The 68,149-nt window shown below is 33.0% G+C and overlaps 7 protein-coding genes across 15 annotated transcripts; 2 read left to right on the top strand and 5 right to left on the bottom strand.

Annotated features, from left to right (window-relative positions):
* Window positions 1-1,432: 1,432 nt before the first annotated feature.
* On the bottom strand, window positions 1,433-4,148 carry LOC101260974 (plasma membrane-associated cation-binding protein 1). Of its 3 annotated transcripts, none has more exons than XM_004248365.5 (5): window positions 3,898-4,148; window positions 3,021-3,166; window positions 2,529-2,618; window positions 2,116-2,200; window positions 1,433-1,926 (listed from the first exon to the last, which is right to left on the bottom strand). In XM_004248365.5, the coding sequence occupies exons 2-5, from the start codon at window positions 3,129-3,131 to the stop codon at window positions 1,607-1,609; spliced, it is 606 nt and encodes a 201-aa protein (XP_004248413.2). In that variant the 5' UTR covers window positions 3,132-3,166; window positions 3,898-4,148; the 3' UTR covers window positions 1,433-1,606. The 3 variants fall into 3 exon arrangements, with proteins under 3 accessions (XP_004248413.2, XP_025883674.2, XP_019071667.2); XM_026027889.2 differs by having other exon boundaries at window positions 3,846-3,957; XM_019216122.3 differs by lacking the exon at window positions 3,898-4,148 and adding an exon at window positions 3,576-3,856.
* Window positions 4,149-11,682: 7,534 nt separating this feature from the next.
* On the top strand, window positions 11,683-14,914 carry LOC101247759 (putative pentatricopeptide repeat-containing protein At5g08490). Its single transcript, XM_004248469.4, has one exon. The coding sequence runs from the start codon at window positions 11,930-11,932 to the stop codon at window positions 14,471-14,473; it is 2,544 nt and encodes an 847-aa protein (XP_004248517.1). The 5' UTR covers window positions 11,683-11,929; the 3' UTR covers window positions 14,474-14,914.
* Window positions 14,915-15,553: 639 nt separating this feature from the next.
* Window positions 15,554-35,952, bottom strand: LOC101261662 (protein LATE ELONGATED HYPOCOTYL). 6 transcript variants are annotated; one of them, XM_004248368.5, is made up of 8 exons: window positions 35,473-35,952; window positions 35,283-35,308; window positions 34,799-34,997; window positions 34,602-34,713; window positions 34,215-34,276; window positions 17,825-18,052; window positions 16,313-17,746; window positions 15,554-16,229 (listed from the first exon to the last, which is right to left on the bottom strand). In XM_004248368.5, exons 3-8 carry the CDS (start codon window positions 34,835-34,837, stop codon window positions 15,816-15,818), a joined length of 2,289 nt encoding a protein of 762 aa, XP_004248416.1. In that variant the 5' UTR covers window positions 34,838-34,997; window positions 35,283-35,308; window positions 35,473-35,952; the 3' UTR covers window positions 15,554-15,815. The 6 variants fall into 6 exon arrangements, with proteins under 6 accessions (XP_004248416.1, XP_010327245.1, XP_069146691.1 ...); XM_010328943.4 differs by having other exon boundaries at window positions 35,283-35,302; window positions 35,473-35,722; XM_069290590.1 differs by having other exon boundaries at window positions 34,799-35,308; window positions 35,473-35,948.
* Window positions 35,953-38,752: 2,800 nt separating this feature from the next.
* On the top strand, window positions 38,753-41,561 carry CTOMT1 (catechol-O-methyltransferase 1). Its single transcript, NM_001319172.1, is given in 4 exon segments — window positions 38,753-39,436; window positions 40,182-40,492; window positions 40,736-40,800; window positions 41,163-41,561. Coding segments are annotated over 4 exon segments (1,095 nt in total). The 5' UTR covers window positions 38,753-39,014; the 3' UTR covers window positions 41,460-41,561.
* Window positions 41,562-42,670: 1,109 nt separating this feature from the next.
* Window positions 42,671-44,840, bottom strand: LOC101262260 (protein CURVATURE THYLAKOID 1B, chloroplastic). The gene is made up of 6 exons (XM_004248370.3): window positions 44,366-44,840; window positions 43,649-43,776; window positions 43,466-43,552; window positions 43,299-43,361; window positions 43,007-43,044; window positions 42,671-42,896 (listed from the first exon to the last, which is right to left on the bottom strand). The coding sequence occupies exons 1-6, from the start codon at window positions 44,532-44,534 to the stop codon at window positions 42,839-42,841; spliced, it is 543 nt and encodes a 180-aa protein (XP_004248418.1). The 5' UTR covers window positions 44,535-44,840; the 3' UTR covers window positions 42,671-42,838.
* An 892-nt stretch (window positions 44,841-45,732) lies between these two features.
* On the bottom strand, window positions 45,733-47,295 carry LOC101262567 (NDR1/HIN1-like protein 1). Its single transcript, XM_004248371.5, has 4 exons — window positions 46,921-47,295; window positions 46,766-46,839; window positions 46,229-46,661; window positions 45,733-46,151 (listed from the first exon to the last, which is right to left on the bottom strand). The coding sequence occupies exons 3-4, from the start codon at window positions 46,622-46,624 to the stop codon at window positions 45,882-45,884; spliced, it is 666 nt and encodes a 221-aa protein (XP_004248419.1). The 5' UTR covers window positions 46,625-46,661; window positions 46,766-46,839; window positions 46,921-47,295; the 3' UTR covers window positions 45,733-45,881.
* A 284-nt stretch (window positions 47,296-47,579) lies between these two features.
* On the bottom strand, window positions 47,580-54,142 carry LOC101262866 (two-component response regulator-like APRR5). 2 transcript variants are annotated; one of them, XM_010328944.4, is made up of 9 exons: window positions 53,721-54,092; window positions 52,875-52,930; window positions 52,278-52,439; window positions 52,064-52,194; window positions 51,830-51,973; window positions 51,267-51,378; window positions 50,786-51,188; window positions 48,536-49,253; window positions 47,580-48,045 (listed from the first exon to the last, which is right to left on the bottom strand). In XM_010328944.4, coding segments are annotated over exons 3-9 (1,641 nt in total). In that variant the 5' UTR covers window positions 52,279-52,439; window positions 52,875-52,930; window positions 53,721-54,092; the 3' UTR covers window positions 47,580-47,913. The 2 variants fall into 2 exon arrangements, with proteins under 2 accessions (XP_010327246.1, XP_004248421.1); XM_004248373.5 differs by lacking the exon at window positions 52,875-52,930 and having other exon boundaries at window positions 53,721-54,142.
* Between the last annotated feature and the right edge of the window lie 14,007 nt (window positions 54,143-68,149).

The following is a 68,149-nucleotide window of genomic DNA, read 5'->3' as shown; positions in this document are numbered from 1 at the left end:
TGAAATTTAATGTGGACAAATAGACTTGAGTAGAGGGAGTGCATAATACACTACACAAACTTTTTTTTATCTCACCGTAATTCGTTACTTAATCATGGTAAATCACGTGGTTTATTTATTAATTTTCTTATTTTGTTTTATTTTTAATTTGGTCACAAGTATGCTGGTAATTGCTATACTCACAGACCTTATCAGAAGCTAGAGGGATAGTTTCTTATTATTAATAATAAGTGATTAAGAGTTATGAAATATTAAGCATTAGCTATGAATAAATTCATATATTATTTTATCTAGGTATTAATTATACATAGATTTCTCATAGCTTATATATATACGAATTATGTAAATTTTTTAATTATTAACAATACGCGATATTAATTTTATGTAAAACTAACTCATTTTCTATTTGCCAAAATTAATATATGAGTAATTTTATTATTATTATTATTATACATATTGGTCCAACTTATAGTTCTTGCGTGTGGGCAATCGAATTTGGTTGCTATCAGAATTGATGAGTTGTATTATCTGTTAATATTTAATTCTCTGATGTATCCCTTCTTTTCCTCTCAATAATTTACATTATATTATTTTTATTTTATTATTATTAGAATTGTGTTTGTATTTTATTTTATTAGTCAATATAAGCCACCATATCCTTGATGTATAAGACCTAAAATTAATATGGTTAGAGATTAGGCCGATGATACAATATCTCATATTAGATTAATAAATATCCCCCTCAAACAGTTGCTACGTTGTCACTAACCTTTTATTTAAAAATATTTACCATCTCTCTTATATTTATTCAATTATGAGATAAACACAGAAGAATTAAAAACATTATATCAAATTGGATTAATTCAATTTTTCATTTCGCTTTCGGTACTATCACATCGACCATACTATCTACACGCAATTAGTTGTTGAGATTGTTTTCTCTAAACTTTATCTTATCAAAGAAAAGTTTTATTTCTATCGTAGAAAAATTGGCCACGTCATAAATTACTTAAACTACAATCTGGTTCCAGTTTCAACACAAAAATTGTTAATTTATTTGTAGTTAATAAAAAAAGTAAATTTATTAATAAAGTTTGTTGTTTAACTACAAAATTTATCCAGAATTAGTTTAATACGAAATTACTCCAACAATACTTGGATAAGCTAAGTCCTTTTTATCTTTGCTAGACTGCTACAAATCATATGACAGTTTCAATGGGACGAAAGCCAAAGGTTAAGACTAGGGAGGAGACTTTTTCAATTACTACTCCAGCTTTAAAAGTTTGACACGTTTTAAATTAATCTGTGAAAATAAAAATACTCGTAACCATACCATTTATACTAGGGAATAATAAAAAAAAAAATCAAATCAAATCGACTTATATAAACATCTTAATTACTAGAGTATTGAAGAATGAAATGAGATAAAGAATCAATAAAAATACACAAAGACTTTGTTGATGAGATAATATGGTACAAAGAAAATAAACAAGGAGAGAAACACTAACAAAAGAATAATAAATCAAGTTTTTCTCACAGTAAATAACCATGACACATTAAAAAAAAGAAGAAGATAAAGATGCAAATTTTTAGACGTATACGATGATTAAACCACCTTTGGTGCTTCTTCCACCTTAGTTGCAGGTGCCACGTCAGCAACAACAGTAGCAGGTGCTTCTTCCTTGTTTGGTTCTCCAGACTCAATAACTATCTCCTTCTCCTTCTCCTTCACCTTCACCGCCACCTCTTCAGTTGACGTGGCGGCTGGTGCATGCACGTCATCAGCAGCCGCGGGTTCCTCTTCCTTCTTATCTTCTGTGACTATGAAAGTGGAAACTTTTTCGAACACAAAAATAATTGGGCCCGATACATAGGAAGGCCCAAAGTTTGAACTTGCTTCGCTAACAGCTTTTGATCCCGGAAATTCTTCAATTATTACAAGTACATATACACCAAAGTTTAGTTAGTGAAAACAAGAGATGTAGGCTAAATTATATCATTAATAAAAAATATATTTTAGTAAATTTGAACATATATTGGTATGGATTATCGGAGCAAACAATTTAAAAATATATTTTAGTAAATCATATAAAAAACAATAAGTAAAATACTTACCAATCTTGACAAGGTCATCAAGGAATTTCTGAACCCCATCTGAGTTTTTCTTCAGCCCTGCACCCTTTGGTTCCTTCACTAAGCTCTGTATATATTTTTTTCATCGTAACAAAAAAACGTAGTTCAGTGCACTAAATTTTTAAAAATGAATTGACTTTTATTATTGTAGATAATTTTTATCTTATATTTCTGCAGAAATGGTTATTACAGCTTGAATGTCCATACAATCATACTATTTATATACTTTATTCCTCCAAAAATTAAATAAATGTCACTTCACGTTCAATATTGAAAATTGAGCATATTAGAATTAGACACTTATCTGAAACCCAAAAAGAATAGTATTTAATAATTCTGCTAAAATTTGCATAATATTATAGTACAAATAAATAATAAGTGTATTAGAAAAAAACCTTGATCTCAACTGCAGCAGCTTCATAAATTTCAACAACTTTGGGTTGAAGCTCAGTCTTCTTCTCTTCAAACTCCTTGCTATATTCCTCCTGAAATATAGCAGACAATAATTCATATTAAAAATTTAAAATTATATATATTGATAATATAATAATTTTTTCTCTATTACTTATATTAAATAAAGTTATTCAAAGTGACATGATTATATAAAGATTTTTTATCCATCAATTTGTATAAATAAATTCTTTTTCTATTTTCTATTTCTTTTTTTAACAAAAAAAGTGACTCTATGAGATAATTCTGTCCATTACATATTAATTGCCTCTTACATTCTTCTTAAAGTATCATAAATAAAATGAATTATTTACAATTTACCCTTTATTCGATCCCTTAATATTTTTTTAAAAAACTTATAAATTGTTTAGACTTCAAACAAATTAAAATATTTGATAAATATATATATATATATATATATTTATTTATTTTTTTACCTTAGCTTGATCAAAAGTCTTGCATGCCTCAGCAGCAGCAGTTTTCTTGGGTCCATTTTTATCAAAGATCTGCTTGATCTTTGGAAGAACCTTTGCTTTCCAGTATCCCATCTTTATTTCTTTCGTATTAAATACTCACAAAATATCTACATTTGTAGGAAGAAAAAATAAATACACAACATGATGAAAATTCTTGCTATAAAAAATTAATAAGTAAGATGAATAAATTATGTAGCTAAACAACAAAACAAAATATGTTGCTAGTCTTATTTAACGATGGATTAACAATAAGCTACTAAGAAAATAAAAATTAGTGATAAATAAATTTTTGTAGCTAAACAACAAAACAAAATATGTTGCTAGTCTTATTTAGCGATGGATTAATAATAAGCTACTAAGAAAATAAGAATTAGCGATAAATAAATTTTGTAGCTAAACCAATAAACTTTATTGCTAATCATATTTAACCATGGATTAATAAATATATTATATAAAAAAAACTACTGAAAAAATAGGAATTAACAATAGATGGAACACCTAAAAGAAAGAATTGACCTTAAGTTTGTCCTACACGTTCTCCTTTTCTCAAATTTTGTTGCTAATCTTATTTAACAACATATTATGAGAAACAAATCTATAGCTAATTAACAATAAAATCCATTGTTAATCCTATTAAGTATATATCATCAAAAAGCTAAAAGGTAATTAGAGTTAACGAAAGACAAATTTTATAACTAAACAACAAAAATTGTTGTTAATTCTATTCAATAGTGAATTTGTAACAACTTATCAAAGTAATTTTATAGCCAAAAAATTGATGATAACCTTTTTGTAGTAAGAAAGCAAGAAAGAATTGAGTATTGTGTGTTTCACTTACATGAATATGAAGAAAGCAAACTGAAATATCTCTCTTCTTTGTTTGCAATTATATATTTGCTCTCTAATAATAATAACAGATAACTGTTGTTATATATGAGTGGACAATTCAAAAAAAAAACTTTTCTATTTGTTAGCCAACTGTGCTTCCAAATATAAGGACCTGACAAGGCCTTATACCAACAAAGACTTATTTTCAACTCCAAATACTCCCTCCCTTTCTCATTATTTACACATATATCCATATGCATCGATCGGTTAGTTTGATTTATCAATTTATTCACTGGAAAAATAGATTTTTTTTTTATCTTCAACGGTTTGATTTCAATTTAATGGATCAAAAAATATTTTTTTATATCTATAAAAATAGAAGTGCAACAAGTGAAAAAATAATACTCACTAATTTGTGTCGAGAATAGAGAAAGTGTAACGATAAAAAGGCTAGTTTGTGTGTCCTACAATCGTCAGTAATACTAAAATTTAGAAAATAAGGTTAGTAAATTGTATAAGTCATAGTATAATATCTGGGAGTAAATGAGTAATTTTAATATAATCTCATTAGGTTATCGATATAATTATTTGTCAAATCATAAAATTGAAAACCAAACTAATAACCCAATAAAAATTATACAAAATCATTAACCTAATACCAATAAACTATTTATGTTTTTCAATTGGTATATCAGTTAAATTATTTTTTGAACGCTTCTATACGAGTGTAGCAGGTTAATTCAATTTTTTTGATAAAATATTATATAATATCATTATGGATTAAAATTAACTTTTTATAAAAAATACTAAATATTAAATTTCGTTATGAAAATTTTGAATCCGCTGCTTCATATAACCGTATGCTGACCTAACCCACCATGCTTTCACACCTCTGGCTTTTTATGTGAACAGAGTTGATCGTAGAATTTGAGCATTGGATACTTGCACAGCACACATGTTTTTTTTAACGAAAAAGAAAAATCAATAAGTAACTAATTTAAATACCAAATTCACCCTTACATAATTAATTTAAATACTTCACCCGTTTTAATTTAGGTAAAGTTATAAACTTCGAGAAACGATTTTTCTAATTTTGAACGTAAAATTATACGTAAAATTTTTCGTTTTAATTAAAAATAAAAAAATATATTTAAAAACACTTAATATTCCTAATAGTTATCAATTCAAAATATTTCGAAGGAATACATAAAGTTGTAGTCAAAGAATTTATTGGTCAATAAAAGTATTTAGATATAAAAATTCAACTCTTAACGGAGATAAACAATCTTACGTACTTCAGTTTTTATTTACTTAAATGTTGATTGCCATAGTTATTCTGTTGGAAGATAACATGATTTAATGAAGAATTGAGATACACATAATAAATGGCCGTCGGATAGATACTATAACAAAATGATTTTTAACGATATTGAATATTGATATTAATAAAAAGTGCTTAGTTAAGTGTCATTAGAATCAATATTTCTAAAGGTTTTAGTGTCATACACAAAGAGCTCTAATTGTCACTAAAAATGCATATTTAGTGATAAATAAAAATTAATTAATTACCACTAATGATTATTTTTCATATAGTGCTAGTTTGAAGGTGATCAATTATGTAAGTATTAACTGTCGCACAAGTAATATCATGTTCAATAGTTAGTTACATAAAATTAATACGATATTTAATTTGTAATTTAAAAATCACATAACTAATATACGCGAGAAAATCTATGTATTATCTTATACAGTTGTTGCTACTATGAATAATTTTTTATATCATTAATAACTAGGTCATCAAGGATATTATGGTCATTTGAAGTAATGAATTGGTTGGTTTTGACTAATTTGAGGAAATAATGATTGGAGTGGGTGATTTTGATGAATGAATATTGAGGGCAAAATGGGTAAAAGAAATTAACAGCTAGCAAGTGGGTCAATCAGAGTTGGCGTGGGACCTTAAAATCCAACTTGCTAACGTGGCTTCGCTGGTTTCTACAAAAATCACGCCGTCAAAATAAATCTCCCCGTGACAAATCTGCCCTCCTTGTTCTATCTAAATTACATAACTGCCATACTATTTTCTTGACCATATACTTTATTTTTTACCTAAATACAAAGTGTTATAGAATTATATTTGGACAAATTATCTTTCGACAACATTTATATAGTCACCTTTAATAATTCAATACAACCTTTTTTTTTTTTTGGGGAAAAATCATGTTCAAAGTCCTATTTATTTTCCGTGTATCTATTTGACAAAAAAGGGGGAAAATAGGTTTTATTCCTTGAATTGAAAATTAAAATTAAAAATTGAAACAAGTGCAACAAATTAAACAGGTGGGATTATCCATCAATAATTGATAGGAATAGTATTTTTACCTACTTATACATAAATATAATGACTAAAAATAGTGTTTTATATATGAGGAATGGGGGTTGATTGGAAGGTTAATTCAAATAAAATAATTGAATGATGAATATATGTTTTGATTAATGATTTGATAAGTAGGGCCATAGAGGTGATGATAATACGTTGGCAAAGCACATGGGGGTGATTATAAATAAATGAGGTGATTAAGGAATATTGATTTGTTAATCAAGGACTAATGACAAGCAACGACACCTAACTTCTCTCTTTTTTTTATTTTATTTTTCAATTAATGTTTGATATCTATATTCATAGTGAGCCTCATGCTTTCTAATATAATTTCATTTTTTGTATTTGAAGTTCAAACATGAAACTTTAGTTAAAAGTGAAAGACTCGTATTCATTAATTTACGACTCTTATTAGTTTACACCTTGTTTGTTTGGATAGTTGTTACCCATTGTATTGTATTGTTAGTTTTATCAATACAATGATTGTTTTGATTATTATTTAAATTATATTGTTTCATATCATCTAGATTCATTGTTAGGTAACAACGAAAAGACTCATTTCTTGTAACAATTGATTTGGTGTGATCGCGTTATTACCTTAATATATATTTTCTTCTCATTTTGTCTTTACTTATTAAGAATTTAATAACTTGATTTTATCATTTGTCGTATCTTTTCGTAGTACGTACGTAATTCTATCTGATATCATCTTTTATTTTAGGTTTATCATTCAAATTATGAATATGCATGTACATTATGTGAAGATGGAGAATAAACAATCTATCAAAGCACTACATTCATTTGAACAATACAATATAATATAACATAATACGTTATAAAACGGAATAGCCATCCAAACAAAATGGTAATAATTAACAAAACGATTCAAGTATCATATGTCATCCAATATTTGTAAAAATAACTGATATTCATTCTAAATTAAATACAAGATTTTATGTAGCAAATAAATTTATTTTGAGAGTAGATTAATTTCTTGAGAATATAATTTGAGCAAAGTCTTTGTAAGTTCTGCCAACAAACACAAAGTGTGATAAGCTTGCTGTAAACATCAAATTTAGTACACCTTGCACACAGGAATATTATTATTATTTCTAATAACCAAAACCAGCTTTTCAATTTTTTTGGATTCTTGTATCTTTTTATATATATGCTTTTAATAATTAACCACCAATTTATGTAGGCATATATACATGAGCTGTTGGGTTATTCCCCCCCTTTTTTTGTTTTTGGTTGTGATTAAATCACATGGAAATACAAGTCACCATAATTATTAAAGCAATCACTCTACCCTATTTTCATTTCTTATGAAAATCCAGTATGTCGATTATATAAACTTTCAACAATTATATCATAATTCTGTTCTGGTAACGATTGTAAAACATATGGTAAATAACAAAGATTTGAGAAGTCAAAATAAAGATGTGATAATGAAAAACAAGAGATGCATTTTTGAAAGAAATTTCCTCTTACTTCTTATTATTTATAATTAATATTCACAATATCATCTTCTTTTATAATATAGGCTGATTTTCTGTCTGAATAGTACCACTATAATTATCCCCTATCTCACTAAAACTATACTAATTTTTCTAACAAAAAATGTTATTTGTGTAACGAAAGATCCTTTATATTTATATTTATTAAAAAACTCACTAGTTCCTAATATTATTACGTAAAACTAATATTTGAGTGGAGAAATTATGTAGTATCAACATTAATTGCTCTTCTGTCATCTTGAAAGCGATCTTGATTTTAGCCATTCACAAAATATTTTAGATTTTTTCATTTGTTTTCTGTTACCATATGTCAAGTGACAACCCAAATCTACTCATATATATCTACAATTAATTATTAAGAAATTGAATATCTATCTATTTTTATCATTTTTTGTCCACTTGTGTAATATTTACTACACAATTCAATTAAATTTGAATTTATATAAATAAATTCATCAAATAAAATTTAAATTTAATATCTCTAATTAAAATATAAAATTACATATATTATAAAACATTGTCTGAGGTTCAAGACAGTAAGCCATTTCAATTTGTGGTACGCAAACGAAATTTATCATCATGGGTGAAGAGAATTCTTCTCAATATGTTGTCTCAATTTCATTTACAAACTCTTATTTTTGGATCTAATCTTAAATTAATTTTTTTGATAGAGATTCTATTAATCAGATAAAAATAAATTTTCACTCATTATTAAAATGTGATTACACTTTTATCATTTTAAGTTACGAGGATATTTTCCAAGCAAAATTCAATCTCAAGGTTCTATTAAATTCCAAAGTCTAAATCAATCTACAACATAATTAATTGGGAGCTAGTAGCAACTACCAAAATCCTTTCATTTCTTGATGGTGATACATAAATTGTGTCTCTCATTTGTCTACCTAGGCAGGTTCAGTGTGTTAGTTATGATTCACAAAAAAATTTAATAACTTTCGTTCATGTATATGTATTCAAATATTTATTATTTATTTGAGATTGCTAATAAAATTTTTAAATTTTAAATTTTAATTGGTGTGCCTTAATCCTTTTATCAAACTCTGTGACATGGACATCCAACATTTTATATAGTTCAATTAGTGTCAGTTTGAGTTTATCTGAACGAAAAAAAATTAATTTTCTATATGACGAATATTATTAATAATATCAATGACTAGTAGCAGGATATTACTTTAGTCCTACTATGAAGCAACTTAGAGGTATTTTACGCTTGGCGTAGTCACATACGATGAACTATTGGAATACGTTAGTTAAAATATACTTTTTTATTAAAAATAATTATATTACGTGAATAAATTCTTACGTATGTATACATATACTAGTCTTTGCTCACGTGCAACGCACGTGTACCCTATTAATTAATATTCCATTTTTTTTTAAATGACACAAGTATAAAATATATAAATGAGGCATAAAGTAGATTTTTTCGAAAAATAATCATAAACTTGAAACAATGAAGGGTGACATGTATACTCCAAATTTTGTGAATTAATTGAAACGTCAAGTAATATTACCCTATTATCAAATATAGATATGAGAACCATATATTTATTCACTGGTCATTTGTATTACATACACTTGTATTATATATATGCATGACTTTTCAATTTAATTGGTACCATAAAAGTGAAGTTCAACCATATTATTTTAATTGTTACCATAAAAGTGACATTACTACGATGACTTTCTGAAAGTTAATGTCTCTATGATCCTATACTATGTGTTGACAGTAATAACTACATTTCTTAAAGGATGAAAAAGTTCGTCAAAGAACCAACAAAAATTGAAATCCCAAGATAAAAAATAGAAAACTATCACATAACGTATAAAATTGAGCAATACCTCGAGAATACATTTCAAAACTACTAAAAATAGTCAAAAAATAAATATAAAGAAACATTCAATGATACAACATATGAACAAGACCACACAAAAATAAAATAATAATTGTGTAAACCTCTTCTAGTCTAGATTGAAACCATAATGAGGCTAAGCATATCAAATACCATAAAACCAATAAAAAAGTTGATATTCAAAGAATACATCAAAATCTAATATTAAGAAAGAAGAATCAAAAACAAATAACACTAAAAAAGATCACACAAAATTAACAAATTATATTACAGATTCTTAGCACAATTTGATGAAAACAAGATCAAAAACTTAAAGAAAACATATTAAAATACGATAAACAAAATCAAGATTAAATAAATAAAATAATAAAAAAGAAAAAACATAAAGATTTAATATGAATGAAATTCCTTTAGTGTCTATACTACTTCTTGTATATCTTTTCTCTATTAACAACAAACGGTGATAAAGAAATAATCACTGACATAGTCACAAGCCAAAATTAAATTGATTTTGATAAAGAAGAATTGATATACACATTTATTAAGAAAAATACAACTTTTGGTCTTTCCATTCTTGTAACTATTTCCGAAAGAATTTGAACCATTGTGTCTAAAGGCATGAATTTAAATAAAAAAAATATTATCTAATATTAAATTAATTATATATTAATATTTATTTAGTTTAGAGATAAAATAAGAGCAAAATAGTAATTCAACTTTTAAGTTGAAAGCTTCATGCTTATAATAATATATGATTAAATCTTGAACAGTTAAAACAAAAAAATTGAGTTTGCCAAATAACACAAAAAAATTGAGTTTGCCATGATAACACAAAATTGTATAATTCGAATTCGTTGAGGAAGATTATACAAAATTTGAGGAAGATTGAAAGTCATTCAGAGTGGTTATTAAAGAAGAAGAAATTCAGATATAATCATATAAAGTTGATGTGGATAACATCACTGCAATAATGTGTACCTCATGTATATAAAGTGTATATCATACACAAAATTCATGGCATCACATATATATGCTAGAGGTACACAGATATACAGGTAAATGGGCATACACATAAATATACACTGATATATATACCACACTTTTGCTTGTATTCTTGGATGAACCAATTTAACATTTTTGAAGTTATTATGAAATGGGTAAGCTCATAAAAATTATAAACTTAATGATTGTCTATATATATATCCAAAGGTTTCTTATAGAAATTCTGATCATTTGCGTGAGAAAAAGAGAAAAATGTGATATGTCTTCTCTATATATGATTGTGTATAAAGGTACTAGTTATGATTAATAGTGTTGTAAAATTAATTAGATTGGTAATGGCTCATTTGCTCCCATTTGGGTCTTGGTTTAATCCCCCTTAAATTGATGTTAAATAATTGTTCTACAATAAGTCAAGTGTACAGGAAAAGGTTACTTATCAATATGTACATATACTTAATGTATTGATATTATTGTGTGTTTATATATATAAAATAACAATTCATCTTCCTGATTTTTTTTCTCAATTTTAACCTGCCAACAAACATAATTCATCTCCAAACGACACTATATTAATCTAAAGAAATTAATTATGCATATAAAAAGAAATTCATCGACATTACTTTAAGTTTTGCTGTGTCACACCAATCTTCCTTGTGATTGTTTTTTTTTTTTTTTTAACAATTTTGATAACTTATTTACTTTAACTCCTTTAAAGGTAAAAGTATAAAAATAAAATGAGAATAAAATATTAAGGTAATAACGCGATCATATCAAATCAATTGTTATAAAAAAATGAATTTATTCGTTGTTACTTAACAATGAATCTAAACGATATAAAACAATATAATTTAAGATAAAATAATTTTAAAGAATCTATTCTACCATTTAAATTAATCACAAAAATTCCTTTTTTCTTCTCTCTCTTTAACATATATAAGTGTACAAAAATATCTAGTACAAATGTTGTTGTTAATATATAATTTCAAACCTAAATAAATCAATAATTTATGTGTATAGAAGAATTAATATATATAGTTAAAAGAAACATGAGAATATTATAATTTGAGCGAGAGACCCAAATTGTTAATTCTACTCCAACTTAAGGTAATCTGAGCGGAGTGTTTTTGAATTCCCTCTCGTATGTCTGTAAGTTTCTCTTCATTGATTTGAGTATTGAGTGACGAACCATTCCATTAGTTAGGAATTCAAAGTCGATTGTTAATGTTGATAATCCAAAAATTGGGGTTCCCCCTTTTATTAAGCTAAGCAACCATGAAGAATGAACTAGTTTGTAGCTTTATGAGCAAAATAACTGTTTTTGCTGCTGATTACCAAGTATTGGCAAATGTACTCAAATGTTGTGCTGCCATAGCAGATGGGATGTTGGGGAAAGCTTTACATACTTGTGTTATTAAGTTAGGTCATCATTCTTGTCAATTTATGATAAAAGCCTTGCTTAATATGTATGCCAAATCTAAACATCTGGAGGATTGTCAAAAGCTTCTCCATACTACTAAATATACTGACATAGTCATGTGGAATATTCTCTTGTCTGGATTTGCTTCTTCGCCATTACATCAATCGGAGATGGGGAGGGTGTTTAATTTAATGCAAAGAGAATGTGATCCTAAGCCAACTTCTGTTACTCTGGCTATTATGGTTCCTCGCTCTCCACATTTGGGTGCTGGAAAAACTCTTCATTGTTACGCGATAAAGCATGGGTTGGATTGTCAAACGTTGGTAGCAAATGCTTTTATATCCATGTATGCGAAATCTGGGAATATTTTAGATGCCGATGCTACTTTTCGTGGAATTTCTGATAAAGATGTTGTTTCATGGAATGCAATGATTGCAGGTTTGATAGAGAATAAGCTTACAGATAGGGCGTTTGAATTGTTCAGGTTGATGTTGAGAGGTTCTGTCCTACCTAATTATGCAACTATAGCTAATATTATTCCTACCTGTCCTAGTTTAGGAGGGATAGATGGTTACCACTTGGGAAGGCAGATGCATTGTTATGTTTTGCGACGGGTTGAGTTGTTGTCAGAAGCTACTGTCATCAATGCTCTTTTGAGCTGCTATTTGAGGGTTGGAAATTTTGAAGGAGCAGAGACTTTGTTCCGGAATATGGAAAATAAAGATCTGGTGTCGTGGAACTCAATAATTGCTGGATATGCAGCAAATGGTCAATGCTGGAAGACAATAGATTTTTTCCGTGAATTCACTAAAGAGGAGATGACTGGACCAGACTCTGTTACTCTTATGAGCATTCTTCCAGTATGTCCACAGCTCAATAATGTGTTGATCGGGAAGCAGATCCATGGGTATGTAATTCGTCATAGTTTCCTCCATCAGGATATATCTGTGGTTAATGCCCTTATAAGCTTTTATGCAAAATGTGGAAACATTAAAGAGGCATATCACATATTTTTGTTGACTTCTAATAAGGACTTGATATCATGGAACACTATGCTTGATGCCTTAGCAGAAAACCAACTTCACAAAGAATTTATTATCTTGTTAAAGGAAATGTTTAGAGAGGGGATGAAAGCTGACTCCATCACATTATTGGCTGTGGTGCGCTATTTTGCTAACATTTCCAGACTGGATAAGATTAAAGAAGCACATGGTTTTTCAGTAAGATATGGTATCTTGTTAAGTTATACTGAACCTACTCTCGCTAATGCCTTACTTGATGCATATGCAAAGTGTTGCAATTTAATATATGCTAACAGAATATTTGAGAATTTATCAGGAAGCAAGAATGTAATCACATGCAACTCAATGATCTCAGGGTTTGTGAATTATGGTCTACATGAAGATGCTCATGGTATATTCAAGAGGATGACCGAGAGAGATCTTACCACTTGGAATTTGATGGTTAGAGCTTATGCTGAAAATGATTGTCCTGATCAAGCAGTGAGTCTGTTTACCGAGTTACTGCATCACAAAATGAGGCCTGATACCATGTCCATTTTGAGCCTCCTTCCTGTTTGTGCTCAAATGGCCTCAAGCAACTTGCTAAAGCAGTGCCATGCATATGTGATAAGGGCTTTTCTAGATAATGATGTTTATCTGGTTGGGGCTCTCATAGATGTTTATTCTAAATGTGCTACTCTAAAATATGCATACAAGCTTTTCCAATCATCTCCAGTCAAAGATCTTGTTATGTTTACAGCAATGGTTGGAGGGTATGCTATGCATGGAATGGGAGAAGAAGCACTTGGGATATTCTATCATATGCTTGAGATGGACTTTAAACCAGATCATGTTATAATAACTACAGTGCTATCTGCTTGTAGTCATGCTGGCCTTGTGGATGAAGGGTTAAAGATCTTTGATTCAATGGAAAAGGCGCATCAAATCAAGCCTAGCATGGAGCATTATGCCTGTGTGGTGGATCTACTTGCACGTGGAGGTAGAATTAAAGATGCGTTTTCCTTTGTGACCCAGATGCCCTTTCAAGCTGATGCTGATATATGGGGAACGCTTCTGGGTGCCTGTAAAATCCATCAGGAGGTTGATGTGGGCTGTGCTGCGGCTGATCACCTTTTTCAAGTTAATGCTAATGATATCGGGAATTATATAGTCATGTCAAATCTGTATGCTGCAAATGCTAGATGGGATGGCGTCTTAGAGATAAGGAGGTCTATGAAAATGAGAGATCTTAAGAAGCCAGTTGGTTGCAGTTGGATTGAAGTGGAAAGGAAGAAAAGTGTATTTGCCGCTAGTGACTATTCTCACCAATTGAGAGGACTCATATATGAAACATTAAGAGTCTTAGATGAACAAATCAAAGAATTGTATGAGTATTGACTTACAGCCTCGTAATATTTTGCACATGTGAAGTAACACTGTGTTACTGTGTCACTGCATTATGCAAGAAAGTGGTCCATCTCTGTAACAACTTAAGCTTTTAAATGGGAAGGTCATCACTTGAAACAGTTGCATAATCATAATGGAGAATGCAAATGGCAGAATGTAGAATGTATAATGCAGATAAGCTGATATGGGCAAGATATAAACTTCTAGGTTCTTTTTCTCTAGAGTCTAGGTCACTAGTATACATTTTGAATGTTGGTCAATGAGCAGTGTAGTGAGAAGATGATCCGTATGTGAGGAATTGTTTATTAACTTCATCTTGGCGGCTCTTAGTAGGACTACATCACATATATACCCAATTGGGACAGTTTTGAAATTTGTGTAAAGTGTATTTTAAGCTTGTCTTTACTTGAATCAAGTTCATTAAGCATGGTACTTTCTTGTTTATCTGAGGAGGAATTCTTAATTAAGAGGAGAGTCATCTACATTTGAAGCTGGTAACCAGAAAATCTGAAAATAGAAACAGACTTAGATAAGTTTATTATGATGGTTATAGTATTGTAGATATGATAATGTTGTCAAGCAGGGAACTTGTGATTGCTTCATCATGAAACTGGACTGATACATATGGATATGTGTCTGACACAAGGATGTCTAATTCCTAAGTATTCTCTCCATATTTGCTAGCCCATGAATATTTTAGTAATATTATCTTCGAGATTTATTTTTTTTACAAAAAAACACTCTACGAGACTCTTAAATTTTTAGAACTTGAATGTACAAACCTTGCAGGACATCCAATACAGATTCCACACACACATGTATATATCCTACCTCCCAAGCTAGGTGTATTTCTAATTGTGAATAAACTTGTTTCTTTAAGATATAACCACATGCTCCACTTTTTCTGGTCTTCTACAGTATAAAAATATTTACTTTTATTTGTCCTTGAAAGAGATAAAGCTCTTTATATATATATAGAGAGAGAGAGAAAACCAATGGAATATGTTAACTTGATTCTTACGACCCGCCAAATTCACATAAAAAACCGTCAACATAAACACAAACAAAAGCTTCCGAGGAACTGGTCCAATCAAGGTCCATTAAATTTGCTATGATTGTTGAAGACATCCACATTTAGGTTCATACTTCAAAGTCCCTTGCATACAAGTCCAATTAAAAGAGAACATAAAAATAATATGGTACACACCTACACGACAAGTTTCGTGTACATTAGAACTAGACAACGTAACTGGGAAAAGATAATAACAGGATAGAATAGAGCTCTCCGTGCAACAACACAGGTTCCCTCGTAGAATTGCACATTGATACAACACTAAGTAGAAGCTTCTCCTTCCAACCGAAGTCTTTTCGAGCTTTTTTCTTCATCCTGACAGTTAGAACTTGTCACCCTGCTATCATTTGCCTCCAATGAGCACCTCTTGTAAGGCTTAAATCCAGTACGGCGAGCTTTCAACCTTACTTGTCCAAGTTCTATCATTGGTAGGCATGTTTCTACATCTTCTTTGTTGCCAATTAATAACACATTGTCTTCCATTGTTTGGTGACTGGAACAGATATTGGATGCCATATCATTAAGATCTAACTGCGGTCCACATTGAACTTTCTCGTCTGGCTTTTGCTTCAACTTTTCAAGAATGATCTTTCCCTTATTTTTCAGATCAAGTGAAGGAGAAAAACTTTGAGGCAACACTTCTCTGGTGAAAAGAGCCTGGAAAGCTATCCGTCCCTGTAGCAAAAGGTGGGAAGCAAAATATTCATTAAAGCAAGAAATGGTCACTGGAGGACTTACAAGAACTAAAGCTTCATTACCTCTTCGGAGACTTCTTTCCAAGATTCGGTTGGACTGATGAAATTTCTATAACGCCGATTCGCAGCCTCTCCAGCTAGAAGGTTAATATTAGATTCTTGGGGCTCTTCTTTACCTTTCTCATCCTTCTCCAAAGCATCTGTCTCAATTTCACTACTTGAAGGTGTGTTGGATCCACAGGAAGAGCGATCTACCTGCTTCCCGCCCTTTTCTGCGTTTGGCTCATTAATTTTAGTAACTGCAGCTCCTTGCTCAGTATCAGTGGCCGTTAACCCAGTTTTTAGCTTCCTACCTTCACTCTCCTCCGATTCTGATGATAGAGAAGGTGGCAACTTAGAACCTGATTGTTGTTCTTGCAAAGCTTCAGAGCATTCTGGGACAGGTTCCTGAACATGGGGAGAATCATGAGTTCCCTCTCTTCCTTCGTTCTTGTCTACTCTAGGTTGACAGGCATCCACTTGCATTGATGTTGCTGATGTAGGAACACAGGTAAAACTGCTTTGAAATTGAGAGCACAATGGTAAGAGCCCATGGGCTGCCCACCATGCAGTTGCAGCTGCTACTGTGGCAGCAGCAATTGCTGCCATACTAGGAGCTGAGTTAATCTGGCTAGCGGTGTTATCAGTTGGAGAATCCGTTGGACGTTCCATATTTGCATAAGGCCAAAAGCTAGCGGCAAAACTTGCTGCGACATGTGCTGCTGGGTTTTGCAATAAAGCAGAAACAATAAGGCTGGAGAAGGTGGAGGATAATTGAAAAAACGATCGGTAATCATCTGGATCACGAATAGGGGTGAAAATGGGGTGGAAACAAGAAAATGACTGATGAATGGATGACTGTGGAGCGTTACTGTGGTGCTCAGATGTGGTGGATGAAGCAGGGTTAGAATACAAATTTGGGAGCCCCGGGACCCCATTTATCTGCTGACTCGTAGATTCATGATTAAACATATCTGGGGCTATTTGAGAACCATTTGTTCCATCAAGAATATGCACTGGCACATGTCTTGGATAGTTGTGTAGCACTTGCATATCATTTCTTGAGAATTCCCCCAAATGGTTTGGCTGAAACGATGGATGTTTTTTCTCACCTTGTGCCAACTTTTCACTCGACTGGCAAGATTTCCCCCCGTCAAAGGTGTTACAGGAGCTGTTACCTTGAAAGGACTGTCTGATATCGAGTATTTCTGACTGTTGATGTTCTTTGGATTCAACAATGAGAAAAGATTTATTTGCGTTATCATTGTTAACCACTCCTTTGGTGACAGACACAGACTCACTAAAGGCACACACATCTGTAGGTGCCACATGTGCTTGCAAGGACTTTCCTGAAGACATAGAGGCTGCAGAAGCACCTTCCTTAGTTAACCCTTGGGAGCAGTTTTTCTTGTTCTGGGTTTCTTTTACATTGCCCAGCTTCTCGTTTCCGCCAGGTTTCTGATAAAGAACAAGAATACAACTAGGCCTTTAAAGAAAACAAAGTAAAAGATGTGCAAGATCAAGAGAAACCCATACCTCAGTAATCGGTTCTTTCTCCAGGTCAAATAAGTTCCTTTCCTCACAGATGGAAGAAAAAGTTGTCGAATATTTCCCATCTTTTGCTCCCACCTGTGATGAGTGACCTGCTGCGCTTGTCTTACGAGGATAAGGATTACTTGGTTTCCTTTTAGGTCGTGGAGGAGGAATTTCAATGTCAAGTGCTTGACTTGTTGGGACCCCCTTTGTAAGAGCCTCCTTTTCTAACTGGACCAGATTAGGAAACTAAAATGTCAGTCCACAGACTAGTTACTTAGCACAATGGTTATAAGACAATTTCAACATGAAAAGAGGAGCAATCAGGGTTAATTGATCATTGGAATTGCATATAGCTGAATCATCTGGACATTCTATCGAATAGATCTATCTTAACTACATGCCAATAGCTAAATTCTCACAGGCCTGGTATAGCTGCCAAAGTAAAACAGAGACTAGTACTAGGAGCTGGATGTCTCTACAGAAAGTCACTACGAGTGGTACAAAAGGTGCTGAAACTGCTCATGTAATGACCTCTCACCACGGGATCTTATAGTCTGCATATTGTGAAGTCATAAAACTTAAATGCCTAAAATAGCCAATTCTCTGTCATTGTCTTCATTTGAAGCTTCCAATCATGTCCATGAGTTGCAGACTCTAAATCACCCTTTTACGAGTGTGCATCTAAAAAGCATTTTCATCTTATCGTCTTTGATAGTCTATTTACTTTGTAGATTCTCTTTTTCAGATTTAAATGCTTCAGATGAATCAAATAGCAACCAGAAAACAGTGGAAAACAGCCAAGTATTTTTACTTCTTGTAATTAGTGCAACTAAATAGACCTCACCTCTAAATTGGAAATACATACCTCCCCTCTAACAGTCATTTTAGGAATCTCAGCAGTCATTAACTTTCAATATTAGAAGTCATATAGAAGTGATGTTAAATGCCAACTGTATCCTATTTAACCCTCGTCACTGGTATTCCCCCAAAAGACCAAATGGTAAAAAGAGAACAAGGAAAGAAGAACTAGACTTCACGATTAAGACAAAATGCAAATCCATTATAAACCCCATACGAGCTGTTCCTTTTCCGCCTTTTTGACATGATTTAAATGTTTTTATGATGAATGTGATTTCAAATTTTAATGTGGATGTGTGTGTGGGGACCAATATATGTAAGTTTCACCATATGAAATTGTGTTTGTAGTTGTGTTATGCTATGAAGAGACATATTACTATGCTTTGAGCTCTTTTCAGCTTATGCACTCAATATTATGAATAAAAATGTATATGAATGCTTAAAAATGAGAACAAAATAAATGTAAGGTTGGTGAATGCATTAATATTAATTGTGCTACCCAAAATGAGGCACAAAATGTTCTAAAGAAATGAATCTTGAGCCTAACTCAACCCCAAGAGCTAAATTGTGGGGGTTGAGTTAGGCCCAAGATTCATTTATTTACATGTTGAACAGAGTAGGGCTCATCGCAATTCTTGTTTGACGATGTTGGGCCCCTATATTAATTTGCTCATGCGACAGATATCCAGCCCTGATAAACACCAGTGAAGTGGCAAGAGAGGTTTGTTGAGATGATAAACACCCTCCACCTCCAACCCTAAGGTTGTGGGTTCGAGTTCAAGGGAGTAAAAAATATGGGAGCTCATAGGGAGGGAGGCAACAAATATAAAAGGAGGTAAAAATGTTTAAATGAAGTGTTTATGAACAATAGAATGAAGTGATACATGTTAAGCCACATTGTGATATTGAATTGAATATGTATTGCCCTCGTGAGTGAAACATGAATATGAGCAAGTATGGTCGTCATGGATGAAGTATCAAGAACCTAACCCCTCAGAGGTAAATTACAAAAAGGTATGATGACCCATTGATCATATGAAAGTATGGCCTTCGTGGGTGGAATGATTGTAAGAAATGATGGCTCTCGTGAACAAAGAAGGACTTGTTATAACAACTATGACATCTGTTATGTTTCAAATGAGCCCTATGAAGGTGTTCTATAACATGCACATGATCTGAAAACTCATGGTTAAGTCTGGGATGCTAAATGTTCTTTACAACACAAATGACTGCTCTAAGTGATAGATTTATGAAGTAAATGATTTATAAATGTTATGTATGTTTTCTTAAAGGCGTGTACCATCCTTTAGAGGGAGGAGTATCAAACTTATTGAATACTTTATGTACTCACTCTCTAACTAAGTTAAATGGACTCCTTACTTTCGGTGTCACACCCGTGTCGATATGACGTGGGTTTGGAATCTATACCAAATAGTCAATCAATTTTGGTTACTTTGATTGACCCAACAAATTTGCAACTAGCCCCCAATGGTAACCCCAAAGAACCAATTTAGCAATACACGAGGCCTGCCAAATTCTACAAGTAAGGGACCTCATAAAAGGTAGATAATACTTTTAGACATGTTAATGTTGAGTCCTGACATGGCTTCAAAAGGCATAAGAGTCAGGTTAAGGTACTGCACTTGGGATTTCTGAGCTTCGTAGAAGATAAGTGTGTCGTCACCAAACAAGAAATATGATTAGAAACTTCAAACAAAACCATTGCCCACCATAAATCCTACTAGCCAATGTGATTGTTTGGTCTTTTCTAATATCTTACTTGACCCCTCCAGAGTCGGGAGGTAATAAGAAGGGTGAAAGGGAATCACTTGCTTAATGCCTCTCATAAGAAAAAGCCCACAAGACTTCTATATACCAATATAGATACTTTACTATGGAGACACTATATTTGTACCATATAATCCACCTTTCTCCAAACCCCATCTGCCTTAGGATTGAGATAAGGAATGACCAGTTCAGCTTATCAAAAGCTTTCTCTATATCAAGCTTAAAAAGAAGACCATAGGTACCACTTTTCTGTTTCCAGCCCAAAACATCATTGGCAATAAGAGTTGCATAAGAGATTTTCCTTCCTTGAACAAAGGCATTCTAAAAACCACAGACGAGACCTCCAATCACATTCTTAAGCCTTTCAACAAGCACTTCCGCCAGGATCTTGTAAGCACTACCAATAAGGCTAATAGGTGTTAGATTTTTAAGTTCTATTGCACCTTACTTTATAGGGACAAGTGCAATAAAAGAAACACGGAAGCTCTGCAATAACCCTGTGGGAGTAGAATATGTATGTTTGGTCTAAGTGCCATGATGTAAAGATTACTTTAGCATGTAGTCTTGATCATAAATGTTGACATTGGGCAACTTAAAAGCTCTTATTATGATGATGTATGATAGGTGTAAAGACATGACATTTGGACCTAACTCAATCCAAAAAACTAGCTCGCGAAGGAAGGACTATCCACATTCATACAAACAAACCAGACCACCAGTCATTCCCAATTGATATGGGACTCTAACCTACTCTGCAACTCCCCTTCACGGTTAGGCTCAACTAAAGCATGGACCGAACGCCCAAACAGGGATGGAGCCCTCACTCTGATACACTTACAGATATGGAACTTCAGTCTAACTCAACCTCAAAAGCTAGCTCACAAGGAGAGGATTGCCCAAGTCCATATAAGCAAAACACATGTCCATTCCCCAATTAATCACGCCCAAGTACAACTAGAGTGTGGATTGGGAGTTCAAACAGGAATGGACTTGGCGCTGATACAATACAAAGATTCTCCCTTAGAAATCCTCTTCAAATCTCCGTGATCCCGTTCAAGTTGTGGCTTGGACTCTCCAAAAATATTGTTGTATCCATTTTGGATCCTCCAAAAACGCACTACTTCTGGAGGATCCGATAACACCAAATGATATTTTTAAAGAGTCCAAGCAACATTGCATTTGAGTAGTTACTTGTCTTGAATGGAATAAGCTTAACTCCTAAACGCAGATCTCTCTCTCCTACGACATTTCTGAGTTATAACAAGTAATATATCCTTGATATATCCATTATATTGAGATAGGTACACTCAACATATTCTCCACATTGAAAATACACCATAAATGACATGCTCTGAAAGACTAGACATCAGGTAATGAAAATTATCACGATTTACCTTTGATGTGAAAGGAAAAAAAAACAACAGCAACACGTTTAAATTTTCAACTTCAAACTATGTTTTTACTTTAGTCCTAACGGTGCCATCAGCTACTACTTCCATTGGACTAATTAGGGAAACAGATCTTTCAACCAATAAGTGAAAAGTCATTTTGCATGTTCTCTATTTCTCCTCTCAATACAAAAAAAACCTCTTAAACATTTTAGGCCTTGCTTCTTTTGCAGGAAGTTAATCAAAAATTTCAACACAATTCTCTCTTACTACTGCATGTTTAAAAGGTGGAATCTTTTGGGTGGTTAGGACACAGAAGATTGAGCTCATCAAGAAAAAATGACCGATGAACCTATTCTTTCTCTACCAAATTCAAATTTGTTTTTGAAGTTAAATGTGATGCTTCTAATATGGGATTGTTGTAGTCTTCAGTCAAGAAGAGAACCAATTGCCGTTAAAGTGAAAAACTCAATGAGCCAATAAATACATAGGATAGTTCTATGCAAAAAAGACAGCTTTGAAAAATCAGAATCGACATTTCCTTTTGTTGATTATGTAAATTAACTAGGCACAGTTTGAGGAGACTTTGTTTTTGCTTTTTCTAGCATAAATATAGCAATAGACTTGTCTATTTCTTCAGTGTCTATTTCCCATAATTACTGGAAGCTTTTACAGGTCTTAAATGGAAGCAAGATCTGATTGAAAAATGAAGACCTTATTGGAAAACGAGATTTGGGAACTTGTTACTTCACCACCGGACAAAAAGTAGTTTGGCTGCTAATGGATTCTCACTGTGAAACATAAAGCTAATGGTTCGAATGAAAGATCCAAAGCAAGATTAGTGGCTAAGGGAATCACTCAAACTTATGGAGTTGACTATCAGGAGACAATTAGCAAGTTGTAAGGATGAACACTATCAGAATTCTTTTGTCATGTGCAGCTAATCCTGATTGGAACTTGTACCAGTTGATGTGAAGAATACATTCCTTCATACAGATATAGAGGAAGAGGTATATATATAGAGAAACTCCTCTGGATATGATATTGAATAGAGTCAGGGAAAGGTGCATAGATCGAAGAAATCCATGTATGGATTTAAGCAAATTCATAGAGCTTGGTTTCTCAAAAGCGATGATCTCTTTTGATTACCAGCAAAAAAATGCCAATCACAACTTCTTTAGAAGAGCTCTCAATGACTGGGAAGTAGAGAGTTTCATCACAATGCTTCAGATATTGCGAACTTTTGGTGGATGCACAGATTCTACTGACAGGCTCAAGTGGAAACTAAACAGTAAAGGGGCGTTCTTAGTAAAATTAGTGTACCGGCTGTTAAATCAAAGAGATCTTTAAATGAAAATTGGCCTTGCAAACAAGTCTGGAAAGTGAATATCCCTATGAAGGTGTCATTCTTTGTCTGGTTGGTGATTAGGACAGCTTGCCTAACTCAAGATAAGCTACAAAGAAGAGGTCTTCAGATTTTTTCAAGATGTCTTCTGTGTGAAGAGGAAGGTGAAAATCTATGAACACTTATTCCTACACGGACAACTATAAATCTGTGGCACAAGTTCTTTTGTATTTTGGGAATAACTTGAGTAACACCTTGTTCTACTTTGGCATTGCTGAACAATTGGTGGAGTATCGGAATAGAGGTGGGGAGGAGGACTGGTGGAAGATCATTCCTGCTTTCATTTGGAGGACAGTGTGGAAGGAAAGGAATGGTAGACATTTGAAGGCACTAGCAGTTCTATCGAGAAAATTAGGATGAATTGTCTTAGCTTGTTCTTTTCTGGTGTAGACAGAATATGTGGGGGAAGTAGGAGACCAAGTATATTAAATTGGAAATATATAATTTTATAGGGTTTGGGCAGGGTTTAAGTACCTCTTCGATGCTTGTAAAGTTTCCAACTTAGCACCTTTCTCTGGGGTGGCTAAGTTTTTATTGAATAGAACTGTTACTTGTCTCAAAAAGAATAAGACATTAAAAGGGTAAACTCACTCTTCTCATTTCACTCTCTGAGGTTGGTTGGGAGACTCATTTATCTATCTCAAACTAGATCCACCGACCTATTTTGTTAGCTTGGTGAGCCAGTTCACGCATGATCCCTGAGAACCTCATAAGAAAGTAGTCTTTCACATTTTATGGTAACTAAAGTTCACTCAGGGGAAAGGTTTGCTTTTCTCTAAACAAGGTCACCTCCACAGAGAAGCTGTTAAAGATGTGAATTGGGTTGGATCTTGAGATGGCAAAAGAACATCCGGTTAACGTACACTCATCGGAGAGAATCTAGTTACTTGGAGAAGTAAGAAGCAAAGTGAAGCTGCAAGATCAAGTGTTTGTAAGCTTCTTTCGCTACAAAAGTTACTGGAAGAATTGAGATTATCTAAAAAGGGGAAACTTTCCTTGCACTGCAACAACAAAGGTGCAATTAGTATAGCTCAGAATCATGTTCAAAACAACCAAACAAAACATATTGAAATTGATTGGCAGATCATCAAAGAGAAAGTTACTAGTGGCACTTTGAGTTTTCTTCATGTGCCATCAAGAATTAAATCACGGATGTGCATATAAAAGGCTCAGCAAAAAGATTTTTCATACTTCGGTTTGCAAGTTGGGAAAGTACAATATCCTTGCTCCAACTTGAGGGGGAGTATTGATTGTGTTGATTAATTAGCATAATTTTAGGAGACTTTATTTCCTTTTTCCTAGCGTAACTACATGAATATAATATTTTCTTTTATTATAACTGATTGTCTTTCCATAACCAGTTAGGATTCACATGTATAAATACCGCTTCTCATGGGATGTAAAGACATACTGATATGCAAAGAAGTTTTTTCTTGTTTCTTAAATTGTACAGCTTTCCAAGCCATTTTCTATATGAAGCTCTCATATATATTCAATTTGAAGGCATGCTCCTGGGGTATATTTATTAAATGTTATGTGATATGCTAATCATAATTGTGAATATTCTTAATTATGTAACTACAGATCTAGACAGTGACCTGTTCACTAAGGTCGCCAAGGCCTTTTGTTGCACTCTAGCTCAAAATCACCAGTTTCGGCACACATGACACAACTTCTCTTTTGTCTCGCCTCGACTCACATGCCACTTCTTCTCATTGATGACTCACATTCCAATGCCTGAAACTTGTCTAGCAACCATTACTAAGCGGTAACCTGTTCACCAAGGTCGCCTAGGCCGCTTATTGCATTCTAGCTCAACTTCCTTTGTTAAATCTTCTTTCCTAGTCAAAGTCATCCTACATGGTTCAACCGAAGCTTTTCTACACAGTAGCTAGTTCACCCAGGTCAGCTAGGCCTTGTTGCATTCTAGCTCAACACCTCTGTTGAATCTCATCTTTCCTAATCAAAATCATCCTTACTCATCAATTTCTGTAAAATAGCAGGGAATTGAAGAATATGTTCTACCTCTACTCACTCTATTACTTGATCCAAGCTAGTAAGATGAATATATATAGCATCAAATAGTTACACGACAATGATCATCATCATCATCATCTACTACTATTATAGGTCAACCAGGAAATCCACTCATGTTAGGCTACATACCTTCACTTTTTGGCTCACAGATCTTGGCTCAAGTGCCTCCCGTCATATCTCGGAGTAAAAATAGAACATTTCTCTACACTAATCCACCTCTAGTCTTTTCCCCAATTTGTAATAACCCCAATATTTAAATTGAGTAATAGTCTTTTGATTATGAGAGATGGAAAATATAATTAAACAAGGAAAAAACAAACAAGCTGATCAAGACCAAGAAAAGAAGAGAATCAAAATCTGACAGAAATAGCAGCTCTAATGAGGGTAATAAAATAACAGAAGCAAAAACAAAGAAGTTATGCGCAGAGAGAAAAAAAAAAGGAGAAAAAGAGAGGTAAAGAGGAGGTGAACAATAGAGATTTCATTCCAAAGCATCAAGGTAATGACTCTAATCTTTTATACAAGCTTTGTATGTGATCATGAGTAGCTTTTGATGGTGAAAATATGGAGAATTTATGAGGAATTGAGAAAGTTTAGCCCTCAGGACCTTCAAGGCTTCAAAACAAATCTTCAACTTTTAAGGGGAAAACATAGTTAAAATTTAATTGAAATTAGTGTCAGCTCTTTGCTCTAGCTTAGCACTTTTTGTACCGAGTTGACTTCTCCTTCCCTCTTTTGTACCTTACTGCATCTTCTTGATGCCTTTTATATGAAATTTCTTACTTCATCAAAAAAACAAAGTCTAAGTTGACTATAACTTTTGCTTCGGTGCAGCACTACTTTAGGAAAATTTACTTTTACAATTGTTTTCTTAAAAAAGAAAAGAAAAGAAAAATTACTTTCAGAATAGATGGATTTATAGAAAGGTGCATTCCTTCTGTCTTATTGTCTTATTCTATGTAAGGGTGTTTGACTGGTACGAAGTTTAAGAAACAAAGACTGCCTTTTAAAACTTGTAGCCTCAAACATGTCAAGGCATGCATATGGCTATAAAATCATGTGATTAAGGCTAGAATGGGAAGTTTAAAGTTAAACTACCTTCAAATACAAATATGTGTCAATTCTTTTCCGGAAAACAGAAAGGAAAGTTTTCCACATGAAATGGGACATAAGAACTAAGAAGTACAAGATTTATAGTTTAATTTGATATTAGAATTCATGTCATTGAATTCTACAAGATACTAGTTTATATATAGTGCTCAAACTCAAACAACCTCAATTAAACACAAAACTTAACTTCCAAGCAAAAAATAAATTAGTAATAAATTCAAAAAGTTTTGTAATAAGTTGACTCATTAATTTAGAATTCTCACTTCAAGATTTTAACAATTTCACCTTCATCAGTATTTTATAAGTAATTATATTTCACCTCAATCATAAAGTAGGCTCAAGTTATAATGTGATTAAAATTTTGATTGAGCTCAACTTGGCTATATAAATTCGAGCCTAGTTTACTTGGTTGAGCCCCAGCATGACCAAGAACAGTCACTGCGCCTAGCTGCATTCTGACCTAGACGGAGATAAATTAAGCTAATCTTTGACTGAAACTGAGCCAAGCAAAATCTCAAGCTGGAACGACTCGGTACCCTACCTAGAGGTACCTATATTGAATTAGAAAGGCTTAACAATTCCTGCAGTAGATTGCAAACACAACAGTCTACATCCTGAATCATTGTCCTACCAAAGTTATGACAAAAGAGATTCCAAAAGCCAGAGTGGAGTGAAAGCATATGTAATTCATCTTAGAATTTTCTACACATTTGTTTTTATTTTATTTTATAAAGTTTTTCACAGCATATGTTATGCTCATAATCATATTGACAAAAAGTAGCAAATTTGATGGGAAACTGAAGATTCTTTCTGTTAAGTTGTAACTATAGTTTTGTGAAACTAAAATATTTCTTGCTAAATATTGATGCTAGAAACCTGTTGTTAACAATAAAGTCATTTTTCCATGAGCATGATAATTAGAATTTGATGTAACGCGCAGGTCAGGTCAAGCAAGGAAGCAAAAGTTGAAGAAACATCATTATTTCTCTCGAACTTCAAATTCCAATCCAATCGCAGAATACCCAACAAGTTTCAACTTCTCCTCCAAAAAGGAAAGAGTCCGAGCGAAATATAAAGTTTTCAAACTTTTATAACAATTGAACCACCAGAAATGTGCCAGAAGTAGTGAAAGAAGAAGCCCTACTACTAAAGGAGGCAATGCAAAGGGACACATAATTTACCAGAACAAAAATTAAGGTGGTTTATCTACCTTAAGGAAGAATATGAGTGTGCTTTGATGGATATTCAAAATATAGTTAGATTAAATGACTCTTTGCAGAAAATAAAGCAAGGCTGGTGGCAGGAGAATTCCTGGAAATATAGAGCACTTTGCTATTGACATTCTCACCTATTGCAGATAGAAGCCATTCTATTGTTGATTTATTGCTACTCAAAATAAATGGTAGACTTCTCAACTTGATCTTAGTTCCATTTAAAAAGAACCATGTTTCTAGGAATTTGTGAGGAAATTAATTATCTAAAAAAAAATCCAATAAGAAAATTTATGTTGACCAATCTCATGGTTTGTAAGTGAGAGGAGAGTATAGAGTTCGTTTCTTACAAAAGAAATAGTTTTTGTAGGTTGATTAGGGCAATGGGTTAAAAGAAGCTCCTAAATGTTGATACAATGAAAATAATTGTTTTCTCATTCTCCCCAAGGCTTCCCATAAAGTAAATCTGAACACAAGTTTAATGTTTTGATCAACAGGATTTAGGTGCTTATACTCTGCATCTATGTAGATGATTGACTTTCAGTAAAAAATCCAGCCCCATGAATGAATGCAAATGCGACAGGGGGAGAACTAATGAGAGGACAGATACGTGAATCCTGCATTATTTTTTCAAGAGATTGAAGTGTGTCAAATAAAGGAAGATATTCATTCTGATAGGAATATGAATCAATATCCTTAATCAATTCAAAACGGAGAACTGCAAGCAGCGGATATCCCACAGGAACTGAATGACAATAGAAAGAAAATAATGTGAAAAGATCAGTTACTTCAATATAGAAGCCTGATAGACAAGTTGTTATACCTTATTACTACAAAAACTTACGTAGCATTTGCAACAACTTTGCTGTCAACATTCATGTCAGAACCAAGTGAAATTCATTAGATACTTGAAAGTTCTCGACCATGGAATACATATTGTGTGCAGATGATGTTAGCTTGATTAGTTACGCAGACAGAGATTGGGATGGAAGTTAGGATGATGTGAAAAGCACTTCCAAGATTTTACTTGCACTTTGATGAGGAATATTTTCTTGGTTATCAAAAAATAAATGTAAAGATTGTTGCTAATTATTCTCTGAAACAGAAGATATTTCTATTTTAAAAAATCCATGAGTTATTTGTCTAAGTAAATATATTGCGTATAAAGACGCAGAACGAAGTGTGATCCATGGTAAGAACAAATCTTCCACAGTCATAATTGGAGACCAAAGTAATCACGATAGAAGAAAGCACATAATCATAAAATACAACTTCAGCTTAGAAGTTTATGAAAATGGTCTATTTTAACTTGAGCATTGCACAACATATAAATAGTTAACAGACATACTAACCAAGTCACTCTCTAAAGAGAAGTCTGTCTACTGAAAAGATGATAGGAATCATGAAGCAGGCACGTTAAGTTGTAGCACTGGAACTGATGAACTTTATTTGTATAGATGAAATCTTTTTCAGTTTTTCATGAATTAAATTCATTCCCACAGTTCCCACATTGTTAAAGTTAATTTACTATCACACTTTACAAAAATTTAATCGCAGATATGGTTTCAAGCTATGCAGTGGATTATAAATCAAATAACTGCAAAATGCAAAAGACTGGATAATTCAGCCTCGACATACCTTGAGACTATGACCACTCTTATAATCATGAAAATGTTTGCATACACATACATACTATTACATGACAAGGCACATTACAAACCCAAGAAAAATGGATGAGAATATCATACCTGAGTTTTAGCTTCTAATGTCATACAACCAAATCACTCACAGAAATACTTAAGGCTAGGTGATGTACATATGCAGAACAGGAACATCCAAACCAAGAGCACTGCCTAAAGCATCTCAAATAGTATAATTCACCGCTACTTAAAAGCTGCAGGCTCTTAGGAGATGGTGTAATGCCCCGTAAGTTTTGGAGGTTTATTCACGCCAACTAAAAATGTTAACAAAGTACTTAAGATAGCTCTGAAGTGTCTGAGACCCACATAAGGCTAGTAAATCCTTGGAACGTGTCAACAAAATATGATGTGTGTTGGGGATTTGGAGGGGTAGAAAGGTCAACAGAAACAAAATATGGAAGAAGTTGCCCAAGGTCTAACTTTAAACAAAGACTTCTCCCAATATCTAAGAAACTAGGCTGTGAGTAACACATTAAAATTGTAGCCCTCGAAGACTAGACTCCGATGGTTGACACCATATCATTTTTGACATACCTACAAAAAATTATGCCTTCACCGAAGGGTAGTAATGTAGTCAATGGGCAGCGCTAAAGCGTAAATAAGCGGGAAAAGTTGACCTAAAAGTTGCGAGAACTAGATACTTGCGCTTTAGCGTAAAAGGCATGCACCCTGACTGATACAGGCCTATAAATACTACTGTTAAACACTTGTAATAACATCATTCAAGCTCGAATCTATAGATTTCTTCTGAAATCTTCAAGTTGGTCAAAAACACCCAAAAGTTTGGTTTTCAAGATTTGGTCTACTAAGGTGATTACACCACTCCAAGTTCATTTATTATGGCTATTATAAAGGTAAATGATATCATGGTGTTTATTGATGGTTGGAAAGTTGTAATAAATGAAGCCTAGGTTCTATCATTAATTGAGGTTGTTGTGTGTTGGTTGAAGAAGACGAATAGTACTTTATAGTTGAATATTTCTAATGATTCTAATAGCTTAATAATTTTTGGGTGTTGAATTATCAAGTGTGATTATGAAAAACTTGAATTGGATTGGAAGAAGGCTTGCAACCACTTTGTAAACTCTAAATGAGTTGAAAAGAATCCCAGTAAACTCAACTTGGTAGAAATCAATTATAATTGTGTAGATTGAATTGAATGGGTTGTGGGGAGTGTTGTTGAGCTTGTTCGGAAGGCTATTGCAATGTAAGTTAACATGTAATTTCCTTTTAAGACGATTTTGCTAAACTTGCACGAATGGAAGCTTATATAACTGTTTGTGTAATTTCATAACAACAAACAATCAATTCTTTTTATCAAGTAAACGTACTTCCATATATAAACATTATCAGAGGCCTGGCTATTTGCAAGTAATATGCCAAAAGGTAATAGTCTACAAAAAGAGATGATTGTCTGCAAACTCCACCAGATCTTCTATACGATTGAGAACTCCATGGGTGCACCCAAAAAAGAAGGGACCAAAGGCTACTTCTCAGTGGAGAAAATCTCGACTCTATCCCCTTCAAAGAGATCTCATATTTCTCTCTCTACCCACATTAACTTTAAAAGAACCAAGCTCCATGATCTACGTCTTTTCCTCCTTCACTCACTCTTCCAACTGTATAACATAGTTCTTAGCATTGCCCCAGAATTACCAAACTACCCAATCATATCCCACCATGACTACAATGAAGAAGAAGTAGAAGATCCATGTTCTCTCCCACCTCCTTGAAATTTCATACCAACTAAGGAAAACAGTGTTCGGCTTTCTTACATTTTCTGCCGCTTAATTTTTTACACATCTGACTGTAAATATGGGGGACTATACACCCTTTCTGTAGTTTGCTATTAATACACAAAAATGTTACCGTTCAGAAAAAACAAGATCTCCCCTCTAGTAGCTAGACAAGTGAAAAACACACCGTCCTTGACACCTTAGTTATCCAAATTGATTGACAAGGAAAAACTTCCTCTTCTCTGACGAAAAGTTTCTCATTATAAGATATAATGGAGAACTTATTCTTCCCTATCCTCAACCATTAGTATTGGAATTATCAACCGCTATTACTTGTGTATACAATCATTGCAACTTGGCCATCTCCTAGTCGTGGAACTTCCTCCTAAATCTCAAGTCCCAAAAAGTCTCTCCAACTTATGACCCCCCAATTTGTAGTATCGTCAAGTTACTTTGGCAAGATATTATGAGTAAGCTTAGAAAGACATCTTTGAATAGAGTATCCCTGCACCACTTTTATCCCCAAAAGTTGACCCTCCTTCCATCTCCTACCTTCATTGAGATATTTACTTCGAAATCATCCCATCCATTCATGATATTTCTCCACAAACCACCCAAAGGGCATAGCCACATCTCTAGTTCTCCAATCGTCTTAAATTGCCTCGTTTCTCCAATCACCTCCCACCGTCTCGAATTTATCAACTATCACCCCTTCTCCAAACACCATTTACCTCCACCTCGAATCTTCTTAGCCATTTACCAAGAAAGGCCTCATTAATCACCCTTAAGTCTTCAATACCAAGCCCTCCCCATTTTCTTTTTTGGAGATGTGAACGTCACCCATCTAACCAAGTGATACTTCTTTGCCTCATCCGCCCCGACAAAGAAAATTTCTTTGGATATCTTCCAACTTCCCTTTGATCGAAGCTAGAGCATGAAACAAAGACAAGAAGTAACTGGGAATGATCGATAATGTGCTCATAATAAGCATTTATTTCCCCTCTTTAGGACTTCTTCTTCCCCATAATCTCTTCTCGACCCTCTCAAGAACCAAATACACTCTCTTTGATCCTTGTTCAAAGCATCTGGCGACAATCCAAGATAGTTCATCGGGAAAGTCTTAACCCTGTAATTCAAAACCCAAGAGAAAGATCCAATGTTGTCTACCACCCCAAATGTAATGAACGAACAAGGTGTGCATTCCATGTTTGAAATAATTATGATAGCATATGCTCTAATTTCTTATATTCTATATGCTGGCTGATTGATTGCCTTGAAATTAGAGATAGCACAATAATGAGTTTATAATGACTTGAGAAATCTCAATGAGATTAAATAAGGACATTTCATGTTCAAATGTTTGACTTAATTTTGAAGGTACTAAATTGCTTTCAAGATAACATTGTAGCAATGATTCAGTTTGATTCAAAATTTATGGTCCATTGGAAACAACCTTTACCTCCAAAGTAGTGGTAAGGTCTGCATATACTTTAGCCTCCATTGACCTCACTTTGTGGGGTTATAATCGATATGTTGTTATTGTTGTTATATTTATGTACTAAAATTATGCCAAACTCCTGATGACTTCTGGGCCAAAAGAATGGTCAAACGACAATGTTTAGAGTTTTTGGTAGAACATTAAAATGATTGAGAGGGCACTCATTTCCAAAAGGTGAAATATTTCTCTTGAACTTTACATACCGGTGTAGGCTAGTAGTTAAACCAAATGGTTACATAAAATAAAGGGTCATTTAGATTGTTAGCCTCTCAAAGAGTTGACCCATTAAGCACATACAATGAGGCTGGCTTGACAATCAGGTGTCAATTGTCTGCCATGATACTTCGCATGGTGATATGATAATGTTAGTGTCTAGAGAAACTCGGGAACTTAAAAGAAGAAATTGTTAAATTACTCTTCGACCTAAATTATGCCAATTCTCACCTTTATTTTAATCAAATCAAGTTTTCATTTATAAAAAGAAGGCCAAACTTGGTCATACACAAGAGGCATACCAAAAAGGAAAAACCAACAAAATATGGTCCGCCCCGAAAGACACCCAATCTTCTATACAAACTAGATATACATGGGTGCACCAAAAAACTATAAGGGAACGGAGGCTAGTCCTTATTTGAGCAAAGTTCATCTTCACCCCCTTCAAAAGTTCTCTTATTTATTATTCTCCAAATGATCCACATCAACGCAAGAGGAGTGATATTCCACATCAGGTACTTTCTTGTCTTGTATCCACTCTTCCAGCTGAACAACATTTCGGCATTTCATGCCTTGTGTCATTTCTCACATGAATTGCCTAAAGCTTCATTCAGTGCATATGAAAATTCCTAATACATTATTTTACACTACATCCTAAAGTTTTAAAGACATTGCTCAAAACCTCTTTGTGAGGTACCAATGATACTTACAAGGTGTAATTTCATAGAAATTGTACTCAACCTCCTTAAGGGAAACTTACTTGGTTATTTTAGATCAAATTGTGTTCAAAGTGGATGGTACATGCTTGGCGTCTTCTACATCCTCTAGTTTACTTTTGGTAGTCTATTTCTGTACATGGGAACTATCATTTTATTTCTCATCAATGTACATGGGAACTATCATTTTATTTCTCATCAATGTTAATGATGATGTTGTTACCTTTTCCCTACTTATGTAACATTGCCATGGGCCTAACGTACATTGTGAATAAGAAATTATGCTCTCATGTCGAATTTATATTTATGTCAGACCCTTACGTTGACCTATCATTGAGGGATTTAGGGTAGCTATCTTAATGTGGTTCCCTTGGTGGGATTTGAAGCCACCAAGTGACAGCCTTCCTTTTTGGGGCATGACAGACAATTATTCATATTCCTATTTATATTCCATTAAGTTTTCAACATGTACCCTTGTGCCTGACACAAACAATTGTGGGTGAAGCATGTGGAAGTTTTTCTATCATAGGTGATACTCAGACTGAAGATCATTGCCACTATTGATATTAGTTATTCGTATCAATTACACAAAAAGATATCAATTGATTTAAAATAAACAATGATAATTAAGTGTATAAAGTAAGCGTGATACACGTAAAATTAAACCATGGAACAATGAACAATCGAGTAAATGCTATAATTAAGCATGAGGTTAAAGGTAGCTAACGACCTTTGTAAAAAACTTTTGCGCATGACTTCTGATCTGCACAGCAGTTTTAGTTCCTATGTGTTCTGCACAATAGAAAAATAACAAAATAAATAAACAACCACAAAAAAGCCTCAAGGTAAGAGAATGCATAGACGCAAAAAGAATAGAATGTTGACCCCAATTTCTGAAATAGGGGATATCCAGTGGATTGAGCTGTAAATGATAAAAGAAACATCACAAAAGTTATCAGATTAAGTTGACGGGGGCAAAAACAAAGGTGTATTTCACAAACATGTGCACTAATCGATTATCTGCATACTGGTTGCCACAAACGATATTTATCAGAAAGATACTTAGGCTACATAGTGTGGTTTCAACAAATAAAATGAAAGATGAACGTAATCTGACCTTCTATGCGCTGCCAAGCACGCCCATAAAGTTTCAAAGCTTCTAGGAACCTATTGTGCTCCTCCTCCGTCCATCGCTCTCGTTGCTTAGTGATTGTATAAGGTTTCCTTGTCTGCCATAACACAACAACAATCATTAGACTTGTATAAACAGCTTATCAACCAAAAGTTAATAGTCATACAAAAAAAACAAGGGACCTTAACAACAAGTTCCTCCCCTGAGGAATAAGGGTCCATCAAAATAAAGGAACCAAAGCTAGCTATCTCTGCTTCAAATCCTCAGGGACAAACAGGGGATACAGAACAAATCTTCTTCCGATTCTCCCCACAACATCAGTTACTATCAAATATAGTCTATCCGTGGTGTTGTACAAAAGAACCTGATAATGTAACACTACTGCAAAAGAGAGGAACATGTAACAAACAGACATTGGAAACAAATGATCCACCTGCCTTTCTCCATATCAAAATTATAAATATAAGCTTAATTTCAAAATTTTGAAAAAATAAAAATAAATAATCTCAGACCTTCCTCCAGATTTCTAAATATACAGCAAGTAAGTACTACTTTCTGCTAAATTAATTATTTTTTTTTCATTTTGTAAAATATAATTGTTCTTATTAAATCAGAGTCCACCAGCATAGATGTAGACAGAAAATTCCTTTATCCAGAATTGCTCACCAAAACGAACCGCATGATGCCTAAACCTTTACAGAAATCAAATCAAAAACAAATCAGTGATAAACAAACCAACAAACTCAACTCACTAGTTTGCAAAATTCATCATCAACAACTTCAAATCTAAATCTAACCAAAAAAAAAACGAAGCATAAACCCTAGATATTTGATATATAAACAAAAATAAAATTACCTTCGAAGAAAGCCATGTTGTAAACAAACACTAGTTGTTGTTTCGGTCATGCATGAAGTGAAAAGTCATCCAACAGCAATGGTAGATCGGAGAAAACCATTTCACAAGTAGAAATTAATCAATAATTGAAGAAGAAGAAAAAGTATGAAGAGGAAGGAAGCAGGTTTGAGGCAGAGGTAGCAAGCACTAAACTAGTACAGGTAAGAGGTTTTTCATTTCCCATAAAATCTCAAAGAAAAATCTCAGCCACTAGTATTTTTCGGAGTTGATTCAATTTCAATAAATAGGAAATAAATTAGAGGCTAGAAAATGAATAAGAGAGAAGAGCAAGTAGAAGAAATTCCACGTGGCTTGAAATGAGTGGTTTCAGTCTATTCGGTGGGACCCAGGTTGCACTTTTTCGAAACGATAGAAAGCGGAAGGGTTACAAATCGTAATCTCAACCACAAACTGGGTTGGACTCTCAATTGGAAACCGAGTAAGTGAGTTAACTCGCTCAGTTTATTTATATAACAAAAGGGTATTAAAAGTGCTGCCACGTAATCAAATACAGATGACGTGGAATGTTGGCAAGAGCGCGTGCTGACTACTCTGCGAAGGAAGTTCGTGAAGTCAAAATTTTTCTACTGAAAAAATTGTGGTTGCACAAAACGCCACTTGGCGACTGCTTTTTTTAAAAAAATATAGTTCACGAATCTTCTTTTGAGTGTCTATATTTATATTTTTATAAAATAAAAAATGAAATCCAAACCCAAATAGTCAACAAATTTATTATCCACCCCCTTTTTTTTTAGCCCCGAGGGATTTTTTTTTTTCCTCCAAGAAAACGCAAGTGAACACATGCATGGTGCATCTTGATGACAGATGTAGTATTTCCTAAATGTTACAGTAGTGACAATCAATATTCTACCACATTATAAGGCTTGCTCGTAATCATTTTATACACATTGTATAACATGGTATCAAAATATGTATATATAAATCAAGTAGATTCATCAATATACATAACACATCTATGATAATCTACTCCCCCAACCCTCCAAATTTTTTTTCTATATATCAATTTTCAACATGATATAAAGATAGGCATTTGGAGAGAAATTTTGATAAAACCCGATGTTGTACAAATTTTAAGGGGTTTAGTTGTAGAATATGAAATACTAGTAATCTGTAGCATGAAATAAGAAGGCATATAGGTATCGGGTGGCATTATTTTATGAGCCCACTTAGCCATTAACTTTCAAAATAAAATGGAACATACTTGGGCCAGAACTCAGCGAATATGGGCTTAGCAATTGCATATGGACCTCACTGTTAGGTTCCCTATATAACTAGTTCACATAATACTTATTGTTACAAGGAGCTGAATTTGTAACAAGGTCATATATATATATATATACTGTACTAACATTATAAAGATAAGCGTGCAAAAACCAATAAACGAATAATGGTTACTTCGGATTAAGTCAAGGAAATACTGAAATCAAGGAGTTTGATTTTAAGAAAGAACTTTACTTGATGTAGAATTTTAAATCAAGAGAGTTTTGAGTAACACTCTGAAGAGTTGTGCTTGAGAGTCACTCAGAACAAGGTGTGCACTCACAGAGCAAAAACCAATTGGCTTCGCCAATGTTGTTTGACTATTGAAGGAACACATTGAAGAATCAGGTCCTAATGCAACTACAAGTTTTAGCCTTCATGTGTTCATTTGAGTTGTAATATTAATGCAAATCTTAATTTTAGTGTGTTATTGGATTATAATCTTCAAGTTGGGATAACTTAAAGATTTGAGGACATATATCTTGAGAGGTTTGTGAGTTGTTAAGAATTAGAGTTCATAATTTTGTGGTTTAGAATTGTTAAGAATTAGAGTTCATAATGTCTTGTTGAAAGGCTCATTGTGCTTTAGAAAAGTTGTGGTTAAATGTTGTAGATGTACATGTGATTTTTGTGAACTGGATATTTTTACATAAAAATAATGTAGTGTTGATACCATTTTGTTAAAGCACATTAGCCAAGATACTAGTTAATGGGACTATAAGTAGCGTCACGAAATTCTTTTGGTGGAATTCGGTTTAGAATTAATAGAAGTTTAGCATTAATAGGATTATTTCAAGTGACAAGAGAATCATTCAAAATGGTAAACATCACTTACTTAGGAAGCTAAAAGAAAACCTTAAAGTAGGTTATCTTTCCATCTAGAAAGTGATTGAAAAAATAAATCTAGTAATGTTAGGTGCAACAACTTTAAATCATCACAGAGAAAAAGTGGACTGAAAAAGAATAATCATAAAGGAGATTTCATGATTTGATATATACATACATATTTATTTTTTGTTATACCAAACAAAGATTTTATTTATTTATTGTTTTTAAAAAAAAGAAAAATCTCTAGTTGAAGACTCTTTCTTGCAAATTTCAACAAGCAACGTATCAAGGTAAAAAAAAAAAAATAACACATGTAATGTATCTTCATATGTCATCATTAAATAGAAGGGGTTAGTTAGAATTTAGTAATACATTCAAAAAAAACTAACAGCAATTCAATGTATCTTCATATATTAATGTGGTCATATCAACCTTGAACATATTAAACAATATAATAGAGAAATAAAATTTGTAAATATCGATATTCTACTTCAACTAGACAATTACATTGTTTGTATTCACAATTTTGATAAAGTAATGAGAAGTAAATTAATAGAATACAATAGGAATTTGTATATCCATCGTTAAAAGTCAAGAGATAAAACAAACTTTATGTATTTAATTATCTAAGAGTCAATTAACTAATTGTATGTTAATATGATGGTTAGGTGAAGAAAACATGTTATAGTAATATTGTATGAGGAAAATATGAAGAAAATGACTGAATTCTCTTGTTCAGTAAAGCAGACAGCCAATCACATGTTAAGTGGCCTACTCTCCACTTTTTTAGTGGACCTTATGCTTCACTAACTTTTTTTTTTTTACCAAAAGCAATAATTTTTAATCCAAACAGTAAACAAAAAAAAAAAACATACCACCAACTCACATATACAGGAAGTAACTGTGCACAATGGAAGAAGGAAATGGAGCGATCCACTGCTGCTTCGAGATGTTATTATTACAATTTTCAGATTGAACTGAATATACTGCTTTCAAGTCATGAACGTGAGATAAAATAATAATATTAGGCAGATAGAGGGAGTGATATATACTTCATTAGTCTCCATTTATATAATTATTTTTCTTTTTCATCAGTAAACAAAAAAAAAGAAAATATTTTTATATTTAATAACAAATTAATTTTTAAATAAATCAGAACAGATAGAATGCCACTATGCAATTGAAAAAGAACAAAAAACGAATGAAAAGCAGACGCATTACTAATATTCCCACCAAGAAATCAATTATGACCAATCTTTGACAAAACAACAATTCTTGGTTTGATATTTATAAAAGGGTAGTCTAACCCCATTATACATCATCTTGAGGCCTAACAAAACACTCCAAGCAGCAAAAATAACATTTTCTTGTTCATCTCTAAGTTCTTTTTAGCTATGGGATCGACAGCAAATATCCAGTTAGCAACACAATCGGAAGACGAAGAGCGTAATTGCACGTACGCCATGCAACTACTCTCATCGTCAGTGCTTCCCTTCGTTTTGCACTCAACTATCCAATTGGATGTTTTTGACATACTCGCAAAAGATAAAGCCGCCACTAAACTATCTGCTTTAGAAATTGTGTCTCACATGCCTAACTGTAAGAACCCTGATGCCGCTACCATGCTAGACCGGATGCTTTATGTCCTAGCTAGTTATTCTTTACTCGATTGCTCGGTTGTTGAAGAGGGAAATGGGGTGACCGAAAGGCGCTATGGTCTGTCACGAGTGGGGAAATTTTTTGTACGTGATGAAGATGGTGCATCCATGGGACCATTGTTGGCTTTGCTTCAAGATAAAGTATTCATTAACAGCTGGTCAGTTTTCTCTTTTTACTGCAGCAATCTTTCTTTTTAACCAAACTTTTATCATGTCAATTGTATGTGGTCATCCTAGTATAACCTAACAAATTGAGTATATATTAGAGATTTTCTCACAATATAAGTGAGTCAGAGTCAGGTGGATATATCATGCAAAGTTGAAGACCCTTTTTTGATCCCTTCATTATATTCTTAATATACAAAACATGTATCTTTGCTGGCTATTATATTAGGGCGGCCCAAATAGATAATTATTCCTATATATTACTTCATGAAGGAATCTCAGAATATTAATGCTTTCCTGTCGAACCATCTGGTATCCAAAACTCACTAGGCCGACCAATTAAAATCCATGATGCATAGGACCTATGACAGAGTGAATGAGTCTATTTCCTAGCTCGAATCAAAGATTTCTGATCAAGTGTAAAGTGATGTGATCATGAGACTAATGGAATTTGTAAGTTAATTACAGTTATCATGTTAACAAATACATCAACTGGTTCAAGTTAGCATATAAATTGCTAACAGAATGTGTCCACTCAATTGCCAAAGATCAAGGGTACACTATAATTTCAAGAAATTGTTGGATAGTTAGAGTACGTATGTTATCAGACTCATACTCGTGAAATTACACTGAATATATTGTCTGCTGGATACTTGGGAATTAATTGCTTCCAGATGAGACTGAGGCGTAATTATAGTAGTTGTATTTCTGACTCTCTCTATCTAATTTAAATTACAGGTTTGAACTAAAAGATGCCGTACTTGAAGGTGGAGTTCCATTTGACAGGGTGCATGGTGTACATGCATTTGAATATCCAAAATTGGACCCAAAGTTCAATGATGTTTTCAACCAGGCAATGATAAACCACACAACTGTTGTCATGAAAAGAATACTTGAAAATTACAAAGGTTTTGAGAATCTCAAAACTTTGGTTGATGTTGGAGGTGGTCTTGGTGTTAATCTCAAGATGATTACATCTAAATACCCCACAATTAAGGGCACTAATTTTGATTTGCCTCATGTTGTTCAACATGCACCTTCCTATCCTGGTACCTTAATTCTTGTTTTATTGTTCACTTTGATACTTTGTTTCAATGTTAGAGATTTATACTTTGTTTCAATGTTAGAGATTTAAATTACAATTCATTGGATTGTTTTGTTTGCAAACAAGTTATACAGAGATTATAATACGAGGTTTAAAATAATAACGAGATTCTTTAATCGATAGATTTCTAAAATGGTAGCTCTCAATTTCCTAACATGAACTGAATTTGTCTTAATAAATATTGCAGGGGTGGATCATGTTGGGGGAGATATGTTTGAAAGTGTTCCACAAGGAGATGCTATTTTTATGAAGGTAATGTCCAAATCTTTAGCAGAGGCTGTATGTATGTACTGTGCATATATTTGGCTTACATGTCGAAAGTCTTCTTTAATTTCTTAGATTTTGTGTTCAGTCAAACAAACTTTATTTTGTTCCTCACATAACCGATGCGAGTTATGTAACGCTTCTTTTTGTTTCACAAATTAGCGGACCTAAATTCAATACTTTTGGGTTCACAAACTTTGGGTTGACCGATTTATGAAATAAAAAAGAAGTCGCTCACAACTTGTGTCAGCTGGAACTTAACTACTTGCATAGTCTTGCATTCCTGTTCTTCACCAATAGTATCTATAACCTATGATTAATAAGGGCATTCTGTGTTTATTGATGAAAAGTGGATCCTTCATGACTGGAGTGATGGTCACTGCCTCAAATTGCTGAAGAACTGTCATAAGGCTCTACCGGACAACGGAAAGGTGATTGTTGTGGAGGCCAATCTACCAGTGAAACCTGATACTGATACCACAGTGGTTGGAGTTTCACAATGTGATTTGATCATGATGGCTCAGAATCCCGGAGGTAAAGAGCGTTCTGAACAGGAGTTTCGGGCATTGGCAAGTGAAGCTGGATTCAAAGGTGTTAACCTAATATGTTGTGTCTGTAATTTTTGGGTCATGGAATTTTACAAGTAGATTTCCACAACCTACTTCGCTCTTATGATTATGTATTTTCGTGGCACTCTGGGACTGGAATTTATAAACTAGCCCAGCTTGAATGTTTGACGTTGATTCCTAATAATATTTATATTACTACTTGTTTGTTTCTCTAGTTTGAGAGGATGTCATTAACTCATTGTAACTTCTGTCTTAATAATATTTATATATTCCTCTGTTCCATTTGATATGATGCCTTCCTTTTTAGTTTTCAGAAAAAAGAATGAACCCAAACATACGTAACCCGTCCAATCCGCCCAGAATTTTAAGGGTTGGGCTCAAGATAATTTGAAATGGGTTCAATCTCAACCCATTCAAGCAAAGAGAATTCTCAATTGAGCCCAATTCAATCTCCAATTTCAACCCGTTTTAAAAAAATTTATTAAGATATGTTCCTATATTGAAAGTATGAATTATTATCTATTTAACATCTTTTAGAATTTATCTATCAATTTGTTACTTTTTTAACAAAAAATTCTTGAGCCGAAATTCAAATTGTGATTATAAAAGTTATATATCAATATGTTAAATTATTGAGATTAATCGGATCAAATTGGGTAGGTCAAGACCAACCCCGTTTTTTAGCCCATTTGAACCCAAAGTAAACTTGGGCGGGTCGAGACCCAACCCAATTTCTATTCAACCCATTGTAATATTTTAAATTTCAACCACCCGCCCATTTGACACCCCTAATTATTATTTTTATTTTCATATTTCCTTTTTCAAACTGCTTTGGGGTGCTTTAGGAAACCACACTTTGTCTCTACGAGGTAGGAATAAGGTCTATGTACACTCTACCCTACCCAGACTATACTTGTGAGATTACACTGGATATGCATCCAGTTGTTGTTGTTGGGTTCTAGACTCTAATCTTTTCAAGTTACTAGGAGTAACTTGTACAAATTCAAATCAACTTTTGTAACAAACATGGAGTTTGAGCCAAAGATACTGGCTTTAGCCGAGCCCATACCTCCCTAGTCCCTCCACCCCTACTAGGATGAGGCATTGCCTCTTCACGATTTGGATGTATAGCTATTGGACTATATAACCATAGTAACATGTTTTATTGCACAAGTTCTTTTAAGCCATTGAATTAGCAAAGATATGGATTTACTTGAAAGCATTTGATATACATTAACTTCCAACTGCTAATGAGAACATATTGAAGGTGAGGAAATGAAAAGACAATATACAGATAAGCACATATATAGACATAGTTCAGTTGGGTTTTATTCTGTTAGAATAAAAAGACAAAAGATCGAAGCAGAGTTTACATTTTGAAGAGCAAAGCTGCAAGATTGCTCAACTGAAATCTATTTTGACCATGTCTCTGCAGCAGCATCGGACTATGTTTCCATTTAGCTGCTCCCAAGAATATCCTTGTACAATTCCTTGATTTTTGCTATCAAAGCTTCTCTGTTAGCAGCAAAAGGTAATAAGAAGAGAGGTAAGCTAGGATGAACACACAAAGGTATGAATAATAAACTTAACTTCCACTAGTTCATATACAAAGGAACGGAAATAACCTGTCAGGTTTGAAGATCAAGTTCTTGTAGGCAAACCACTGCAGAGGAAGGGAAGATCCCCCAAAAACGTGTAAATGAAGTCAAGATAACATGGTAATCGATTATATAGTTCAAAGTTTAACCAAACAAGCATTGATGAAGCCTGATGCTAATGCCTATGCAATATGGTTCAAAGAAAGGATTTAACTTAAGTATAACGTTTATTTTTTACCCTATCAGTGTAATTATTGGTTATAGCATTCAGGTTACAACATACAGAGTAGTGGCTAAGAGTGAAAATATTTCAACTTACACCGGTGTAACCAATTCCTACAAGCTCAAGAACACCAGGAATCAAAGGAAGCCTGTCAATTGCCTGCCACAATTAAGCAAGTCCCTTTGTCAAAGTTTGTTATAGTTTGCAACACCTGAACTAAAATGGAACTAAAAAAGTCTTAAGGTAGCAATTAGTAGCAGTACCGAGATCACTCCAGTGGAGCTCCAAAGAAGAATAAATGCAGCAACGCCCAATGAACTGACTGCGTACTTATCATCAACTTTGTCCCACTAAAAGAAGAAATCAGATAGGTATCAATATTCAGGAGGAGAAAATCAAGAAACAAGTAAAGTTGAAAAGGCAAGTAGTATGTATTATGTCCTTACAACTTCTTGAATCTTTTGGACAAGCTCTGATGGTAGCTCAGTGGTTGCCGTTTCAGCTGTGGCATCTGCAGTGGCAACTTCTCCAGTTGATGTAGCCATTGCGGCCACATTCCTTGCAATCTTTCTACCTGCATCACAGCACATCCGCATCAAGGGAATTACAAAGGTAACCTTAAGGCAATGAGTGAGTGGAGTAGCCAACATTCACTAACAAAAGACACTACTAACTTTTTAGTATACACTACAAGTTACTTCCTCCAATCCAATTTATACATTCTTTCTGAATGCTTGATCCAGTATGTTTCTTTACAACTCTTACAATTTCAAACTATATTTCTAACTTTTGTTATTAATTGTCCTATAAACAAAATATTTTAAACTATGTTTTCAATAACAGAGAAGCTACTTCCTTTAGGTCTCACAGAGGCAGTTCAACAAGCACTATAAGGTCTCACATTCAAATGCTAGTGCAGGTAAAAATAATAGGTGATTTCTATCCATGTTTTTCCAAAGCAGAGCAACCAATAAGTGCTAGTCCTGAAGTTAGTCGAGGCTAGTCCGAATGGGCTATAAAAGGTGAAGGGAATAAAGGATTATTTGGGTGACCTGATAAAATTTATAGAGTCAATCAAGCACAGGTTACAGGACCCAAAACATGAAATTTGAGATTATTTAGTTCAAGTACTATAATTCCGGGATAATTTAAATGTTACTTACAGTAAGCAGTGGTTCTGGCAGCACGGCTTTGAACGGCCGGCCGCGGCGGAAGGGTTGGTAGTGTCACACATTGCGACGATGCCACGGCTGCAGACTGACGAGTTGTCTTGCCGTCGACGAGGGTCGATGAAGAAGAGAGAGAAAGTGAAGGGGTAGTTGTTGAGGCCATTTGCTTCTCACTTAATTGAAAATCAAAAACTCACCAAAAATAAAATAAACAAGATTTCTTTTCCTGATGAGTAATGAGTACCAAATAAATGGCTAATTTTTGAATTTTAAGAAGAATATATTATATTTTTTCTGAAAAATTAAAATTTGGGATATTTTGAAAAATATTTAGTGAAATGTAAGATATCTTGGAGGTCTCAAAAGTAATAAGAACCACCCATTTATGCCTTTCTGGAATGAACCCTATCATTATCTGCTTTGGATAGGGAATTTATGGTGCTATTTCATTGGACATTTGGGTTTTCTTAAATGTAGTACTTGTTTGATATTATTTATTTCTATTTAGATTATTATTTAAAAAAAAAAAAAAGATAGTGAAATTTTGCTTTGCTTAATTACGAGACGTAGTTTGTACAGATTATAATAGTGAAGGTGCTTTAGTGTGTATACAAGATCTATGTAATAGAATATGATATATTTGTGTGAACTACACTACACTATATTCATGTATATTCGTATATATAAGATATTTATGTAGCAAAATATATTATATTCACAAGTATAATAATAGTAAAATATATTGTATTTTTATGTATAATAAGTATATCTGCACTTATACAATATTGAAAAAACTATTTCACTATCATGTGTACTTTTAAAATATTATATACCTTACCATTAATTAAGAGTTTTTTACGTTTCTCACATTCAAATACAAATATTTATGCTACCAAATACATAATATAGAGAGAGAAGCTAGCAAATTAGAAAAAGATGACGATTGAAATTCGTATGTATCTCAAATTTAAATATATAATATATGTATTTGTATTTATCTAGAGTAATACACATTATATTTAATATCCTAGATAAGTGACAAGCGAAATAAAAGAGAGGCGGAAGAAGAGAGTGAAATTTGTGTTTCAATGTTTTAAATACAGGAGCCACAAGGAAACAACGTCTATCTTTTAAAGAAAGAGTTCGAATTTTGAATTCTATCTTTAAAATTTTAATAATGAAATTTATAATATGTTTAAAACTATATATTTACACCAACTATTTTTGTTACACTTCTAAAAATACAATTCATTACCGGAGTGTTGAAAAAGAAACAAACTAGCCCTAACAATATTCCAACATTTTTCAAGCATAATAATATTATTTAAAAAAAAAAAAGAAAAAGTAAAACTCACTTTAAATTTGTAAAAGGAGAAGAAGATGCATTAATTGAAATTTTGTTTACAAAATAAAGGTGAGGTGGAATGAGAACATACAAGTATATGATTACATGTTTGATATAAGAAGAAACAAATCTCCAAGTTCATAGTAGACTTTTAAGAAAAGTTCATCAATGAAGTTGACAATCTGAAGAACCAAGCAAAGGAACTTGACCCATAAATCCCTTTTTGTAGCCAACCAACATGTCACATTTGACATAAACTTGATAGTGTTTAGTCTTTATAATTCCAGCTTTATATCTCATTTTCCCCATTAGAACTAGTCTCAATCCCACAACTCCATAAACTTCATCTATCAGTAATCCATTTGCTACTTCCACCGACACAGGTACCGATGCACCTCTTATCAACGGCGATAATATCACCGTGCTTTTTGTTTTCTGAAATAAATTACGAGCCAAAATTAATCTGAGTAAATTATGTATCAAAGAAAGTCAAATTTTCTTTTATTTTTTACCTGAAATAAAGGTGGAAGCAGAGCTGGAGGTGTAATTGCTTGACCCTTGTAGTAAACAATAGCTGAAAATTGGTCATAATCCAATCGAACTCTCCTATTAGGATTTCTTGCCAACACTGTGAATTGCATGCTGGTTGACATATAAGGAGGGGATGTTACATTTAAATCATATATGGCAGCATCAACTAGACTGAAATTTGGTTTGTGGGGTCTATAAACTAGCCATAATATGAGCACAACAAGGCCAGCCAAGATGACTAAAATGAACAACAAAGCGCACAAAGTTTTGGCTGGACTTCTTCTACTTGGATCATTAGAGGATATTGCTATAGGAGAAGGTTTTTGAGGATAACCAACACTTTCATTTGGAATCTTTTGTTGGTCATAATCACTCATTTTGTCTACAAATTTGCCTCTTACGTCGATGTTTGACCTGTATATAAGTTTTACATATCGAAAAAGAAAGTGAATTCCAATTAAAATAAGCACTAACTAGTAGGTGAAGATTTTATCATTTAAAAAAAAAAAAAAACTCACTCCAAAACTTCTTCTAGCTAATCTTGTATACTTGTCTTAATTTTCTTTGCATCAAGTCATAAGTGGATGTTGACCTGTATATAAAGTTAGATACATGAAAAGAAAAAGACCTCATTAATGTAACCACAAGAAAATTATAAGAGATGGAGGCTTACCTGATCAACCAACCTTACATGAACAATAAAATGATCAAATGTAATTAAAACAAACAAGTAGATTTGTGTTTGAATTTTAAAGTGAGTGATAGTGGTGAGAAAAGGTGGAATAAAAAAGATAGAATCTATGAAAGAAAAATAAAAAGAGAAGGGAATTAGGTTCTCTCTTTGCTCGTTGTTTTCAATGCAAATTCTATTGTTTTTTGTTACTTTAGCTTAGGAAGAAGATTCTTGACGAGTAGCTGCCGACTAATATGTAATTTTGTGTTATGTGTAACGGTGGAGTCTTATGATGTGATGACACCTAGCAAATGGAATTCCTCACCATTTTTGCTACTTAATTAGTTTCGTGACATTTGGTTTTGGAGTTGCCGTGGACCAATTTGATAGTTTTGCTACTAAATCATCAATTTTGTAAGTTCAACTGTTTAATGATACAACGAAGATAGATTCAATCGTATACACAAATTTAATATATTTACGTACTAGCTACAATCAAATTTGAATTTTTGTTGTCTAATAACATACTTAAAAAATTTTAAGAAAATGAATTATGCTCACATCTTTCTTCTATCTTCGTGAAATAGAAAGGTGTTTATAGACAAAATTTATATTTATATATATTTGAAATGGTAAAGATTGTATTAAAAAAAAAAACATGAAGAATTCTCCTTTTAATATTCTTGTGCAACTATATATACACAAATCAAATGAATTTCTCAAGTTCCTTGCCCAAACTACAAATACTTGCAAAGTTCACCATTAAACATTTCAAACTTCCTCTCAAATGCAAGACAAATTTCACCTACTTAGCTAAGTTCATCATGAACCAATAACTAAATAAAAATTGAAACATCTTGAGTTGCAACTATCATCAATCCCCTAATTCTCAGGCTTAAAAGACATTACACACATAACACAACACACAAAAACTACAAACCTGTATATCTATCTTAATGGCTATGCTACATTTGACTAATAACTATTTTTTTCTCATTGGAGGACTATTCGCATTTCGTCCTTGTGCTTCGACAAAGGCTGAGTTCCGTTTTGTAGCTGACGAACAAACTGTCCTTTCACTCGCGGTCGCTGCTCTGCAAGTCTTTTCCTGCTTTCGTATCGAACCTGTACAAAAATGATATCAGTATATTAAAGGACATAAAGAAATGTTGTCTACTTATGAATAGTTTTGTGGTTTATGTCTACTATTTGATCATTCAAATATATGCAAGGTCAAAAACCAATAGAAATGGCACTCGTTTCCGCTAAACTATCTATCTAGAAAATATAGACTAGTTAACGCTGCACTCGTTTAAAATTGATGCAATATATCTAAGTTGAATAAAAGCACTACAAACGACAACAACAACATATATACCCAATCTGGTCTCCTAAGTGGGGTCTAGGGAGGGTGGGGGTGTCCTAGACCTTACCTCTACTTTTGTGGGGTAGAGACTGTTTGAGATAGACTTCAGGTCAAGAAAACTGTTTTCAGAACAGGTCTGAAGAAGAAAATAAAGGCAAAAAAGTATTGGCAGGAAAAAGGTAAAGATAACCAAAGTAGTAATAGAATTGATGAATAAGATAATGGAAGTAGCACTAAGGTTATGTATACCTTTTTCTCATAGCACCTATCTTTCCGTTTTAACCGAAACTTCATGAGTGCTGCTTCCCTTTGGCTGGTGCTGTGATTCTCTGATCCTGTCCTATCATTGTAATTCACACTCTCAGAAACGGGAGCTCTCTCTGGACTAACAACTGGGAAGGAACTTTCAACAGCTTCATCAGAAATACTTCCACAATGAGAGCTACTGAGCTTGTTTTTCATGCCACCTCCCAAATCACTAGATTCACAAATTGCAGTATCATATCTTGCCTTTTCAACTGTTACTAAATTTCTGTCATCTTCTTCTTCCACATTTTCCTCAGAGTGAACTGTAGTATCATCAAATGGTTGTTTGTAATGCTCCATATTTTGACCTTCGGAAGTTGAATAAGTCAAAGAACTTGTTGGAAGTGGAGACTGTGATCGAGGGCTCTGTACATGATGAGAACTTGATTGTGTATTGTATACTGAAGCATTTATCTGAATGTCACTGGCAGCCATACTTCCAGACCTTACCCTGTCAACCGGAATGAAGCTTACTTGGGTGCCCGATAGTGCAACTTTACAATTTCCCGGTTGGCGCATAACCAAAGCTGTTTCATTTTCCTGACTCTCAGTCAATGAAGCATCATGCTGCCAAGTAGAGGCACTAGAGCCTTCCTTCAATGGAGCTGAATTGCTACTCAATCCAGAGAAAAGAGGTTGCACCGTCATCTTATTTTCATATCTGACATAATAGAAGGTTTAGTCAATTTTCAGATAGCATCTGGAAACTAATTTAAGCAGTTAAGGAATTTCGTAAGATATTTTAGGCAGATAAATTACTAAATAATCTCAACTGGTCACACTGCAAGTTACTGCTGTACTAATGTTCATATATAGGCATAATATACTTGCGTCTTTTCTCAGAGAAGACGCGCAGAGAAACAACATTCAATTGGACTTGTAACTAGAGGGAGGGAGGCCATCAAGGATAAAATATGAGAAGCCTTGGTTTATCAGCCTGAAAGCAATAAATAACTAAACTAGCAAATAAGGGCATTCTGAGTCTTCTTTTTACGTGATAAGGTAAGATAATTTCATTAGAACTGTGACTTTGTAAGTAGAAGGCATCATTACACACTCTAAGTCACCTTTCCATACACTCAAAACAGTAAAGGTGAATTTTCCAACCTTGATCTATTGGGGTTTCAACTTAAAAATGCCAATAAAGAAAGATGAGTGGCTAGGCTTAACATTAATACAAACAGTTATACTATGACTTGGTTTAGTATATCTTGGATATAAGAATTTAATGGAGGTTCTTACCATATATCACGACAAGATAATAATATTCAGCCTCAAAATATTTCCTGGACAAAGAATTACTACACTTTTACAGCATATATCTGGTTGTCCCATGTGTTATTTTTGTACAATAATTTCTTCCTTCATGCTATCGACAAAATTAGTAACCTGTAGTTAGTTAACTCCTTAAGAGATACCCATCTAAATCTTCAAAATTTTCCTGGGCAGTGGTTTGGTCATTAATTAGAGCTAGAAACAAAAACATGCACATAGAGGCCTTCAAATTTAAATATATTACACATTCTTCATAACTCAGATACTTTCTAGATGTTGATTTCTGAAATAGCCACGAATAGAGTCAGTGATGAGCAACAGAAAGGAACAACCCCTACCGTATAGCTTCCTAAATGATGTCTTATACTAGTTTTCTCCCTACTGTATAATATGCATGAACGGCCCTGCCACCAGTATTGCATCACAACTGTCAGAGAGAAATTGCTACTACCATAAGCTATGTAGTGTGACTAATACCTGAAGGGAATAAAGAATTTAAACTTGATTGGTTCAACCTTTAAATTTGGACAATTGAATTCATTGCACTACTGAAATTATGGTTTCATAAATTAATAACTGTTGAAGTTTTAGTAATTTTTCAAATGTTTATTTACACTCTTATGTCAAAATACTGGGCTAAAAGTGAACCCAGTAAAATAGGCTGCATCCCCTGATAAAGAATTGTCACAAATCTCAACTTGCCCCAACAGCAGTATGCAGTAGTTGAAATGTGGCTACTCACACTATTTACACTTTTTTGTGTTTAAAGAGTACAAATACTACTATTCTACTGAGACAATGATACAATTTTGGGGCTCTCTTCCCGATGAAGAACTGCTCCTTCATATTAGAGGAATTCACTAAGCAAAGAGGACAATTCAACAATAGAATGTCAAAGAACAGAAATGTAAAACTCACTTAGAAAAGGCGGATGCTTTTGAATAACTTATCATGCTCTGCTCCCACGACGCTTCATCATTTAAGCAACTGGGATTAAAGGTTCTCAAAGAAAGATCCAGCCTGGAAGCGAGATTTGATTTTTCTCTACTGTCGTGAGAATGGCCGTCACAATGAGCCAAGTAATTTTCAAAATTCCCCATCAAGTCAACAGCCTCAGCAGTATAAGGAGCAGAATAGAGTTCATTCAACTGGAAATCAACTTCATCAGCAGTACACTTATTTGCACTAAAACATCCATGATGCACTTCATTAGCCGTAACCCTTGGTTCAGCACAAAGAGTGGCATCTTCTGAACCAATAGCAACTGAGCTGTCAGGTGTAGTGCCGGAAGAAGTTCTCATTCCAGAGCTTGTCATGTTCACTACATATGATAGTTTGTCAGTTCAAATCTGAGACGTATAACTCCAAAATTTGATAGAAGAAGGATGGCTCGCCATACCTAGTGGTTTACTTTCTGGCATAAATGATCTTTCAACCATTTCAACACATTCTTCATGTCTTCCATTGTTGCACATATTTGAATCATCTTTATGCCTAATATCTGTAACGCCCTGCATATTTGGCATACACACACTATCAGCTATCAAGAAAGGCATGAGACAAGAGTTATGCACAAAAGTTGGCAGAAGATGTCATCTATGTAAAACCTGATGAAACCAGTCTAATCTAGAAATACGTTATTCTTCACGTGATTTCATAATGCATCATTATCATAAATTTTGTTAAGTATATACTTTTCAAACTTAAATGATGTAAATCAACTATCTGCAGAAAAACTGAAGGCACTTGATGGCATGGAGCGCAAAAGAAGATCAGCATTTTATCTCACTTAGTCTATTTATTCTCTTGATAAAAGAAAACCTGTAACAAAAAATAGCTTAAAGTTGGCATATAAAATTGCATATAGATAATCAATCATGTTACATCAAAATCTATGAAGTGCAGGATGATGGAGCTCATACATCTCAGTCAAATGAGGTTAACACAGAAGATATCACTTACTTGTGACTTGCAAGCTTTGTCATTTCCATTTTGAACAGAATCCAGATTATCGCTAGAATAGTTACTTGCTGTGTCATTCTCAGAAGCTGCTACAAGTTTCTGATTTTCAACAACTTCATTCCGAGGATGACTCCGAGCACTTTGCTGATCATTCAAGTAAAATAAAACAACTTGTGTTAATTCAATTGGTTAAATTTGATAACCATTTATAAGTGTTTTCTTCTCTTTACATACCGTTTTTCTTCTCCAAACATGCTGCCACAAGTTCCTCAGCTCATTTTTCCTTACAGGCTTAATGAGAAAGTCGGAAGCTCCTTTAACCATGCATTTCAAGACTGTGCTAATAGAATCTTTGGAGGACATCACTGCATAATAAATAGGCATATTAAGCAATACGATCCCTGTGAAATTTTACATTAAAATAAGTGCTGAGATCAAGAAAACATACTTATAACAGGTATGTTTTTGCACAAGTCATGCTCCACAATTAAAGTAAGCAGTGCATATCCGGATATTGATGGCAGCTCAACCTCAGTCAATACAAGGTCTATGTTATGAGGCCTTTCCTTTAGTGTCTCCCATGCCTTCAAACCATCAGGAACAGCAGCAACTGTTTTGTCAAACAACTTATTATTTCTTTGGTACCAAAAAACAAAAAACAACTTACTATTTCTTTTGTACCAAAAAACAAAGTGTAAAAAAAAAAACAAGATGCTATGTACACAGTCACGCCACAAGAATTGACAGTGAGCTGAAACATAAAGTTAATACATGTCTCTCAGGTAACCAATTACAAAGCGCAAAAGTAAGGGGTGGATGTCGGGTTGGTAAAACGTGGTAGATTAAGTCTTCAGTAGGCAACAATCAAGTACGGTTAAGTAATACTCCTAACCCCACCATGATAGCAGTCAATGAAATTCACGGCAGGATGGAATTTTACAGATACATTACATCCTTTGATATTCTTTTAAGGGGTGGTGCAGGGTGGGGGAGCAGCAGCGAATGCAGAATCATAGTCTAGGAGGAATACATGGAGTTATAATACCACTAGATATCTCCAGGTGCAGGATGAGCGTGATATTATATCCTCCATGCTATAACCTGAAGAAAAGAGGACAAGTAAAAGAAAGGATTGTATTCTCAGTAACTGAAAGGCTCATGCTGAAAATGGTTCTACAGACGACAAACTATAGAAGATACGGCCAGGCTAAATGCCTAAACAAAATCCTAGGTATCCATTCCGAAAACAAGGGGAAAAAAGGACACAAAAATATTATTTTTTTTACAAATAAAGAAACAATTCTATTCCAATCTGCTTGATATTCAAACACACTACAATCACTGTCCATGTCTTAGGTAGAAGATCAGATAATCCAACTCAAAACGTTAAGGTAGTAACCGCAATCTGAGAGTTACCAATTTTATGTATTTTTGGTGATTTATGTAGTAAATATTTGAATCTTTTTATATAAGGGACCAACATTCTTAACATGACTTGGAGCGAATACAAAAAATCTTAGCTTAACGTTTGGGAGTGATTTTTGAAAATCTTATCTTCATATATTTTCAAGTTCCCAAAAACAAGCTTCCATCACAAAACTTCAAGAATGTAGGATCAAAGCACAACTTCATTAACTCAATTTTTAAAGTTTCAAACTTCAAAATCTATAGCCAAACGGGAGCTTAGTATCAAGTTATCAACCCCAAAACCTTAATGTAATGAGTGCAGATGCCCAAGTGGCTATTGCTGAAAAATGTGTTCTTTTTTACTATTTCAAAAGAAGATGTAGATCAGTTGCTTGTTCTCAAAGTTTAGTTGTTGAATTATCAAGATTAATGGAAACAAATGAACATAAAACCAGCAATACTGTTGAAACCCCAAATGACCAACCTCTATAACTACATTTACGAAGCAGAGCAGCAATAATCTGACGAGTGCAATCATCAGCTTCAACCAATAAAACCTTAAGCACCATTTTTGGCAAAGATTCATCATCTTTTTTACTTGTCATCACTGCTTCACCCATGTTACACCACCAAAACTGCAACCCCTTTTGGTTTTCTTGAAGAAAAAATATCTATAACAGCCCGCCTAAAACTAATGGATGTGAATGAAGGGGTTTTTGTAAAAAATGAGTCTTGATTCTTGGCCGTGGAAATTGGGTAAAGATTATTTGAGGGATGTAAATCTAAAGACGGGTCATCATTGGTTAGTGTATGAGTTGTCTCCATTTTGGTCCACAAATTTGATTTGATTTTCCATAGAATCATTTTCTTCAAAATCGTGGTGTTAAAGCCTTCTCAAACGACCCTACTATAATATAAGATATTTTCAGTGCCCATTGCCACGTTTCTATGCCTACTACAAATTTCACTTGGCCACAAATAATTTTACCTCTATTTTTTTTTTCATCAATCATTCTACTAGTCAATCTACATGACAAAATTTGGGTAAATTAAGTAAATTGTTATTGTAAAACTTAATATTAGGGTATGTTATTTCAGGAGAACATAATAATGATTAATGAGATATGTAATATTAGGTTATGGAGACTAACTCTGGAGTCTACGAGGTCAGGTTGAGCAAGATCAATGTAAAATATTTGGAGTGCAAATTTAATGATGTATGAGTTAAACGTGAAAGTGAGACTTGACACACAACCTATCCCCAAGAAAGAGAATTTCAAGTTCGAGTCTCTAATCTAGGCTAGTGGGGACATCAACAACGATATCACACACCGTATTGGTGTGGCATGGATGGAGAGAATTGCTTGCCTCCGGGGTTTAGTCTGATAAAAAAGTACAACTGAAACTTAAGGATAAATTCTGTAGAATGGTGGTTGGATCATTAATAAACATGCAAAGTGTTGGTCAATTAAGAACTTTCGTGCTCAAAATGTGTGTGTTGAGAAATGATTACGTTTAGATGGATGTGTAGAAACACTAGGAGCGATAAAATTAGGGATTAGGTCATCCTAGATAAGGTACGAACGGCCTCTGGAATGGACAAGATGAAGGAGAAGAGATTGAGATGATTTGGACATGTAAAATAGAGATGCCTAATGCACCAATGATGAAGTGCGAAAGGTTGAGTTTTGGTAGGCATGAGGAAAGGTAGAAAATGTATTAGAAGAGAGATGATTAGACATGACACGACGAAAGTTCAAAATACTGATGTCATGACCTTAGATACGAAGGTGTGAAGATTGCATATTAAGGTAGACGGTTAGTAGATAGTAGAGTGTTTCCTTGCTTTCATAGGTTCAAGCTTGTTGGTGTTTGTAGTTTTACTAATTAATCTATTATAGTTCTAGTTTCTTATACCAATTATCATATTTTTGTTGTGTTTCGGCTATTACATTATTTTATTATCGTTCATTTTCTTTTCTCATAGGTTTTGCACATCTTGTCTAAAATTAATTTTTCTTTTTATTTATTCTTTTCTTCTTCTTTATATCTTAAATTGTTACACTTGAACCAAAGTCACCCTACATGCATTCTACTTTCTTCCAAACTCCATATATAATATGTGAATATATTGTTCTTAATTGGAGGGGGCGGGGGGGGAGGGTTGCAAATAGACTCAAGTAAAATAAAACTAATTAAGTATTGGAAACATTAAATCACGGGAAGATGTGGATGTCCCACAAAACCGGCCTCTACGACTTTGTGTAAAAGAAGAATTAGAAAAACAAGATGAGTGCAATATTTAATGGTCTTGTTGAAGAAAATATCTAAGAAAAAGCAGCAAATTAGTGGACGATATGTGATCTCTCTTAATTAAAGCAAATTATAGACTTTGCTTTATAGCCATGGAAAATTAGGTAGCATCTTAACACATGTTGATATGATGGAAAGATATTTTATTAAACCAATATTGTGGTACGTGGAATTAAATTCCTCCAATCACTAATTAAAAGTTTTTGAATCTTGATATATATGAAAAAGTCTTTATGATACAATTTAAATTAGTCATAATTTTTTAATATAAATATGAGAAAATTATATAAAATAATAAAATTATTAATTCAAATTAAATATTATAATCACAGTTTGATTAAATTATAATTCGTAACAAACTGCTGTTATTTGTCTCTCTCCCTGAAATTCTCGCTCGCCACTCTCATTTCTTGTTGGCAGGCTCTCCCTCGCCTCTCTCACTTTTATACAAATACAAATGTAAAAATGTGTTTGAGCTTGTATAAAGTAAAAGAAAGTTGTATATATGCATATCTTTTCGTTTGCCTTTTCTCCCAGAAAATCTCGCTCGCCACTCTCACTCGCCTCTATCACTTTATACAATTAATTTACATTTGTGTTTGTGTAAAGCGAGAGAAAATTATATATAAATACAATAAATAAATTTTCGTTATATACACTTATAATTGTACAAATACAGATTTTTTTCTGCCCAGCTTTCTTTTGACTTTCTCACTTTATCGCTTTATACAAACACAAATTGTACGATTCTTTTGTATATGTATATCGAAATAGATTGTACAATTATTCTTTTGTATATGTATCCAAAATATACATAGTAATAATCATATCAAACATAAAGTTTGTTATGGAGCGCAATTATACAAACTATAACTATAGCATACAAATATAATTTTTATATTTGCTATTTTATAAATATTAATATCAAATAAAAATTATTATAAAGTAGAAGAGAGTATTCAGAGGTGATCAATAGGCGTCCTGTTATTGGCCAGGATGAGTTGGCAATTTTCTTATCACTCATTTTGATTTTCTTTTACACCCTCCCAACCTGTAAAAATTACAAGAAACAGTAAAGAGAAATGATTTGGGAAATTTTCTGTATATTTCTTTCTTCTTGTAAGCAACTATATATACAAGTATTATGAGAAATCAAGAAACTTCTATTCCTAACAAACTATCCAGCTGGCCTAATTCTATTTGTCTAAATATCTAACAAACTTTTATTCTTTACAAAAAAAAATCTGTTAAGGGAATCTAGGTATTGTATAATTAGATATATACAAATGGTGAGAAGATATAAACACTTCACAACTTTGAATCCATAATTGGGCCTTCATTTCTTGTTTCTGTTTCTGATCTTCAAGGCCCAACTCTCCCCAATACTATTTAGACGATCCAGCCCATTATTTATGGGGCCCCAATGTTAACATTGCTGGATTGCATTTGAAACACTTGGTACGTTCCTCTGATCTGGAACTCCTCGATACTCTCTTCGATGTTTCCCAAGATGTCCATTGTTCCCAAGATGTCCATTGTTCTTCTCTCCTTTCTCTTCGTCTTCTTCTTCACCTTCCTGATCTGCATGTCTGAGTTGATTATCTTCAACATCCCCTCTCAAGTTGGAGGTGAACAGAGTGAGGCCCAACTTGGTCATGTTGTGAAGATGAGAAGGACCGGCAAGTGGTTTTGTAAATATATCAGCTAGTTGATCTCTGGAAGGGACGAAGGAAAGGGAAATCAGCCCTGCAAGGTACTGTTGACGAACAAAGTGGCAGTCAAGCTCGACGTGTTTTATACGCTCATGAAACACAGGATTGCGAGCGATGTGAATGGCGGCCTGGCTATCGGAGTGAATCGGGACTAGCAAAGGAGGAGGAATCGACAGATCGGTAAGTAGACGAGTAAGCCAAGTTAACTCAGCAACCAATCGTCGCATGGAACGATATTCTGCTTCTGCAGATGATAAAGAGACTGAGCTTTGTTTCTTTGATTTCCAGGAAATGGGAGATCCACCTAAGCTGATAAAGAAACCACTAACAGATCGACGGGAATCACAACAAGAGGCCCAATCAGCGTCGCAATAAGTGGCTAAAGATAAACCAGGAGAAGCGGTGAAGAAAAGTCCCTAGTTTGGAAACTTCTTCAGGTAACGGATTACTCGTAGACCAGCAGAATAATGAATAGAAGTTGGTTTATGCATGAACTGACTGAGTTTTAGCACAGCAAAAGATAGATCAGGTCTAGTGTGGGTTAAATAATTAATCTTGCCGATTAGATGACGATAACTTGTTGGATCTGACAGGGGTGTTCCTGAATCTGCAGTAAGCTTGAGAGAAGGGTCCATAGGAGAAGATAATGCAGAGATATGGGAGACATCGAACTCGTCCAAGAGCTCTAAGGTATACTTTCTTTGTGTGATAATCATTCCTTGTTCTTCTCTTAGCACTTCCATACCTAAAACATAATGTAGTAGTCCAAGATCTTTGATTTTGAATTCCTTGTGTAGAAAAGCTTTTAAAAGCTTGATTTCTTCTGTAGCATTCCCTGTAATTAAGATATCATCAACATACACAGCCACAATTGAAATATAATTCCCACATTGCTTAAAGAACAGTGAGTAATCATTTAATGAAGCCACATATCCTTTGAAACTCAAAGCTCCTACTAATCGAGCATACCACTGTCTAGAGGCTTGCTTAAGCCCATAGAGTGATTTTCTCAATTTGCAGACCATATTAGGATGGGGAGGTTCTAAACCATTTGGAAATTTCATGTATACTTCTTCTTGCACGTCTCCTTGCAAGAAGGCATTGTTGACATCAAATTGGTATACATCCCATGCTTTCTTAGTGGCGATGGCCAATAGGCACCTGATTGTAGTCATCTTTACTACTGGAGAAAAAGTCTCATTGTAATCTATCCCTTCCTTTTGTATATCCCCTCTTACTACTAGCCTTGCTTTCAATCTTTCAATTTTCCCATCTGCATGTTGTTTTACCTTATAAACCCACTTACAAGGTAGAGCCTTTCTACCTTTGGGTAACATAACAGCATCCCAAGTATGGTTAGATTTTAAGGCTTGAATTTCATCCTGCATTGCCTTCTTCCAACCTGCATGTTGACAAGCCTGATGATAACTGTTAGGTTCTGAAATGATGGAGGTGGAATGAAGAGTGACTTGACTAGATTTTGATAGATTTGCAAAGGAGAAACTAGATGGATTGTTAGGAGGAGTAAAACAGGAATCTGTAACATTGCTAAGAAAAATGGTGTTACAGATGTAATCCTTTAGGTGAGATGGCAGAGTTCCAATATTGGTTCTACCAGATCTTCTAACAGGAATAGTAGACTGTGATATAGGAGATTGGATAGTTTGAGATGGTAGATTGTATTGTTCTGATTCAGTCTCTAAACAGGATGAATGTTCAGGAACAGAGTGAAAATTGTTAGGAGGAATAGGATCTACAGATTCTCTATTACTGTGATCAATAGGATCATGAGAAATGAATATAGATTGATCTGATTGTAGATGAGAAAAAGGAAAATGGTTTTCAACAAAATGCACATCTCTAGAAACAAAAACTTTCTTAGATTCCAAATCAAGCAATTTGTATCCCTTTTGATTATTTGGATAACCTATGAAGACACATTTCTTGGCTCTAGGATCAAATTTATTTCTTCCATGAACCAGAGTGTTTGCATAGCATAAACAACCAAAACACCTGAGAAAGTGATAAGAGGGTGACTTGCCAAACAAAATTTCATAGGGTGTTTTTCCTTGAATTACTCTTGATGGTAATATGTTGATTAGGAAAGTGGCTGTCAAAATACATTCCCCCCAATAGGCCAGAGGTACCTTTGAATGAAATAGTAGAGCCCTTGCTATTTCCAAAAGGTGTCTGTGTTTTCTTTACACCACTCCATTTTGTTGTGGGGTAGCTACACATGAAGTTTGATGAATGATTCCTTGAGAATCCAAAAACTTTGAGGCAACATCACTTTTCCCTAACTCCATAGCATTGTCAGATCTGATTATTTTCACTTTGGCATTAAACTGTCTTTCAATCATACATAAGAAATTCTGTATAACTGTGAAAGCATTACACTTAGTGCTCATGAGATAAGTCCATGTGGCTCTGCTGTAATCATCTACTATAGTCAAGAAATACCTATAATTGTTATAAGTAGATACTTTGTATGGACCCCAAGTGTCAATGTGAATTAGATCAAAACATTTATTTGTAGTGATTTTGCTTGAAGAGAATGGCAATCTAGATTGTCTGGCTTTAGGACAGATTTCACAGTGACAATTTGACTGTTTAGGAACAGATAAAAAACTGATATTCTTCATTGATGTATAGGGTAAGTGCCCCAACCTTACATGCCATAACCTTACATCAGAAGAAGCATTTGAACAAACAGAAAAAGGTACTGAAACTGAATCAGGAAAACAAACAGAACTACTGATTCTACTACAGATTTTAGACTCTGAAGAGGTATTTTGAATAGCACTAGACTTCTTAGGGAAAGGCTGCAACAAATAGAGACCCTCTCTTGATTCACCAAAAGCTTGAGGCCTCTTCATTGAATGGCCCTGCAACATACAGTTGTTAGAGTTGAAAAGAACTGTATAACCAAGCTGATTACTGAACTTATGTACAGATAAAAGATTGTATTTGAAACTTGGCACATACAAGACATTATGTATTGTCAAGTCAGGGTATATTTGAACACTTCCTATATGAGTAACAGTTATGAAATGAGAATTTGGAAGATTTATGTTGATAGGTATCCTAAGAGTAGATAAAGTGATGAATGACTTAGGATTGAAACACATATGTTCAGAGGCTCCTGAATCTATGATCCAAGTCTCAGAGTTAAAAACAGAAAGACAAGTTCCAGAATACTTAAAAATGGTACCAGCCACTGCATTAGCATTAATTTCAGGTCCAGGATCCTTTGATGTTGATTCTGGAAGTTTCATCTGCTTCATGACTTGAATAAACTGAGCAAACTGTTCCTTGCTCATGTGCAGTCTGGCTTGATCCACATAGTAGCTGGGTTCATCCTGCTCCATGATAGCTCCATTACCCCTCACTTGAGTTGAATAGTTTTTGTCATTTGTGAAGTTAAAATCCTCAGGAAATCCTATTAGTCTGTAACAATCATCCATGACATGTCCTGTTTTACCACAATGATCACAAGAAACATTAGGATTGTATTTCTTCTTTCCTTTGAATCTTAGATTCTGTCTTGGATATCTAGGAGCCTGCTGTCCCTGTTGATAGCTATTTATTTTAGGATATCCCATGTTTGGTTTTGATCCAGATCCTGATGCAGATGGGTTAGATTTTTGAAACTGTTTGCCATTTTTGCTTGTATTTCCAGTAGCCATAAAAGATGAGGAGTCAGTATTGCCAATAGTACTCATGTATGTTTCCTTCTGATTTTCATCCTGTAAGATTAGAGAATAAGCAACATTTATGTTAGGTAAAGGATTCATCATGAGAATATTCCCTCTAGCTTGTGCATATGTGTCATTAAGACCCATAAGGAATTGTATAAGCATCTCATCTTCAGCAGATTTCTCCATTTTCTGTTTTCCTTCACAGATGCACACACAGGTACACTTATCCTGTGAATCTAGGGAAGCTACCTCATCCCAAAGTCTCTTGAGCTTAGTAAAATACCCTGCAATGTTGTTAGTTCCTTGCACCAATCTGTTAAGTTCTTTCTTTAAATGAAAAAGTTTAGCACCATTTGATTGACCAAACCTATGCTCGAGACTCATCCAGAGTTCTTTAGCAGTCCTGGAATAAATAACACTATCTGCTATTTCTTTTGAAAGTGAGTTAAGAAGCCAAGATGTTACCATGTCATTACACCTACTCCAAGGTTGCAGATCTGTGGAAGTTGGAGCTGGCGAAGGATGTTCTCCAGTGATGAAACCCAACTTGTTCTTTGCAGAGAGTGCTATAAGCACTGATCTCTTCCATCCCTGATATCCTCTTCCATCAAAGGGGCTGGTTACCAAACCCATTCCAGGAGAATCTGAAGAATGCAAATAGAATGCATGATTGACATCAATTTTAGCTCCTGTGGAAGATCCTGCTACCTGAGTTGCAGACGCAAATTCAGGAACATTGACAGCTTCATTAGTCATGATTGTATTTGATTGTGTGATTTGATTTACCGCTCTGATACCATGTAAAAATTACAAGAAACAGTAAAGAGAAATGATTTGGGAAATTTTCTGTATATTTCTTTCTTCTTGTAAGCAACTATATATACAAGTATTATGAGAAATCAAGAAACTTCTATTCCTAACAAACTATCCAGCTGGCCTAATTCTATTTGTCTAAATATCTAACAAACTTTTATTTTTTACAAAAAAAAATCTGTTAAGGGAATCTAGGTATTGTATAATTAGATATATACAAATGGTGAGAAGATATAAACACTTCACAACTTTGAATCCATAATTGGGCCTTCATTTTTTGTTTCTGTTTCTGATCTTCAAGGCCCAACTCTCCCCAATACTATTTAGACGATCTAGCCCATTATTTCCGGGGCCCCAATGTTAACATTGCTGGATTGCATTTGAAACACTTGGAACGTTCCTCTGATCTGGAACTCCTCGATACTCTCTTCGATGTTTCCCAAGATGTCCATTGTTCTTCTCTCCTTTCTCTTCGTCTTCTTCTTCACCTTCCTGATTTGCATGTCTGAGTTGATTATCTTCAACACCACCCCCACCCCCACCCCCATTTCTCTTTGTAAAAACAATCGTGCTCTTCAAGCCTCTTAATGGAGATATTTTCTCATGCATTGCCAGTACTCTTATCACTATCACGGCCAGCAGTTAGTTTGATCATCATCTTTAGAGAAAGTCCATAACTTAAAAGAGTGTAAATAAAAATAGTTGAGACATAAAAATCAGCATGTTACATTTAAATGGTACTTATTTTAGTTACATTTAAATGGTACTTAAAAAATGAGATTGAAGGATAAAATAGAATGTCAAAATAATAATAAAAAAAAAGCAACTTTCATATATAGCAAACACAAAATTTATATTTATATGTTATAGTTATAGTTTGTATAATTGCACTCTATAACAAATATACTATGATTATTTTTTCTATACATATATACAAAAGAAGTTAGGTTATTTCGTTATATATATACATACAAAAGAAGAAATGGTTTAATTCATTGGCTCCTTTTTAAATTTGTATAATTTCGTTGCTTGTTGGTAGCCTCTTGTTAGTATAAATCATTTGTATGATTCACTAGCTTCTCTTCAGATTTATATAATTTCGCTAGCAGATCATTTGTATAAATTGTTAACCGCCTCTCGTTTGTATAAATTGTTGAAGGCCTCTCAATTCAATTTATGTGTTTGTATATTTGTATAAAATTTGAATTTGTATACAGTTGAATCAAAATAAAATATTTGTATATTAAATATCGTCCTCTTTCTCTCTCTTGATACAAACATAAATTATACATTGTATTTTATATATATAATCCGTATTTGTATAAAATGAGAAAGGTAAAAGAGAACTGGCATGAGAATCTTTATATTGTATAATTATAAGTTATAGGATGAAAATATATGTATTTGCATGTGTATATATAATTTTCTCTCGTTTTATATAAATTAAGTAAAAATGTAATTTATATATTTTTGATTGTATAAAGTGAGAAAGGGAGAGTAGCGAGCAAAAATTTGAGGAAGAGAGGCAATTGACAAATAATTTATTACAAAACACAATTAAATCAAAATATAATTATTGTATTTAATTTGAATAAAAAATAGAGGCAAATTAGGAGGCTACAACAATGTATTTGATTTGACCTCGGGAAAAATGATAGTTTAAGTGTAAACTGTTGGACTATTTTGTTCTTTAATAATATCATTTGTTGAGAAATAGGACAAACATGTATGTAGTTTTGATTATTCACAAAGTGAACCTAGTTTACTACTTGGTATCTTATGTATGCTCTGAAATGCGGATAAAGAATTAGGTTTCTTTGAGTAGCGAACGAATTAATTGTGATGAAACAAGAATCACGTTGAAAAGATGTTAAATGTGCATCTAGAGTTTTATAATTATTATAGGATCATTATGTTTTTTGAGAAAGAAAGTGTTACATGATATAATGACTATATGTATTATGGTGCACAATATGATAATTAAGGATAAATGTGATTTTAATATATCAATTCAAGATGTCGTAGAAGCTCCAACTCTAATAACAAAAATGATGGTAGATGAAAATCTTCGATTTAAATAATATTTAGATACACATAAAAAAATTAAGGAAAAAATTACTAATTTTGAACTCCATAATGCATTAATAAATCATTTATGAGAGCAACGTAATATTTTCAAAAATTGAGTGTTTATGTAATTAAATATCACTTTTACTTGAATTTATCCATTAATTTGTATACACCTATATAATATTTTATTGAAATTTATGTTATTCAAAATTTTAGAATAAGATAATTTTAGATTAAATAATAAAACTTAAAAAATAAAATTTTATATCACATGAAAAATATATTTAAAAAAAATTTAAAAAAATTAATATATAAAGAAATAATTTTTTTAAAAAAATATATACAAAAATTAAATTAACCATACAAAACAAAATTTGAAGAAACATGAATATTTTATTGATAATAGTGCAGATAATTATGATCCTCCCTTGATTCTCCTTTCATAAAATTTATCCACAATTCAAGGTCGTTAGATTTGACCTATGAATATTTCATGACCTAGTGGAATATTTTGAGATTATAAAGTAATTATAGGGGGAAAAAATAAAGGAATTATATTATAAAAAATAAAAAAATAAGAATAAAAGAGAAATAATAATATAATATTAAGAAAAGGAAAAAAAAAAGTTAGAGAGTAAAATAAGAATTAGACTGGTTTTGATTGTCTAAAAAAATAGTGAACTTTATATTTGGAAAGTAAAATAAAGTATAGAATTAGAGATGTTCTAACATATTGCATATGAAATATATTAATAATTCAGTCATTATATTCTTTTTTAAAAATATTGATGATTTTTAGAATAATATTTAATCGAAGGAAAATCAATTCAGAAGAAAAAAATAAAAATGTTGTGGACTCCTTCGTAAAAGGGATAAAATTTATTTCATATTTTAATTAGGAAATAAAATTATGAAATAACTATTTTTGAAATATATTAGTTGTCCCCAAACTGTGTTGTCGCTTTACCCCATATTAAAAGTAAAATAAATTCTTGAATACTTAATCTTGAAATAAGTTATTTCTGACCGTATCAAACAAAAGTAAAATAGAACCTTGCAAATAGAGGAAATAAAAATATATATATATATAAAAAAAAAGAAACTTTAAAAAGAGGTCGATGGATATAAGGATAAAAAATAGAAAGAAATGGGGCATGAGTCATGACAATAGATATATGCTTCATACACACCAGCAGCCAAGAATATTCTCTATATGTGTGCCCTAGTGACCAAGCACTCTCATCTTTCTAGTCTAGGAATAAATAAGCTTATTTTGAATTGGAACTTTTAACTTCACCATTGTTGTGGGTAACAAGATCGGATGGCATATACAAAATTTCTTCCATTGAATTTTCAATAAAAAAATGTGAGTTTGTAGAGGAAAAATAATAATAATAATAATTTTATATGGAAAAATTAGAATTTTTTTCACTATTTTAATGATAATCTATTTGTTTGAGTGAGTTAGTTTAGTAAAAAATGAATAAAAAATTATAATTTATAACATAAATTTCTCACACCCATCTTAAATAATTTATGCACTTGTTATTTATCCCATCATAAATGAGAAACTAGATGAGGATATCCACATATATGAGGCGTATTATGCCTAATACTTGGTGTCGTGTGTGCTTGATTTGTGAACCACTACTGCAAAGGTAGTAATTGAAGTGAAAAATCCACTACTATTAGAATTGTGACTTTTTTCAAGTGTGACTATAAGCTTTCTCCTTGCAAGTTAGAATCTCTTCAAAAAGATCATATAGAATATTATTATTATTATTATTCCAATTAAAGTGTCAACATGTGGAGCATGGCTTACAACCATTATTAATTGCAATTATTACTTGATGCTAAATATCATAATATTATCTTGGGTTAATTATTTATCTATTTGGTTGGTGCATTATGGCTTTTGGATTTGCAACTTGTGGCTTCAAATGGAGGATTACAGATTCCCCCCCCCCCCCCCCTCTTTTCTTCTTTCTTCTTTTAATATATACGTATATGTCCTTAAAATATTTAAAATTAAGCATGTATATTCATTAATTGTTATTAGTTTAGTTCATATATTATTTAACCGTTTAACAATTAATTCAAATATAGCCTTAATTTACTGAATATCTAAATTAACTGATTAATAAGTGATAAACGACAAATATAAAGTATGTGAAATAGAGCAAATATATCTTATTAGATTTGAGTATGGGTGTGAATGAGAATTAAAGAAAAAAAAGGGAAAAAAATTAAGCAAAGTTCAATTTTGGATAGAAACTTTGTCCCTCGTTGATTTTTGATAAAAGAAAATTTAGTATGTTCTCTTAACTCTTAAAAAGTTTGAGAAGAGAGTTTCATTCATTCTTGATGCTCGACCTCAAATTTTAAATTTATATTAGATCAAGTAATTTGATCCATAAATTTTTGGATCAAATTCATGATGAAAAGACACCATTTTTGAACTAATATTTTTTGACATCACTATAAATAAAGGGATTGTTGGAAAACATAGGTATAAGTTATAACGAAAGTATTTTAAAAACATATTACTTATATAAAAATAAATAACATATACATTTATGGTAGAAATTAGAATACATACGATTATGCTAAAATACATAAATTTCAAAAAAATTATTTCCTATTTCAAAATTTTAATTTATAATGTAAAATTTAATTTGAGATATCATTTTTGAGTTTGATAAAATTATAAAAAAAATTGAGATACTGTTATTTTTATAATAAATGTTTCTATTTCATATTTGATAAAAGTAATTCATACACCTTAGATGCAATGAGAAGATTAAATTTTAAGGACAAATTGGATAATCTCAAATTTTTTTCTATTTCCCCTTCCCCCCACCCCCCACCCCCCCCCCCACACCTTTTTTTTTTCCAATCAATTTACTATTTGAACAGAGACATACTAACATACATCTCGCAAATGTCCCCAGCTTTTAATTAACTTTTTTCTGTTGGTGCATTCAGCATTATCTTAGGTCTAATTACCTTTTATTTTTTTACTTTTATTTAAGAAAATCAATGGAGTCATATAACTCTCAAATTCAAATTTTAAATATTTGATAAAAATTATTTTGTCCTCTGTAATAAAATCTTCGATACAAATTTAGATTAATACAATTTCAATATAAATATTATTTAAAATTGGATAAAATAATTAAGTTATTTGGTATTTTCTCTGTCTCATATTAGATGAACAATTTCTATTTTATAAGAAATCATAAATAGAAACCAAGGCGTACTCGTGATTTCCTACATTATTACAAAAAGATTGATATAAGATATAAATTTGATCGGTTCTGCATTTAGGTTTTCATTATTGGAACCTGTTAAAATTAATATTAGGTCCAAAAATAATTAAAATATCAAAAGTGTTAACCAATAATCATTTAGAGAGGTGTTACCAAATTTTAGAAAGAAAAATAAAATAAAATGAATATAAAATTTAAATTTTTAAACTCACATAAAGAGGTATCCAGTCATCATTGTACGATATGATACTCCGAGTGTGGGTTCACACATCTATATTTTAATATTTTTTAAAAAATATAACAGTAAAGTCATTACTTTATATGATCTCGAGAGGAGAGCATGAATTCACTTGAACCCGACGATTCCTCCTCGGATACACCTCCGAATAGAATGATTGACTTTACTATTTTGCTCTTTATTTATATTAATTATTCTCTTACATTGAATTATTGGGTCTTCAAGTTTGTTTAAACGTTCAATAGTCATATTAATTGTAGAACGTCCATAGAAAAAAATGATTAATTTTTTTAATGAAAATTAAAATGAAAAGAACATTAGAAAATATATTTTTTAAAATAATTAAATTAATTTTTAAAAATAAAAGTATCTCAAAAATTCAATTATTATAAAACGGAGAAAACAACAAATATCACCTATAATTATAATTAATAGATAAACTCAAAACTAACCTAATTATCATGTAAAAAAAGTTCGTCTCCCATAATGAATTCTTGTCCGTGATCCCTACTTCATTTAACTATAGGTTAAAATCGATGTCCCTTTATATTGCCTATACGATAACCACAAAAACTTTAATGATTTCGACATTAGATAAATGAATCACACTTTTTTTTTCTTTCATCGAGGAAAGTAAATTACCGACAACAACATAATAACTCCCCCTTTTCACTTTTATTAGTTGTTTAGTATTTTAAATTAATATTTTATTTTTTATTTATCATTTTAACAAATTATATCTAAAAAAGAGATTATTTTTTTGCCCTAAATATTTATTTCTCAAATTACGAAACCTAAAA

The sequence above is a fragment of the Solanum lycopersicum genome, chromosome 10, assembly GCF_036512215.1.
Source record: "Solanum lycopersicum chromosome 10, SLM_r2.1".
NCBI lineage: Eukaryota > Viridiplantae > Streptophyta > Magnoliopsida > Solanales > Solanaceae > Solanum > Solanum lycopersicum.
This window is presented reverse-complemented; position numbering and strand designations above follow the sequence as displayed.

Bases quoted from the DNA above. Each gene is read 5' to 3' on its own strand.
- LOC101260974 (XM_004248365.5), bottom strand. From the start codon at position 3,131: ATGGGATACTGGAAAGCAAAGGTTCTTCCAAAGATCAAGCAGATCTTT. The intron at 2,619-3,020 runs GTAAAAAAATAA...GCTATATTTCAG, and splicing joins AGACTTTTGATCAAGCTAAG to GAGGAATATAGCAAGGAGTT. The intron at 2,201-2,528 runs GTTTTTTTCTAA...AAATATATACAG, and splicing joins CTGCTGCAGTTGAGATCAAG to AGCTTAGTGAAGGAACCAAA.
- LOC101247759 (XM_004248469.4), top strand. From the start codon at position 11,930: ATGAAGAATGAACTAGTTTGTAGCTTTATGAGCAAAATAACTGTTTTT.
- LOC101261662 (XM_026027989.2), bottom strand. The intron at 34,714-35,282 runs GTGAGCAATTCT...GTGTTATGGCAG, and splicing joins GCATCATGCGGTTCGTTTTG to ACAAGGAAACCTTATACAAT. The intron at 17,747-17,824 runs GTATGGGTTTCT...GTTCTTTATCAG, and splicing joins AGAAAGAACCGATTACTGAG to AAACCTGGCGGAAACGAGAA.
- LOC101262260 (XM_004248370.3), bottom strand. From the start codon at position 44,534: ATGGCCTCAACAACTACCCCTTCACTTTCTCTCTCTTCTTCATCGACC. The intron at 43,777-44,365 runs GTAAGTAACATT...GCTGTGATGCAG, and splicing joins TGCCAGAACCACTGCTTACT to GTAGAAAGATTGCAAGGAAT. The intron at 43,362-43,465 runs GTACTGCTACTA...TAATTGTGGCAG, and splicing joins GCTCCACTGGAGTGATCTCG to GCAATTGACAGGCTTCCTTT.
- LOC101262567 (XM_004248371.5), bottom strand. From the start codon at position 46,624: ATGAGTGATTATGACCAACAAAAGATTCCAAATGAAAGTGTTGGTTAT. The intron at 46,152-46,228 runs GTAAAAAATAAA...AATTTATTTCAG, and splicing joins TGCTTCCACCTTTATTTCAG to AAAACAAAAAGCACGGTGAT.
- LOC101262866 (XM_004248373.5), bottom strand. From the start codon at position 53,856: ATGGGTGAAGCAGTGATGACAAGTAAAAAAGATGATGAATCTTTGCCA. The intron at 52,440-53,720 runs GTTGGTCATTTG...TTGACAAAACAG, and splicing joins TCGTAAATGTAGTTATAGAG to TTGCTGCTGTTCCTGATGGT. The intron at 52,195-52,277 runs GTATGTTTTCTT...TTTATTATGCAG, and splicing joins CAAAAACATACCTGTTATAA to TGATGTCCTCCAAAGATTCT.